General features: G+C 44.4%; 3 protein-coding genes across 3 annotated transcripts; all 3 read left to right on the top strand.

Annotated features, from left to right (window-relative positions):
* Positions 1-26831: 26831 nt before the first annotated feature.
* Positions 26832-33410, top strand: LOC138808892 (ral guanine nucleotide dissociation stimulator-like). The gene is made up of 5 exons (XM_069995143.1): positions 26832-26891; positions 31200-31344; positions 31525-31718; positions 32586-32633; positions 33057-33410. The coding sequence occupies exons 1-5, from the start codon at positions 26839-26841 to the stop codon at positions 33289-33291; spliced, it is 675 nt and encodes a 224-aa protein (XP_069851244.1). The 5' UTR covers positions 26832-26838; the 3' UTR covers positions 33292-33410.
* Positions 33411-40368: 6958 nt separating this feature from the next.
* On the top strand, positions 40369-51928 carry LOC138808893 (integrator complex subunit 14-like). Its single transcript, XM_069995144.1, has 7 exons — positions 40369-40467; positions 43557-43840; positions 46370-46477; positions 48797-48952; positions 50675-50793; positions 51260-51402; positions 51848-51928. The coding sequence occupies exons 2-7, from the start codon at positions 43619-43621 to the stop codon at positions 51856-51858; spliced, it is 759 nt and encodes a 252-aa protein (XP_069851245.1). The 5' UTR covers positions 40369-40467; positions 43557-43618; the 3' UTR covers positions 51859-51928.
* Positions 51920-55579, top strand: LOC138808894 (ral guanine nucleotide dissociation stimulator-like). The gene is made up of 3 exons (XM_069995145.1): positions 51920-52041; positions 52903-52950; positions 53372-55579. The coding sequence occupies exons 1-3, from the start codon at positions 51920-51922 to the stop codon at positions 53604-53606; spliced, it is 405 nt and encodes a 134-aa protein (XP_069851246.1). The 3' UTR covers positions 53607-55579.
* The last annotated feature ends 15203 nt before the right edge of the window (positions 55580-70782 follow it).

A 70782-nucleotide genomic window follows, 5' to 3' on the forward strand; every position in this document is an offset into this window, starting at 1 on the left:
GTGTGTGTGTGTGTGTGTGTGTGTGTGTGTGTGTCAGGGGTGTGTGTGTGTGTGTCAGGGGTGTGTGTGTAGAATAATGGGGCTTGAACCCAGGGCTTTGAGCTCTTACTTAGCTTTGTCATTCAAGGCTGGTGTGCTGTACCACTTGAGCCGCATCTCCATTTTCAGCTTTTTTTCTTTTTGCTGGTCAATTAGAGCTATGGGTCTCAAGGATTTGTGTGCCTAGCCTGGCTTTGAAGTGGGATCCTCAGATCTCAGCCTCCTGAGCTAAGGTTACAGGCCTGAGCCAGTGTCACCCAGAAACCTTCTGATTTTTTTGGGGGGTCAGTCGTGGGGCTTGAACTCTGGGCCTGGGCGCTGTCCCTCAGCTCTTCAGCTCAAGGGCAGTGCTCTACCACTTGAGCTACAGCGCCACTTCCGGTTTTCTGGTCCTTTATTGGAGATAGGAGTCTCACGGTCTCTCCTGCCCAGGCTGGCTTTGAACCGCGATCTTCAGATCTCAGCCTCCTGAGTAGCTAGGATTACAGGCATGAGCCACCAGCGCCCACCATATCCTTCTGATTTTTTAATAGGGCTTCCCTAAGAGGGAAAGAAAAATAATACAGACATGTAATGGTTGTCATAAGCAACTTGGTCCCCTTGATCCGCCTTTTTTGAACAATTTTAATAAACTGATATTTTGCTTTCCAAGTCTCTAGGAAGTCAATTACTCAGAATTAGTCCACCAAGAACTGGGAATGTAGCTTCAAGGTAGAATGCTTGCCTAGCATACATGAAGTCCTGGGTTCGATTCCTCAGTATCACATAAACAGAAAAAGCCGGAAGTGGCACTGTGGCTCAAATGGTAGAGTGCTAGCCTTCAGCAAAAACAAAAAGAAGCTCAGGGACAATGTCCAGGCCCTGAGTTTAAGCCCCAGGACTGGCAAAACAAACAAACAAACAAATAAATATAAAAAAAGAATTAGTCCACCAAGATCTGATCATTCATTATGACCACTAGTACACTTTTAAATTTTAGAACTTAAGTTTTAAGGTAACAGATCAGACAATGATTCCCTGACTGAGTTACCACCATGGGAGGGGGGACTAGACAACTCTCCAGGAGACATTCTCACTGATCCTTCTCAATAACACAAGATGAGAAATCATGGCCAAGTGATCAGGCTGCAGCATTACTTACCTAAAGCTCAGTGTCTGCTCAAGCATAACATAGCAGGCTGGGAATGTGGCTCAGTGGTAGAGTGCTTGCCTAACATGCAGGAAGCCCTGGGTTCGATTCCTCAGTACCACATTAAACAGAAAAAGACAAAAGTGGTGCAGTGGTTCAAGTAGTAGAGTACTAGCCTTGAGCAAAAGACATCCAGGGACAGTGCCCAGGCCCTGAGTTCAAGCCCCAGGACTAGCAAAAAAGGAAAAAAGAAAAGAAAAAGGCAAAACATAGACTTGAAGTAGGTGAGACCAGCTAGATTGAGGAAAGAAGTTTGAAGCACTCATGGCAGTCTCAGTCTGGGATCTTCATGCTGGCAAAGATGTTTCCAGCATCTTTCTTTGCTACTTTTTTTTTGGTCTGTGTTGTGCCATAACAGGACTTGAACTCTGGGCCTGGGCACTGTCCCTTGGGTTTTTCACTCATGCTTGGTGTTCTACCACTTGAGCCACAGCTCCACCACCAGGTGTTTTTTTTTTGGTGGTTCATTGGAAATAAGAGTCTTTCAGCCCTTCCTGCCTTGGGTTGGCTTCAAACCATGATCCTCAGATCTCAACCTCCTGAAGAGCTAGGATTACAGGTGTGAGCCATGAGGCAGGCTCTCTGCTACTGCCATTTTGTAAGCACGTAGTTTCAAGATTATTTGAATTTGTATTTCCTGGATGGCAAACCCTGCACAGCCCCAACTGCATCTACTTTTCTTTGTTTCCCACTCTGCTGATTTTCTTTTTTTGTTTTGTTTTTTCTTTTTTTTGGTTCCGGTCATGGGGCCTGAACTCTGGGCCTGGGCATGTCCCTCAGCTCTTCAGCTCAAGGCTAGCGCTCTACCACTTGAGCCACAGCGCCACCTCCGGCTTTTTTCTTTTTGCTTATGTGGTGCTGAGGAATCGAACCCAGGGCCTCAGGCATGCAAGGCAAGCGCTCTACCACTGAGCCACCTTCCCAGCCAACTCTGCTGATTTTCTACTCAGTTGACACCATAGAAATCATCGTGGGTAACCTTTGAACTTGAACAAGATATTCAGGGCCCCTGGCCAGTGGGGTGGGTCACCCTCACGGATTAGCTGTTACAGCCAGTGATTAGCGCTTAACCTGGTCTTTCAGAAATAACAGAAATGCTGCCAGGTTTCTCGGTTCCTTTAAGTGTTGTGGACAGAGCTAGCCCTGAGTCCTGGCTGCAGGTTGGGTTGCTATGGGAGCAAGCAGCATCCTTGGCCACCTGCTCCTCAGAAGAACCCCTCCCTGTGCCAGCTTAATAATGGCACTTTCTAGTACCTTTCTTTGTTGCTGGCATAGGTGTCTCTGCCCTCCCCAAGCCAGCTGAACAATAGCCAGGGTCTCTCACAAATATGTGGCATGGAAAATACAGGCAACAATGTGATGGGGTTAGCTGTGTCCGTCGCTGGCCTTCATGACCCTAGGGGACGGGTGAGATTTTACATTAGACAAGATCAACTCAGAAGTGCCAGTGGGAGATTCTTGTCTAAGCACTGGGCATGGCTGGCTTGTGGGGTTCCAGAGGCTCATCTCAGTGTTTCCTTCGCCTGCATTAAAGGCTGCTGGCTACAACAGCCTGTCCTGGTAAAGACACTGAAAGGGAACCCATAAGCGAGCAAAAGGGCCACAGAGATACAGAGATGCCCTAGCTCCTTGTTGGGGCTCCTGAAAGTGGAAGTGTACGTATGTGGAAGCCCTCACTTTAGGCTGCACTTGATTTGTAAACTAAAATCAGTGACTTGTGTTGCTTGTGTGCCTGGATTCTGCCCACCTGCACACTTCCCTGTACAGTTCGCCCAAACACCGAGGAGGATACAGTACACTATACTCACCACTCTGTAAATAAACTGAGGCTCAGAGACATGGGCCTGGCTTCCTTGGTAAGCAGCAATGCCAGCCTTCAAATCTGAGATTCCTACACTTGATTTGTCCTCTTGAAAGAAGAAAACTCTCTTTTCCTGCCTGCCAGCTAACCAGCTCCATGCTCAGTGCTCACTTCCTTATACTCCAGTTCTGATCTAGAGAGAAGAAGTACCCAAAGGCATCTGTCTTTCGCACTGATGGATCTCTGCTTCCCAAGAGTCTGGGATGCTGGGGGGGCAGCAGAGGGCAGCCTCCTTCTATCTTCCTTATTTCACACAGATTTCACTGTATGTGCAATGTCTCCATTCTTAAAGAAATACTATCCCTCTTGTAACCCAAGACTATGGTGGAGCGGCATTGCTAATGGGGCAAGATAGAAATCCTAGAAGGTAGAGCTCTCTTTTAATTTCACATCCTTAATTCTCAGTGGGCTCCCTTTGAGGCAGGACAGATAGGCAAGGAGACCAAGAAATTATATTACTTTTAGCAAATAGCATAAGAGCTCTGTGTGTCTTGGAGACTTTTTTTTTTTGGTGGTGGTGGTGGTGATAGGGCTTGAACTCAGGGCCTGGGAGCTGTCCCTGAGCTTTTTCACTCCAGGATAGTGCTCTACCACTTTGAGCTACAGTGCCACATCCAGTTTTCTGGTGGTCAATTGGAGACAAGAATCTCACAGACTTTCCTGCCTGGGCTGGCTTTGAGCTGTGATCCTCAGATCTCAGCCTCTTCAGTAGCCAGAATTACAGGCATGAGCCATCAGTGTTCAGACTGTGAATTTTCCAGAGATAGTAATAAATTAGGATCTGTTGTTGGGAGAGCAAATAATTAAACGTTTTGTGGAGGACAGCTTGGCAAAATACATGAAGTCATGAAATATGCCTCATCTTTGACGCAGCTAAATATTTCTGAGAATTCCTCCGCAGAAAGTCACAGAGAGAGAAAGGCATTCTGGACAAGCGTGTGTCAGCACCATATGTCCATCAGAGGCCAGGTCTGGAAAAATAACCTACGTGATAGAATTATTCCTGCATGTATTCATCTAACTAGTAAGCAACTCTTAAAATGTGAAGTGCCTATCGAAAGGAAAAGACATTCTTGACACAGTAAGCAAAACAAAACAAAACAAAAACCCAAGGGTTAAAAATAATGGAGTAACCGAGGTAGGGTAGCATATGTCTATAGTTGTAGCTATTCTGGAAACTGAGGCAGGAAACCCACTTGAACTCTAGTTCAAGACTCACCTAGGCAACATAATGAGATCCTGTCTACACACAAATAGTTGTCCTCTTCATCCAACCTGAACCAAACTCAAGAAATGTTAGAGAGTCCCAAAAGTTTGATTAAAGTGTACTTTAGGAAGTTAGGAAGAAGAGGTCAGGTGTACTGTCACATACAAGGGTGACTGTAGATCTTGACAAAGTGTAAAGCCAGAAGATGGAATTTGGATTGTTTTCACTATAAAAGAAATGATGTGTTTGAAGAGATCAGACAGACAGACAGACAGACAGACAGACAGACAGGTAAATAGAATAGTAACCATTCATTGAGTCCAAACCAGCATAAAACATATTAATCCAATACATTACCAGTTACCATAAAGTATAAGGCAGCTATGCAACCTGGGTCTTGTGTCCAGCATAAGGAGAATTCAGGTAAGGCACAAACATAAGTAAAGATGATGGAAGGGTTTAGTAGAAGAGGAAACTGACAGAGCACATGGCATAGACACACCACAGGGAAGATGGCAGTTCAGCCCAGCTCAGCCATCTTGGCCATCTACAGAGCTTGGCCTTGGGTTAAATAGAGGGAATTGAGTCCTTCAAGATGGCTTTCTGATTGGTGGCTATACTTTCTGTTTCCTGTAATGTTATGACACCAAAGATTTACTGTCCCATTCTTATGTACTCATTCTTCTGTCTATACATCCTTATTCTTCTGTAGACCTCTGCCCCCATATCCTTGTCTGGTAGGTTTTGGTTTACCTGCTGATCATGCCATCTGCAAGTTCTGTGCTCTGATTGGTTACTTTACACTAACTCATACTAGAATTACTCTGAGTTAAATATTACACTATGTTATACATGGTTCTGAACATCATGTAATATCCTATAAATATGTACACTATATATCAGGTTAAAAATAGGAAATAACAATATTTCCTGAACAAATACTAAAAGGATATGCCCTAAAGTATTAAGTACTACTCCAGTTGTTTTATTGAAATGTATAATCATACAGAACTGACATTTGGGTAATAAACCTGATTTTATTTAGGTGGCAACATGTATAGAATTCATTCTAGAGAGAATATTAAGCTATCATAAAAACAACCCCACCTCCATTGCTATTCAAGGTGGGTAATTTAGGTGCCAATTTCATCACTTCCTAGAGCAATGCATTTTCTTCTTCATAGGCAGAACACCAGTCCTGATGGTCTTCTTGTGTCTACCTGACATACTGGCATGGCTTTGTCTTCTTACCAAGTTCCTATCATATAGACAAGGTAGCATTATGGTCCCACACTGAAGGCTGATCACCCCACATCTACCATTTTGAGAAAGGACAATTTTTAGAGTGCCTAAAGTCTATTGATTGTCTGCCTGTCTGCTTGCCTGCCTGCCTGCCTGCCTGCCTGCCTGCCTGCCTGCCTGCCTGCCTGTCTGTCTGTCTGTCTGTCTGTCTGTCTGTCTGTCTGTCTGTCTGTCTATCTATCTATCTATCTATCTATCTATCTATCTATCTATCTATCTATCTATCTTGTGTGCCAGTACTGGACTTTGAACTCAAAGCCTCATGCTCTTGCTTAGCTGTTTTTGCTCTAAGCTTTCAGTCTCCATTGGAGCCACACCTCCCTTTCCAATTTTCTTGCAGGTTAATTGGAGATAAGAGCCTCATGGACTTCCCAGCCCAGGCTAGTTTTGAAACACAATCCTCAGATCTCATCCTTCCAAGTAGTTGGGATTACAGGTGTGAGTCATCAGAGCCTGGGTGACATCTTATCTTCATAAACCGCCTATGGCTTGTGTCATCAACCAAAGGGTTTCTAGCCTACCTATTCTGTCCATGATTTCAAGATGGAGGCAGCCATAAGTGACCATCTCAAAGCCTGTGATTTCATCCCACTAGACCCTACCAAAGCATTCACCACATGAGGCATCTCCCTGCCATGTTCTAGCTCTGGTCTTTTTATATCCTTTCTCCTTTTCCTCAAGCCGGTAATCCTAGCTACTTAGGAAGCTGAGATCTGAGGCTGGTGGTTCAGAGGGAACCAAGGGAAGTCCATAAGACCCTTATCTCCAATCAACTACTGTAGTGACCGCCTACTCGACCAGCGAGGAAAAACGACCACCACTCCAGGAGTCTTCTCAGATCATGCTTTATTGGAGAGCCTTTTAGTTGTAGGAGAGCTTGGGCGCGAGAGAGCGTGCACCCGAAACACAGCCGCCTATATAGGGAATTCGAACACGGGTCATTTCTATTGTTGGTCGCCTGCCTTTTACCGTCACCAGGTGTCATGGGATTGGCTGGGGACACTACCGGGCTCGCGCACGCGCACAGCCCAGGCGTCCCGCCAAGCACCTTCTGGAGTGGTAATCCTCAAAACTGCAAGGGAGTGGGCGGAGTCTCGCCTCGGCTCCCTACAAACTACCAGTAGTTGAGCTGTGGCTCAAGTGACAGAACATGCTAGCAATAAGTAATAAAGCTCAGGGACCATGTCCAGGCCCAGGTCCATTGCATGCACACACACACATACACACACACACACACACACACACACACACACACACACACACACACACACACACACACACGAATGAAAAGAAAAAAGCAAGGAAGAAGGAAGGAAAGAAGAAAAGAAAGAGAGAAAGAGAGAGAAAGAAAGAAAGAATGAAAGAAAGAAAGAAAGAAAGAAAGAAGGAAAGAAAGAAAAGAAAGAAAGAAAGGAAGAAAGAAAGAAAGAAAGAAAGAAAGAAAGAAAGAAAGAAAGAAAGAAAGAAAGAAAGAAGGAAAGAAAGAAAAGAAAAAGAAAAAAGAAAGAAAGAAAGGAAGGAAGGAAAGAAGGAAGGAAGGAAGGAAAGAAGGAAGGAAGGAAAGAAGGAAGGAAGGAAGGAAGAAAGGAAGGAAGGAAGGAAGGGAGGGAGGGAGGGAAGGAAGGAAGGAAGGAAGGAAGGAGGGAAAGAAGGAAGAGAAAAAGAGAAAGAACCATCTGCACTTGGTTCCTGAGCCACTGTAATCTGTTTTATTGTTTACTGTTTGACTGACATTACTTGGTTAAGACCTTAGGAAAGAACATGTTCCATTTGCTTTTTCTACAATGAACTGGGACACTGGAATGTAAATCCGGTGTTGCATTCAAACCCCTGAGAGCTTCAACAACTGAATATGACAAGTACTGGGATGTTCTGCCTGAATGAAATCTGCTGAAGATTGTTTGAGTCTGCCTTTGTGCCACTATCCACAGGGCACTTGTAGTGTTTAGACACCTGTGTCATCCTATGGAGGTGACTCTCCCTTGGAAGGTGAAGACTTGTCTGCACCCTGACCTGTCCACTCCTGAACCCCCCTCTGAAGTTTCCTTCCTCCTGTTCTCAGGAATCAGCTCATGTGTCTTCCTCTCCAGGAGGCTGAGCAGGCTACTTGCTTGGAAGAGGCACTCTGTCTCCAGGGAGATGAGACACAATACTGTTTTGGGCAGTAACCCAACATCCTGCCCAATCCCATCTGCCAGGTATTTGTCTGGGCACCCATGGAGAAGAGAACAAAGCAATGGAAGATGTCCTTAAACAGCTTAGAGAAGAAGAGCGTGGAGTCACAAATGGGAGATGGCTCTGCATCTGCTCTTCTCTCCATGAGGCTTATCCGTTCGTTAGCTTGCATTCCTGGACTTGAGTGCCCTCCAACCATGTCTCTCTGTGGCTGAGGTGTCTCCCTTGGTTGTGTAGACAATTCTTGTATTGCCAAGGTGACATCAAAGGCTGATGTTCCCAGGGCCATTGGAGAGAGACAGTAAGAAGTGGCTACTTACCACACACAACTTAAAAAAAAAAAAAAAAGAAGCCTGGTCATTCACAGAATTGTGATGAAAACCTCACAGTCTATGGAAGGGATGTATACCTTATTGTAATGGAGATAGAGGTGTCATACAAATGGATGACTATGAGGCTTGGAGCAGAACTAGCTGTTGTTGCTGGCCTCTTCACCACTAGATCTTTTCAATACCAGGAAAATGATGAAAACATCACCATATCGAAGTAATTCTCAGTGTTTCTTTTGCACCAAGAGTTCCAAAATGAGTTTCCAGCAGTCATCTTGCAAATGCTGTGGCTGCTCTGTCCTCAGGAGAGAGATCACCTGCCCAAAGTGCCTATTGGCCCTGGACATCACCTTAGCAACCAGCACCTCTGGGCTTGTTGGAGGGCTTTTGAGCTGGTGGGGGTGGGAAGTCCGTCTCCTCAGAGCCTAGGCCTTTTATTGAGGTATTGTCCCTTATTATAATGCCCTCTTTTCTTTTTCACAATAAATATTTATTATGTACCTACTGAATATCAAGTGTTGTCCTGAGTGAACAGGATGAGGTACTGCCCTCGTGGGGCTTATGTTCTGCTGCAAAACCTAATGCATCATAAATCAGTGGAGATTATGCAGAATATTGATGTAGGGAAAGGGCAAACATGATCAAAGTGACTATATTCCTGGGTGATTTGTAATCTACAGAATTCTCCCTGGCTTTCCATGTCTCCTGGTGCTTCACAGAATGGTTTTTAGACCCCACAAGCCTTTAGGCCTGAAGTGTAGGAGTCCCAAATTAGGTTTGATCACTTGTTCCCATATACCAAATAAACAGACAAGGTGAAGGGCAGAGAAAGGAGATTCATGACATGGCAGCCATGGGAAGACAATACTTTAGTATGTGCTCAGGGATACAGACATTGGCCTCAGGTTAAATAGAGAGAATTGGGGGCAAAGGGTGAGGTGAAGTCTAAATACATCAAACAATCCCAAATCACTAGTATAGCCCCGGCTTTGTCCTTGGAGGCTTGTCCAGGAATTGTTACCACTGTATTCCTGGGCCCAAGCAGGCACAAGATGTTCCCCTGAGTTTTGAGCTGTCTCCTCTAAGATGAGAAGAAGAATACATAGCACCGTTTGAGGGGAAGTTTGCCTTCCACACAGGATGCTGATGATAGGAATTTGCTTTTTCCTCCTGCAACCCAAAGATGTTTGCAAAGGCACTGCAGCAGAGAGGAACTCGGATCCAATGGTATGGTTACACAAGTGAGCGATGTTTAGCTTATACACAAGGCCCAGAAAAACCAACAGCTTTAATGTTGCCTCTTACCTGCTCACCTTTGGAACTCTCTGCCTCCATGGGTTCAAATCTTGACCCAAGTCTGGTTCCATGAGGGCCTAGAATTTCCATGTTGGGTCAGGCAAAGCCTCCACTCACTGGGAATGAGTGTAAGTGAGAAGCCCCTAGAGCACTGGGGAGACACAGGGACCAACTGTATCTTGGAGGTGGTACAGCCACCTGGAGAATGGAGGTGGGGACAGATAACTGCAGAAACCACCAAGCTTTGTAAGGTATGTGTCTCTTGTTGTTCATGACAAGCTACCCGGAAACTCAATAGCTAAACTAGTATCTTTCCCCACTTTTTGTTTTTTAAATCACAATGAGTCTTCAGCAGGAGGATCCAAATCTGGGGCTAGGGGCTGAGCAGTCTTGGAGAATGTCTTTGTCTTGGGACTTGACATCTTTGGGCAACAGGTAACATTGGCCTCTCTTTCACCTGCCTTAAGAGTGATATCACCCTCTTCTGATGACGTGTCTATTGACAACAAGCTACTTCTCAAAAGCCTACAAGGAGAGAATTTAATGCTGTGGGAAAAAAATAAGCCTGGTTCTTTAGAAAAGGATTTAGACATGTATTTACAAGAGTGTAATGACAAGCCAAAAGGTTAATTCCTTGTAAATCTCTTTCTATGCTGTCTTGAGCTGTCACTGTGACTCATTCTACGTAAGCAGAGGAAATGCTTTCAGAATTGTGTGTGTGTGTGTGTGTGTGTGTGCGCGTGCGTGCGTGCACGCGCACACGCATGCGCGCTATTCCTGGGGCTTGAGCTTAAGGCCTGGACACTGTCCCTGAGCTATTTTACTCTACCACTTTATCACTTATGCCACCTCTCCACTTCCAGGATTTTGCTGGTTAATTGGAGATAAGAGTCTCATCTTGGCTGCACTGGCTGGCTCTGAACTGAGATCCTCAGACCTAAGCCTCCTGAGGAGCTAAGATTATGGGCATGAACTGCCAGCACCTGGCTTCTTTGAATTATTTTATTTTATAGGACTCAAGGAGTGCACATGTGTGGTATGCCATGGTTGGCGTGGTCTGAGGGTGTATGTATGAGAGGAGAACTGTGTGTCATGCGTATGTAGTGTGTAGCGTGTGGATGTATTTGTCATTTGGGAGTATAAACATGCCTATAAGCATGTATGAACATGTAGTGTATGTATAATTATGGCTTGAGTGTGTGTGTGAGTGTGCATATGTATGTACATTTGGGTCTGTTTGTGTGTGTGCATACACACACACACATGTGCATGTGAGGTGTGTATGGCACTGACTGATTTTAGACTCCAGGATAAAGTCCAGGTGTCACAAATTAGGTCCGGCCACTCATCCCCAACCATCGAATAAACAGCCAAGGTGAAGGGCAGACAAAGGAGATTCATTACATGGCAGCCAGGGGAAGGTAACATTGCAGTACATCTCCAGCCATCTTCAGGGGTGCAGACAGTGGGCTCATGTTAAATTAGGAGAAGTGGGGACAGGGTGGGAGAAGGGAATGCACAGCTTAGAAAGTCTCTGGTCGCAGGTGTGGCCTTATGGATCATTAGTGCAGTCTTTGTCCTTGAAGGAGTTCTGGAAAAATTATTGCTGTATTACTGGAACAGAACAAGAACCAGGGGGTCTCCTGAGTTTTGGTTCATTTTCTTTAAGGTGATTAAGAAGAAGAATGTGTTTGTTGTTTGAAGCAAAGTTTGCCTTCTACACAAGAGGTTGAATCAGTGAATTTCCCCTTTGCTCCTGAAGTTCAAGGTCATGGCAGGGGACTGTAATAAAGAATGACTCACATGGAAGGGCACAGATACCAAATTGAAGGACTTTTGGTTAATTCTCTGGGCTCAGCAGAAGCGTCTCTTCTGGTTGCCAGGAAGAGAGAGACCAAACTAGATAAACGCTGACATTTCTAAATGGCAACAATGACTTACTACATTCCTTTCAATATTTAAAAGGAACAAAAACAGGCAAACTACACTTCGAAAGGCAGTCATTGGGGAGACACAATTCCATTTGCTCAGACTCGTTTTGAAATGTTTCATTTCTCTCCTATAAAAAATCTTCATACCATTTCCAGTGACAATCGATTGCATTACTTCCTCTCATCGTTAGTGACAGAATATGCTTTTCAAATAGCCCCCTGGAAAGCAGTCACACATGTAGGCAGCTTCAATGCAAGGAAAGGTGAAGAAAAGTAGAATGTGATGTTTAAATGGCTGTGAAAGTTTGAGATTCACTGAGGTAGCAAAAAAAAGGGGGGGTTATAGTTATCTAAAAGCTGAAATGGAAGCATAATCTGGTTCCAGTCTCCATAAATGACACATCTCCCATACAGTCACTGTGCTAGGGCTCCCTGTCACTTACTCTCCTTATTTCTGCAGCTCTAGGACTTTTACCTTCTATATCCACATCCTTTGCAACCCAGAATTAATCTCATGCTTACAAGATGCCCAGTGCGCATGAGCAGGAGTCCCAGGCAGACTTATTTTTAGTCTCTGATGTTCCTGCATTGGACTTAGGATGAGAATAATTATATCTACCATCTTTTCTTATCAGAATCACCTAATAAGAAAAAGGTGACTGGAGTCATGCTTCCTAAATTGGCTGTGACTGAGAAGAATTCCTAAGGGACCAATGCTAAAATTTTGGTTTCTTCCTACATAGGGAAAGAGAGTATACAATGCAGGCTTTGGACTCTGCACTTGGATCTGTGATAGTGAACACATTTGTGGATAGGTATGGCTGTGTTCCTGTAAAACTCTGACACTGAAATTTGAATTTCGTGTGTGTGTGTGTGTGTGTGTAAATTTCATGTGTGTGTGTGTGTGTGTGTGTGTGTGTGTGTGTGTGTGTGTGTGTGTGTATACAACCAGCTCTCTAGCTCTACCTTCTACTCTAGGGTTAAAAAAAAACATTCTAGAGATGAGAAAATGCAAGGTGCAGCCATGGTGAATCTCCATGCTTTTGTTTGTTTGTCTTGTGGCGTTAGGGAATAAATTCAGGGCCTTTCACCTGCTAGGCAGGCATTCTACCACTTAAGTCATGCCTCCAGCCCCGTTTTATGGTGACTATTTATAATAGAAGGTCTTTCTTTGTGCCCAGGCTGACCTATTTGTTCTGCTCTATGTCACTGGGGATTAACAGATGCTTTCCATAGTACTTAGTCATTGAGCTTTCCTTGTGGCTGAGATGATAGATGTGTAGTACCATGCCCAGATACTGGTTGAGATGCAGTCTCCTGAACTTTTTAGGTCCAGACTGACCTCAAACTGCAGTTCTTTGATCTCTGCTTTCAAAGTAGTCCAGATCACAGGCTTGAGTCACTGCGCCAGGTTCCAGACTTTTGGTTTTGATGTATTGCTCTACAGTCATATGTAAGTCAGCTTAATATTGATAAATTGTGTTTCCAATGGTTGTGAAGGATTTTCCTTATAGGGAAGGATTTTCCTTATAGGGAGTCCAATTCCATGTAGGGAAAGACAAAATTTTCCTTCGATAGTATCATGGTTAGCTGGACATGGCTTATACTGTAATCATTGGTACACAGGAGGCTAAATCTGAGGATTGCTGTTCTAAGCCAGCCTGGGCAGAAAAGTCCATGAGGTTTTTATCTCCATCTAACCACCAAAAAGCCAGAAGGGAGCTGTGGTTCAAGTGGTAGAGCCTCATCCCTGAGGCAAAAAGCTAAAGGATAATGCCCAGGACTTGAGTTCAATCGCTGACACAGGTACAAGCAAAGTTTTGGTTATTCTTGGGATATAAGTGAAATACAAATGAGGCAAAAAAGAAGTATAAGGAAAAAGAAATTAGCAAAAGTGTTTTACTCAAAGTAAATCACAAATGGGAGGCTGAAAGTGGGAAGGAAAGAAAGGAGAAGGAAAGCCAGGCACCGGTGGCTCATGCCTATAACCTTAGCTACTCAAGAAGCTGAGATCTGAGGATCATGGTTCAAAGCCAGCCCAGGCAGGAAAGTCTGTGAGACTCTTATCTCCAAGAAACCACTCAGAAAACTGTAAGAGGCACTGTGGCTCAAGTGGTAGAGTGCTAGCCTTGAGCTGAAGAGCTGAGGAACAGCGCTCAGGCCCAGGGTCGAAGCCCCATGACCAGGAAAAAAAGAAAGAAAGAAAGGAGAAGGTGAATAAGAGTGGAGATATGACCAATGTAGATTACAGTAAATTATTGCCATTTCCCCAGAGCTTCTGCAAAGTACCAGAGATGGCTACATGTATCAAAGATTTAAGTGCATTTAGCTTTTTGTAATGGTGAAAGCAAAGTTAAATCAAAGGAAGGAAGTGCATGCCACACATGATTGGCCGTAAGAGTCATGGAATGCACGTGAAAATGGTGGATTTGATACTGGAGGTGCTCACTGAGGACCAAGTTGTTACTTGTAGCCAAACCAAAGAAAATCTGGGCAAGAACTGAGCAGGCACCAGTGGCTGGTGAACTAATGCATGTTGTTTATTGGTTGGCATTAGGATGGAAACCTCTGACTTAAAAAATGGCCTCAAAACTGATGGCTTAATGAAACAAATTTTTTTTCCTCACTCAAACCATAGCTGGAGTTAGCCATCACTATAAGATAATGTCTTTAGTACGCTAGGGAAATTCAGCATGGAGAATTCTACATGAAGGAAGCATGTGGCTTCTGCTAACATTTTATCTGCTACAGAAACATCATCTTTCTATGGCTAAGTTTAAGAAAAGAAAGAAAATGCTGGTTTGGCTTTTTTTTTAAAGTCGGTTATGGGGCTTGAACTCAAGGCCTGGACACTTTTCCTTTTTTGCTCATGGCTAATGCTCTACTACTTTGAGCCACAGCTCCACTTCTACTTTTGGGGTGGTTAATTAGAGATAAGAGTCTCATGGACTCTTCTTCCCCAGGCTGGTTTTGATCCTCAGATCTCAGCCTCCTGAGTAGCCAGAAGTACAGGAATGGGCCACCAATACCCAGCTAGCCTTGACTTTTACTTTGTAAAAAATGAAGACTACAAATTGGTGAGAATTGTAATTTCGACTACACCTGGATCACACAGGAGTCAGACAATGAGCTGTCCTGACCCAACTCTAAGTGAACTTAGAGCATTTCACTAAAAGGCTGGGATGAGGAAGACCAATGTCAACAATTGGTTTTACTGCTTACATTATCTAAGAGACTTCAGGCAAATCACTAACATCTCTAGGCTTCCATATTGGAAATGTCTTGAGATACTCAGGTACTGTGTAGAAATGAGGACAGCAACTTGAAAAGAATTTGGTAAAGGCGAAGATTTTACTTCTGTGAAACAGTGTAGGCAAGCGAGCAAGCGCGTTGGGCAGGCAGTCTGCCCAGGTTTTATGGTGAAAGAGTCACTGCCCCTCATCCTGAGGTATTAGGACATGAGGAGGGGGCACTCATGAGTGGAATTAGTGCCCTTATAAGATGAGGCCCCGCAGAGCCGTGAGGACACACCAAGAAAGCTCTGAGTAGCAGAAAGAAAGCCCTAAGCAGACAGCACATCGGCCTTGAGCTTGGAGTCTCCAGCTTCCAAAACTCTGGGGAATAAAATGTGGCTCTTCATGATCTACCCAGTTTATATTTTTGTTACAGGGTCTGCAATGGACTAAGGTACAGAGAGAATTATAGTGTGATTCAAGTCTGTGAATTATATATTTTTCTGGGTCCTAATAATGCAACTGAAACTTGAACAGGAACCCTTAACACCTGCGTGTGTGTGTGTGTGTGTGTGTGTGTGTGTGTGTGTGTGTGTGTGTGTGTGTGTGTTTATGAATTACAAATGGTTGACCCTGTGCTCCTGAGAATAGATTCTTTCATTTTGTTTTATCTTTGTGTGAATGGTCTCAGTTTCTGGGGATCCACCTCACTTTGGAGAGGCTGTGGTGCTAGAGACCTGCCCTAGTGTGTTATCAAACAGATGGGAGACACAGGTCGACTTGGAGTCTCTAGGAAAAGAGACTGGGTTCCTGGGCTGGCAAGGAAAGTCATGGCAGATGATAATGGCCAGTAAAAACCAAAGAGCAAAGTGCAGGGATGTAAATGCACCTACTCCTCAGGGTATATGACCTCTCAGGCTGGTTCTCTTCAACCCTTTTACATGGTTCTTCTTTTCTTTGATTAAAGGGCCTTTATTGGCTAAACAAGGTGCCTTCCAGAAGCACCACAGCATTCGGTATACTTACAGTCTTTCCATGTTTTGGTCTATCATCTGCTGCTTAAACATCTGTCTCCTACTCCAGGCTGTCAATGCCATGAGCTGAGCTCGTTGATTTTTGCCTGACATTATGTGCCTTTAGCCCTAGCCTGGCAGACAATAGAAACATTTGAGGAATGGGTAAGTTCACCCATGTGTAAAAAGTTTTAAATGTGTGTAGCAGTTCCTGGTGGGGTGAATGCAAGTCAAAGGTACTCCATTAGAAGACTAGAAGCCAACTGTCTTTATTTACCACTCTCAAATCGAGGTGGTACTAAATTAATTGACTGGTTCACTCTTAGGTCAACAGGAAAATCAGACAGCAGAGTAGCAACAGATACTGAGTCCTGAGTGGACACAGCTTATTATCTAGGGACTCATAGTCTAAGATTAAAAAAATTCCTACTCATTCTTTGGTTGGATGGGAAGAATGCAACATGCTATCATCCTGTGTGATGCATACCCTAGGATAAAACCATGTGTGGCTACATGCTGGTGGTTCACACCTGTAATCATAGCTACTCAGAAAGCTGAAATCTAAGGATCGTAGTTCAAAGCCAGCCCAGTCAAGAAAATCGGTGAGACTCTTAACTCCATTTAGCCACCAAAAGAAAACCCCCCCAGAGTGGAACTGTGGCTCAAGTGGTAGAGTGCTACTCTTGAGCTGAAGAGCTGAGGGACAGCGCCCAGGCCTTGAGCTGAAGAGCTGAGGGACAGGGCCCAGGCCTAGAGTTCAGGCCTCTAGGCCTGGGCCCTGTCCCTCTGCTCTTCAGCTCAAGGCTAGCGCTCTACCACTTGAGCCACAGCGCCACTTCTGGCTTATTTCTTCTTGCTTATGTGGTGCTGAGGAATGGAACCCAGGGCCTCAAGCATGCAAGGCAAGCACTCTACCACTGAGCCGCCTTCCCAGCCCCTGAAGTATATTCTTGTAACAGAGAATAGAGTTCCCAGGCAATCCTAGCAGCGGTGCTTCAGCCAATCACAGACTTCCCACAGACCAGACCATGCCCATATAAGGTCAGTATCTCATCACAGTCTGGAAGGAAATGCTGACTGGCTGCAACCAGGTTGTTTCCTTATATCACTTCCTTTATTTCCTGGCTATAAATATAACCTGCACAGATAGTGTGGGATGGATGGGCAGGGATGGGATGAGGGACATTGAGAACCATTTTAGTCCAGATTGCTCAGCACTAGAGTCACAACTACAATTAACTAAGCTCTACAATATTGTATGTGTTGTGATGTTGTCTTTAGTAGACCAAAGGGATTCAAGGCTACTCTTCACCCTACTGCTGTATTCTGTGCTGCTCTCCCCATGCCCACCCCAACATTTTCAGTCCTTCCAAGTTACTCACTATCCACAAAGCATTTTGATATATTGGATCCAATCTTGTCATCCATTTACCCAAAGCAAAGGTGTCATTGTGAGATCGTGTGTGTAGGAAAGACCCACAATCCCAACACCCTCCCCTGTCTTGGTGCTCCTCCAGGGAGAATGGGAGACTTTGTTTCTGGAAATCCATTCCAGGACATTCCAGCTCTGCTTCTAAATAACACCTTCAATTTTCACAGTTGGAAGTTGTCTGAGACTTGCATCTGAAATCACCTTGGAAATCTATAAAGGATCCCTGGAAGATGCCGGGGATGGATGTCTCACTCTGCTGATCCTAGAGTTTGCTGCAGGACAGTAGAAGACATCAGGAGCCCTGTGGCCTACTGCCAGCTATTTTTGGGGAGAGAGGTTAGCAGGTGGAGGTGAGGAAGCAATCTCTGCCAGTTGGGACAGCTAGGTAATCTCACATTGGAATTTTAGATTTGGCCTTCACTTGTCTTTGCTTTGAAATCCCCATGGCGTTCTCCTGACATTTATTGAGGGCACTTGTCAGCTTGAGGGTGATGTAATGCAGACACTCTACTTTCAGATCCTCCCTCTCAGCTAAGACTGAATGCCACTAATGGGAGATTACCTAGAAGGGTGGGCTTGCCCTCCATGTACTCTGGTAGAGAAACCTCTGTTGTGAATTATTCCACTTGAATCTAATTGTAGCGTAAACACTGACAGGGACCCAAAAGTGGTAAGATTCCTATCTCCACAGTGTTCTTTCATTATATGTCATGTAATATCATACAGTGGCTGGTATCTTCACCTTTGCCACCTTGGCAAATGTAAAATATCCATGTTATTACTTCTATAACTATAAAACCTGATCTACAAAATATTAACCACAAAATATTTGCCACCCTACAAAACATTGTTATCCATTCTTGCTTAGAAAGCACAGATGAATTTGAGCTTGAATGGGCCAGGTACGGGGGGCTCTTGGCTGTAATCTTAGCTACTCAGGAGGCTGAGATCTGAAAACTCACAATTCAAAGCCAGCTTAGGCAGATAAATCAGAGTCTTATCTCCAATGAACATACTGCAAAAAGCTGGAGGTAGAGGTGTGGATCAAGTAGTAGAGTGCAAAGTTTTATTGAAATAGCTGAGCAAGAACATGAGGCCCTGAATTCAGGCTTTAGCATTGTCACTAAAAATTTAAAAATAAACTAAAATAAAGCCAGCCTGATTTCCTCCCCTTTGGAAAAGATCTAGGCATAGCAGGATAGGGGAAAAAGTAAATAATTTAAAGATTTGTGTTCAGAATTCTGCTGTAAAAACCTAGTTAGAAGCTGGGCACTGGGAAGTGGTGATGTGGCTCAAGTGGTAGAGCGCTAGCCTTGAGCTGAAGAGCTGAGGGACAGCGCCCAGGCCCAGAGTTCAAGCCCCATGACCAACCAAAAAAAAAACCAAAAAGAAGCTGGGCACTGGTGGTTCATGCCTGTAATCTGAATCTGAGGATCATGGTTCAAAGCCAACCCAGCCAGAAAAGTCCAGAAACTCTTTTTGTTGTTGTTGTTGTTAGTCATGGGGCTTGAACTCTCAGCCTGGGCACTGTCCCTCAGCTCCTCAGCTCAAGGCAAGCACTCCACCATTTGAGCCACAGTGCCACTTCTGGTTTTCTGGTGGTTAATTGAAGATAAGAGTCTCATGGACATTCCTGCCTGGGCTGGCTTTGAACCATGATCTTCAGATCTCAGCCACCTGAGAATCTAGGATGACAGGCCTGAGCCACCAGCTCCCAGTCACAGACTCTTATCTCCAGTAAAATACTTAGAAATGGCTGGAAGTGGTATGGTGGCTCAACTGGTAGAACACTAGCTTTGAGCACAAAGAGGCTCAGAGACAGGCCCTGAGTTTGAGTCCCAGGACTGGCAAAAACCAACAGCAACAACAACAACAACAAAATCCAAAAACCTAACTGGAGTTCACCAGTATCCATGTGATTTTTGTGTATTGCAAACAGGTTTGGGCTGTACTGAGAAAGTGTATAAATAGAAAATAGATAATATCACTCATTCCAGTATTCCATTACTGACTCTACTTCCTGTAACAAATATCTATGGACATCGGGTAGGATATGGCTGTCTGTGGTGCATGCTGGGTGTGGGGGGAAACGGTGGCAGTTTTCATTTTTGAAGTTGCTGCCAAGAGCGAAAACACATTTATGGGACATAGAGTGTGAGTATTTGGAGAGATGGAAAGAGGCCTCCGTAGTCAAGCAGACAGGAGGAGGGTCCCAGGAAGAGCTTAGTAAATGCATCTTCAGCCAGGGACAGTGCTAGGGGCATGCTCCAGCCAATGTACAGAAGGCAGGCACACATCCTGGCTTGCTTTCTGCCCTGAGTTTCTTTCCACGTCACTTTGTATCTGTAAATATTCTAACGCACAGGAAGTAAAAGTAGACTCTATTGTTATTATTTTTCTTTTATGCTGCTACTGGGGCTTGAGCTCTGAGCCTCTTGTTATGGTCTGACTTTTCCACTCAAGGCTGGCACTCTACCAGTGGAGTGTGAGCGTGGCATTATTTGCGGATGGTACCTTTAAGAGATGGGAGGTTTGTAGGTCATTGGAATGGGGTTTGTTGGTTTGTTTTTGGTGCCTCTCTTTTTGTATTATCATATTTTTATTGTCTTAAGTACAGTACAAAGAAGTTACCATTCAACAAATCAGTTTATAAGTATGATGAATCTTCATCAGTGTTACCCCATTTATCAATCTCTCCCATCCTTCCCAGACCCATCCCTCCCCTCAATTTTCATAATTGCATAGCATATACATTAAATATTAGGACTGTATTCTTCCTCTTCCTCTTTTCTTTTTTAAATTATCTTTAAGTAGTTGTACAAAGAAGTTCCCATTCTACAAATCAGTATATGAATACAAGGTGCCTGACAACATTGTTACCCATTGCTCCTAACCTATCCCTTCTCTCACTTTTTTTTAAAATTGAGATTAGGTGATTACATAAATTTCACATATTTCATAGTATTGTGGAATAGTGATACTTAGTTAAAGTCACAAACACATTTTAACCTTCACAAGGCAAATTGTCATTATCATGGTCTATAAAGTTTGTGAATTCTATGAGCTTTGACAATCCAATTATTTCTTCCACATCAGATGACGTTTCTATCTCTTTCCTTTTGCTTAGTGTAAGCTGTTCCCTCTTTCCCTCTCATTCCTCCTTTCCCATCGCTGTCTTTGAGTTGCTTAGTTCTTTCTTCTATGTCCAGTTGGTGCCTGTCTTGAATCTTGCAATCAGGGCCTAGGTACTGTCCTTAAGCTTTTTAGCTCAAGACTAGCATTCTACCACTAGAGCCACAGCTCTGCTTCAGTTTTTTGGTAGTTAAGTGAAGATGAAAGTCCCACAGAATTTTCTTGCCGGGTTGCTTTGAACAACAACCCTTGAACTTCAGTCTGGAATGTATTCTTGAAGGGTCTGTGGGAACCTGTTTTCTTCTGTTCTCTCTCTACTTCCTGGCTCAAGGTGTGGCCATTTGTTCTGGACACAAGATCCTGCCATTGTCATCTGTCACCCTCATCAGAGTTGAAACAATGATGAAGTTGGCAAGGTTTTAACTCTCTAAAACTATGAGTTAAAGAAACCTTTTCTCTTTAGAAGTTAGTTGCCTTAGACATTTCATTGCAGTAATATGAAGCTGACTAGCAGACACCTAGATTCTGGTCTTAACTTCAGGAGGTTTTTCTTTGTAAGAAGTCAGACCAAGCATGGATAAGGAAAGCACAGCATCAGAAGGCAGGAAGATCGGCCATGCTCAGTGACACATTCTCAAAGGTGTTGGATCGACCCATTGTGTGATGTATGCTTATTGAATTAAGACATTATTCAAAGAGTGCATTGAAAGAGCACATGTTGACATATAGAGCACCCAGAAAATGAAAAACACAACAAAACAAAAAAAGAGAAGTAAGCACTTAATATTCTAAGTGTGAGAACCCACGAAAATGTTGCTATGCCCTATGAACTTTGACCCCCGTTGCTATAGTGGGATGTGTACTGGTGTAGATTTTCTGGTGCTTTTCATTTCACACGCAGCAGGAGCAGCTTAGCATGTGTGCGGGCGGGCAGGGTTGAGTTGCAGTGCAAGCCCCTTATGGCCCCTCTTGGTGAAGGTTCCAAAGAGGATGCTCCAAAGTAGAGACAGTGGGAGGTACTCCCAGAAGGTCAGCCTGAGATCCTGAAAGCCTGTATACAGCTTTCCCTGCCCTGAGTGGAAAGAGTATACTGATCTTTATGTGCATTCTCCCCCCTATAAACAAACATATTGTCAAAGCAGAGCCCTGGGCCTGTATTAGGCCTTGTAGTTGAAAGGTGCTTTAGGAAGCACAGTGGCTTCGAGAGGCACCTCTGGAGGCTTGAAAGGCCAGGGAAAGGGCAGCACTGGTTACTCAGAGCCAAAAGATATTCCATTGCATTGGCCCTGAATTCCAGGAGAATAGACAGCTACCTCTCAATACTGTGGCTAAAAGCTACTCTTCAGCAACTCTGTCTCACGAGAGGTGAGAAGATGCCTAGAATTAGCAACACAGAGCCCTAGGAAAGGCTGGAAATCCAGTCCCAATCTCCACCAAACTGAGGCCATCTGGCTGTATCAATTAAGCCATGTGTCTTCTTGGATACTGGCAGCTAAGACTACACATGGTTGGAGCAGGGCATTGGGCTAGCCAATCAGAAGGCTTTGATCTGAGGCTTGCAGAAAAACTGGAAAGTTTGTGAGACTCTTACCTACAATTAACCAGCAAAAAATAAAAACCCTGGAAATGAAACTGCGGCCCAAGTGGTTGAACACCAGCTTTGAGTGAACAAGTCAAGTGAGAGTTTAAGGCTTTGGAAGTTTAAATCCTAGAAATGGACACACACACACACACACACACACACACACACACACACACACACACACACACACACACACACACACACACTTATACAGATGTTTCTGCAGGTCACCTCCCCCTGGGATGCAGTGATAGATGCTGAAAGTTGGTTCTAGCATCATTACTAATTCACTCCCTGTTTGGTGAGAGTGTTGTACACACAGCAGTAGTGTGGAAGCTTCTCAGCAAAACAGTCCCACCATGTGTATTGTGAGTGAGGGTGGGCATGGGCGCATCCCCTCTGCTGGCTGTTTAGGGCCCTCTTTGTGCATCTATGGACACTGTCCATTCAGAAAACAGCCTCTCCCCACAGTCACCAGAAGTGGCATGAGTGATGATCACAGGATCTTTGGTAAAGTGGGCTTTGCAAAGTCATTTCAGACATTTTTATATTCCCTCTCTGTTAAAGCTGTCTACCTGAAGTGGAGTTGGGATGTATGGCAGAGATGAATTTAGTAGTTTGCTGAACAAAGGGATCAAGTAACAATGATTACTATTTACCATATCCTCGTAAGTACAGTGTACCAAGAACAGTGGGAGCAGATCCTATTGATGGTTTTGTTTGTCTCCTATGTTGTTTATTTATTTATTTTGTGCTGGTACTGGAGCTTGAACTCAGGGCTGAGTACTGTCCCTTAGCTTTTTCATCCAAGGCTGCTATTCTATCACTTGACCTACTTCTGTCTTCTTGGGGTTAATTGGAAATGAGAGTCTCTTGGAAGCCAGGAGCCCATTTGGCTTACACCTGTGAACTGAACTACTTAGAAGACAGAGATCTCTAAGGGTTGAGGTTCAAAGCCAGCCAGGGCTGGAAAGTTTGTGAAACTCTTATCTCCAATAAACCAACAATAAAAGCTAGAATTGCTAGCTCTGTGCAAAAAAAGTCAGGGACAGCACCTATGCCCTGAATTTAAGTTCCTAAACTGTCACACAGAGAGGTAAGAAAGTGAGAGAGAGAGACAGAGAGAGTGGGAGAGAGGGAGGGAGGAAAGAAAAAGAGGAGAAAGAGAAAGGGAAAGAGAGGAGAGAGAAAGAGACACAGAGAGATTTGTTTGTCCAGATTGGCTTAAAAATGGGATCCTCAGATCCCAACCTCCTCAGTAGCTAGGATGACAAACATGAACCACCAGCGCCCTGCATGGAGTTTATTTTATATGGTACCTATTTATACATTGTGACCAGAACTAACACCGTGGTTCTGATGAGGGCTGCTGAAGCACCTCCTGCCAACCTTCTACCCAGACGTGTGCTGGCCCAGGAGTCATGAGAAACAAAGGGAAATCTGCACGTGCTGTTGGGCCATATTCTGGTCCTAGATACCATGATGGTCCCCTAAGGCTGCCATGGACCTGGAAAAACCCTATGGCCTAGAGACACTATAGTCTTCTTAAAATTGTAGCACAATGTATTATTTCCATGTGTACTAAATGCTTTGTAAACAAACCACGGTGATGCCAGTCAAGTAAATGACAGCATGGCCAGTTACATACTCAACATTTCCCAACCATTATCTTAGATTATATTCCTTCCATTCGTTATTATCATCTTAACATTAAATGCTAAAAAGCCTCCAAGGGCCCTTCAGAGAGTACTTCAGAAGAAGGTATTATTACAGGAAGTGACAGCTCCATGCATGTCACTTCTCCAAACCTTCCAAGGGCTAAGATGTGGAGTGGAAGGCAGAGAACTAACAGTCCTTAATGTAGGCTAGTGTGTGTGCCTGTGTCCGAGTCTTCAACAGAAAAACAGGTATAAAAAGAGAAAAGAATAGAAAAATTCTTCAGTACTAATGTAAAGGAAATGCATTTACAGTTATATGATACCTTTGTATCTTACCCTAAGGACTATCAGAACAGAGCTCAAACCAAAAATTGAAAGTTTCTAAAGTGAAGCTTACAGTCTCAAGATGAGTTTTTGTTATTAAGATGATTACTTTTAGTTTTTTTCTTTTGAGATAGGGCTTGCTATAGAGTGGCTGCCTCCCTCAAATTCATGATCCTCCTGCTTCTGCTTCTAGAATTATATGCCACACGTGAAAATATTTGTCATACGCTGAGCATCCCAAGTGAACAGTGTTTCTAAAGTCCATATCGGCATAGTAGAGCACAGTGAATGCTTACCCACCTACAGCAGCTTCCAGACCTGTGCGCTCTAATTGTTATGCCTTATATAGATGATATGTTACTATCTTTGGAGGGGTCCAGTTGTGGGGCCTAAACTCTGGGCCTGGGCACTGTCCCTCAGCTCTTCAGCTCAAGGCTAGCGCTCTACCACTTGAGCCACAGCGCCACTTCTGGCTTTTTTTCTTTTTGTTTTTGTGGTGCTGAGGAATTGAACCCAGGGCCTCATGCATGCAAGGTAAGTGCTCTACCACTGAGCCACCTTTCCAGCCCCCATATTTTACTTTTATATCCGTGTTTAGTTGTACGTGTTGTGTTGCATACTTTTTCTGTTTGTTTGTTTTTCCTCAAGGTTTTTGCTCTTCCACTTGAGTAACAGTTCTACTTTCTCACCTTTTGGTGGGTAATTGGAGTTCAATCTCATGGACATTTCTGCCCGGCTGGCACAGAACCCTGATCCTCAAATCTTAGCCTCCTGAGTAGGATTACAGGCATGAGACACTAGTATCTAGCTCGCTCTCTCTCTCTCTCCTCCCTCTCTCTCTCTGTGTCTCTGTCTGTCTCTGTCTGTCTCTGTCTCTCTCTCTGTGACATATTGGTGTTTAAATTAGAACTTCCAATTTGCTAGGCAAGTCCTCTACCATTCTTTTTCCAGGGCAGCCTAAACTTCGGACTGTGATCCTCCTATTTATACTTCTGGCATAGCTGACAGGCACACACCACTATACCCAGCACTTTCTTTTCTTTTCTTTTTCTTTTTGCCAGTCTTGGGACCTGAACTCTGGGCCTGGGCGATGTCCCTCAGCAGTTCAGCTCAAGGCTAGCCCTCTACCACTTGAGCCACAGTACCACTTCTGGCTTTTTCTGCTTATGTGATGCTGAGCAATAGAACCCAAGGCCTCATGCATGCAAGGCATGCACTCTACCACTGTGCCGCCTTCCCAGCCCCGATGTGCAGAATTTTCTGTTGAAAATGTGGTCTCACAATCTATTTTATCTGTTCAGGCCTTGAAGCATAATGTTTCTAATCTTATGTGTTCCTGTATACCTATCAGAACGTGCACAGGACACTTGCAAATGCTTCTTGATTCTCCCATCTCTAAGTATGTTCATTACCTCCAGATGACTCCACAGAGCAGCTTCAAGGGCAAACTGATCTTTAGGTCATAAACACCTAACAATACCCTAGGATAATGGGAAGAGAGGCAAAATGATTTGTGCAGGATGAGAGCAACGGTGACAAGGAAGGTATGGATCTGACCTAGAAAGGACTCCTGGAAGCTGAGACCATGCTGGCACCAAGGCTCAGCAGTGGACGTGGGGATTCCACAGACAAAGTGTGCTGCTGTGTACACATGAGCACATTGCACTATGGCAAGGGAGATTTCAGGCTCCAGTTTGTTTTGAGGAAGGTCTTATGTGAGGAAGCAGCATAGGTCATTGGGCCCTGAGAGGATGACCCCCACTTCTTTGACAATGGAATTGAATGTGGAATTCTGATAGGCAGAAAACTGTAACTAACAGTCTCGTCATGGGACACAGAAGCCAAGAATTCAGAGGCAAACGACCCTATAAACAGTTTGTAAACCACAGGAGCAGATTTCTATCTTTATATACTATATTCCTTAAAAGCAATAGTAAAAAAAATACTAGTAATCCCCTCACCACCATGAAATATTTCATTATAGAATAAAAAATAGTCTTCTCTTTAATAAAAATGAGCACCTATAAAAAAAAGGTCTGGTTATATGTGTAATGTTGGTTTTCGAATACTTCTTTGATTTTCCCACCTCTAAGTATTGGCATTAGCTCCAGATGACAGCACAGAAGGGTTCCAAGGACAAACAGATTAGGCTACAGAAAGTTAACAATGACCAAGGATGTAGAAGCCAAAATATGTTACAGAAGGACATGGCAGTCAGAGAAGGCCATGAAAGGCAAAAGGATTTGAGCTGGATGAGAGAAATAGTGACAAATAGGGCATGGATGTGACCTAGGACTGACTCCTGAAAGCTGAGTCCATGCCAGTACCTAGGCCTAGCAGATTAGGTTTGGACAAACAAGGTGTGCTGTTAACTCTAGAAGTGGGTTGTGAGGGGCATCCTGCTTGCAGGAGTTCACTCCCCCTTCCCAACATGCAAGTCTGGGTATAGGATGGACAGCCACAGCAGGGAGTCCTGGCAGAAAGGAGTTATGGGAGGCTCGGGATGGGGAAGCTGGGCTCTGACTCTCGCTGTCCCCAATCTGCCTCCAGCATCCTTTATTCTGACTTCATGTGGAAGGACTTTGCCCCTAAAGATTTTTATGAACACATGAACAGAAACAATCTGAATGAACTTAACGCACTATCAAATGCTCAACATGGCCTCCTCAGACCAGCTCCCCCACTTACAAGTTCTTGTAGAGCAGCTGGAGGAGCCCGTGACTAATCAGAACAAGGAAGGGAGGGAGGAGTCCTTGTGTAGCCACCTGAGAGCTTGTGAGTAGGGATGGAAACAGGGCCCCTAGCGATGGGCTTCCCAGGCTGATGATTGGCGGGGAGTTCTTAGTACTCCCCAGCTTGGCAAAGTGTCTTTTGATAAGATGTTCTCTTCCAGGAATTGTCTGCTCTCAGTTTGAAAGCACTCAGCCATAGCCATGGGTGAGAAAAACCCTGCCTTCTCATCAAAGTTCAGTCTCAACTCAAATGCTACAACTTCCTCCATTACATCGTCATGGCAGTTGAGTCACACCAGAACTTCTAGAGTTCCCTCTAATCCTCATGTACCTATTTCCATTCCCAGATTTTTATCAACATAATGCAGTTACCCCTGAACCTATGCTAAAGAAGCCCCCAGTGATGTCCGTGGTGATAACAGGTGGAAATCGGGAGTCATCATTGGACTGCACCAAGTGTGTGGATGGAACCTGGTTATTTTCATTTGTAGAAAGGCCACAATAGGTTTTGATGTCTACAGACACCCTATGCAACCAGTGTCCACTTGAGAACTCAGGAAGAACATCTTGTCTTATGTGTGGGGGTAGATTCCATTGTGGACCCTGAATTAGCCTTCCTGCCTTAGGCAACTTGGAAGAAGATCTAGTGTTAGATCTTGCTTCCCTCCTCCCTGGGCAAATACCTATTTTACTTTTTGTCATGATTTACTATGTATTGTTTTAATGGTATGAAAATGTCCGTGTTTACATGATGTTGTACAATTCTTGAATACAAAAGAATGTGGTCTTTTCTACCTCCAATCTGATATCCTGAGCACATGGGGCCTGAGTGGGAGGAAGCAGAGTGTGCTGGAACTGGGGAAAGATTCTGCTGGATTTACAAGGAACTGGTGACTAGAGGGAGCCACAAGGAATGCAGGCAGTGGAGGATGCAGCCTGTGCCGAGATAGGACCCTTGATGCTGAGACACAAAAGCTCTGTGTTATATCACAACAGGTGTCTTTGGAAACTGGTCCCACTTGAATCTCAAGCCCCCACCTCTTACTAGGGATAACTTCCCCTTTCCAGCTAGTCAGGTAAATGTGTTGATGTTTGAAGCTCTCTGCCAACAATGAGCCAGTCTGCATTGTGCAAATAAATTTTAAAAGCTAGAGTTAAATATTTGGTGCTGTTTTATGCTCTTAAGATGTTCCTTGTGTTGGGGTTTTCATGAAGATTTTCTAAGTCTCCATGAGGGTTGTCATGGACTGTAAGTTATCAAGATGACACAATAAGAGTTCCATACCTGGGTTTGGAGAATGGTCTGGAAATGAGCTTGCTGCACATATTAGTTTACTTGGCTAGGCATTTTTCTCCGTAAGAAGTTATTGTGCCGGGGGGGAGGGCTGAGAGGGTGGCTCACTGGTAGAATGCTTGCCTTGCATGCATGAGGCCCTGGGTTTGATTCCCAAGCACCACATAAATAAAAGGAAAAAAGCCAGAAGTGGCGCTGTACTCAAGTAGTAGTGCGCTAGCCTTGAGCTGAAGAGCTGAGGGACAGCAACCAAGCCCAGAGTTCTGGCCCCAGGACCGGACCCCCCCCCAAAAAGTCATTGTGGCTGCCTTTTCGTGTTCATTATATCAAAAGCTTCAACCTCTAATATGTAAAAATCTGAGGGAATATCTAACTGTCTTTGGAAAAGGGTGTCGTTTGGGGTAGCAAAACATTTTCTTCTGACCATGTTGGCATTGTTCTACCCAAATAGATCAATGCGTCTCTCTATACCAGGTTAGGAACAGTTCTGAGTCTCCCTGTCTTGAAGCACAGGTTCTGTGAATCCTTGAATTTCATCTGCTCTCTATCCCAGGGCAGTGGATTCTGAGAGGAGGCCGGGGCCCTGTAGTGTGGCAGAGGTGCATGTGCAGAGGGAACATGGCTGGTTGGCATGCTGCAGTGGGAAATCCAGAAACTCTGGCAATCACCAGTTCAGTGAAGAGGACTGAGGGTTTAGGAAGGGACCGAGTGAAGAGTGTGCATGTAGGGGGTGTGTGTACAGAATGGTGGTGCTTGAAATTAAAAGCTGGCCACTGTCCCTGAGTTCTTTCACTTAAGGCTAGCACTCTAGCACTTTGAGCTACAGCTGGAGATAATAATTTGATAGCATTTCCTGACCTGGCTGGCTTTGAACCCTGATCCTCAGATCTCAGCCTGCTGACTAGCAAAGAATACAGGCCTGAGCCAGAGACACTGATACATACCATTTTTGTGTGTAGACTATTGGTGGTAAAGAAGACTCATTTACTCAAGAAATAAAAAACAACTAACAAGGGAGATTGTTGCTGAAAATCTACATGTCTGACAGAAGACTTGGGTAACATTGTGACAGGAAAAGCTAAATTCCAGAATTGGGATTGTTTTCCGTATTCACTATATACATCATTTATATATAATGTATAATAAAATATAAGTATATATGTATGTATATATTGTATAATATACTATATGATAATACATATGTTTGAATTTTTTGGGGGTCCGGTCATGGGGTCTGAACTCTGGGCCTGGGCGCTGTCCCTCAGCTCTTCAGCTCAAGGCTAGCGCTCTACCACTTGAGCCACAGCGCCACTTCCAGCTTTTTTCTTTTTGCTTGTGTTGTGCTGAGGAATCGAACCCAGGGCCTTGAGCATGCAAGGCAAGCGCTCTACCACTGAGCCACCTTCCCAGCCCCACTATTTGAATGTATTTTAAAGGAGGACTAGCATGTGATATTATGGGTCACAAATATATTGTTTCACAAAGCACCAATATAAGGGGCTGGAGGTGGTTCAGTGGTAGAGCGCTTGCGTTTCATGCATGAGGCCCTGGGTACGATTACTCAGCACCATATAAGCAAAAAGAAAAAAGCCAGTAGGGGTGCTGTTGCTGAAGTGGTAGAATGGTAGCCTTGTGCTGAAGAGCTGAGGGAAAGCACCCAGGCCCAGAGTTTAGGCCCCACATCCAGAACCAAAGAAACAAAAAACAAAAAAAAATGAATATGAAACACATTATTGGGGAAATTAGTGATATATCTGTCTTAAGTCAACATAGTTCAATTCACCAAATGCTTTTGCAGAAAGGGATCCTGTGCTGGACACTGGTAGCTCACCCCTGTAATACTAGCTACTCAAGAGGCTGAGTTCTGAGGATTGCAGCTGAAAGTCAGCCCGGGCGGAAACATCCGTAAAACTGTGATCTCCCAATAAGCGACCAGAAAACTGGAAGTGGTACTGTGCCTCAAGGTGGTAGAGCCCTAGCTTTGAGCTGAAAAGCTGAGGACAGGCCCAGGCCCAGATTTCAAGCCTCAGGAACAATCCCTTAAACCCCCCAAAATATGGGAGGGCACGTAATGAGCTGTTCATATGTAGCTCAGGTCTGTGATCCTAATTAATCAGAAAACTTGGTTCTGAGTTTCAGAGGTTCTACCCTCAGGGCACTAAGTTTTGAGAGAAGAGCTGGGCCCTCCAGGGGCACAAAGAGACATGTGCAGTGGAGGATGGCTTGTGCCTGTGCTTGGATGGGAAATCCAGAAACTGAACCACCATTGCCACAGTCGAGGAAAAATGAGGCTGAAGAGGAGCAATATCCATGCTGGGTAGGAAAGTTCCACGAATCTCTCATCTCCAACTGACTACAAAAAGCTCCAAGTGGAGCTATGTCTCAGAGGGTAGAGCAATAGCTTTGAGGAAAAATGCTAAGGGAGAAGGCAAAGGGTCCAAGATCACAAATGCGCGCGCATGCGTGCGCACACAAACACACACACACACACACACACACACACACACACACACACACACACACACACACACACACACACACACACACACACACACACACACACACTAACCAGAGTAACTATTGTATCTTAAATTCCTATGCAGAGATTGGACAACAGCTCAGCAAATGTGTGAAATTCCTTCTTCCCTTTTGTGCTGAGGGAGGAGGACAGATCATGGGACACAGAAGCAAAGACTACAGAGGCAAATAACTATATAAACGATTACCTTGTAAAAAGCAAAGGAGCAGATTTCTACCTTAAATACTATATTCCTTAAAGCTATAGTAAAACAAGTCCTAGTCATCAAAATAAGACAATGCAGCACCTCTTCCTTTCTCTGCTTGCCTCCATGAAATATTGCAAGTATAAAAAATAATTTTCTCGCTTACAAAAATGGACACATATACAATGGATGATTATAAGTGTAATGTATGTTTTGCAATACTTGTTAGTTTTTCTCATTTCTAAGTTTTGCATTAGTTCCACATGACCCAAGAGAGGGGTTCCAAGGACAAACAGATTAGGCTACAGAAAGTAAACAATGGCCTAGGATGTAGATGTCAAAACTATGTGCCAGAAGGATGTGGTAGTGACAGAAGGCCCTCAGAAACAAAATGATTTGAGCCAGATGAGAGGAATAGTGACAGATAGGCCATGAATGTGACCTAGCAGTGACTCCTGGAAGCTGAGAACAAGCCAGAACCTAGGGCAAGCACATTAGGATTGGACAAACAAGGTGTGCTGTTCATTGTGTCTACATGTACACATTGCAATATTGGCTGGATGGGAATATTTCTTGTGTGAGGAAGCGGCAGAGGTCATTGGCCCTGACAGGTGACCCTGCCTCCTTCACAATGGAATAGAACATGGAACCCTGATAGCAGGCCACGGTAACTCACAGTTGGCTCAAGCCAGCTCACTTGGCCTGTGCCTCAGGAACCAGAAACATGTTCTCGTGCTGTATTCGCAGGTCTCGAGACTCTGGTCTCAGCCAAGAGCAGTATGGGTGCCTCAGTCAAAGCTGTAGACACTGGATCAGTGGCAAGCCACGAACCAACCATCTCAGAGATTTGTCCAAAAAGAAACCTAGGAAATCACAAGGCAACTCAGGCAAGGTATACTCATGATAGAAAACCCACTTAACCCCAACCCAGCCCACAGTAGAACCTTCTTAGGTGATTTGTCAATACTGGGATAATGCTTTCTGCATAGTTTTCAATCCACTCGATCACAATTAGTCCTTTGTAAGTGTTCTCATTTCCATGATTTTTTTCTGATTCTTTTTCCCACCTTAGTGTGCCAATGAGTCAGCCCTGATCCTGAATGTGCCATGCAGTATATGGAGCCCGGAGGCAGGCCTGCTGGACATGCTGGTGATGAACCTGGTCCCTGCCTACCAGAAAGGCGATCTCTTCTATGTTGGAAACTTCCTCCACAATTATAGACAGTGGGGGACAATGCAGCAAGTGCTGGATATTGTGTTTAAAAAGTGAGTGTTCCCCCTTGCTTTGCATCTGGGTCTCTTCAGCCCCTCCTTGCTGAGTTGTGGAGTACTGGGCACCCCTCTGAACCTGTTGATTTCATGGGGGTCTTCTCACAGGAGCTTGGCATGAGACAAAGAAGTGCACCCCCTGCCTACTTTCTTAGTAGTGGTCTGCCCAGGACATTTCCTAGAAAAGCTACTGGAACCTCAGAAGCTGGCTTACTGAGGGGCTAGGATTACAGGCATGTGCCAGTGGCACCCAACTTCTGCCCTCACCTAGGTGAGGTTCTAGGAAATCACATTTCCCATGAGTAAATAAGGTTTCATTAGCAATTGGATGTCTGTGAATAATGTAGACCCAGGAAAGGCTGGGGTGTGGGGAAGGCGGGTGAACTGGAGGCTGAATCACTTCAGAGACCTCAGGGAGGGATTATGTTAGCTTTATATATTTATAACCCCTGAAGCTTTTATGTTTTTCAGTTTGTGCCAGTCCTACAACTGAACTCAGGGCCTGAGTGCTGTTTCTTTGGTGCTCAGAGCTACCACTATAGCATTTGAACCATAGGTGCAATTCTGGCCTTTTAAAAATTAGTGTCCTTAGACTTTTACTGACTAATCTCTATTCAGACTGTGCACGTGAGATATCATGTTCCTGATTAGCTAGAATTTGAGGTATTAGCCACTGGCACATTTTCCTTGGACCAAATGCGTATACCTCTCATAAAAAAATTTTTTTTACTGAACTGTATAGACATATCTCACTTGTTTATGTGTCAGATTCCATTCCCATCTGGGCATGAGCCCATCCCATATGTGTCCTGTGTGGGCAGAAAAGGAGAAGCTGAGAGGTGACTTCCTCCTGTCCTCCCATAGGTACAGGTTCCCGGGCCGTAACTCCGAGGAAGATGAACAAATAAAGAAGTAAGTGGACTGTGGCACAAAGAAAAGGCCCCTTCGTTCAAAATGGTATCTTTGAGGCTTCTGATTCAAAGTGCAGATTTCTCATTTGCACACCACTTGGGCTTTCCACTAGGGGCAGAGGGTTGGGATTGGAGTGGTGGCAGAGGACACAGCTGTGTTTTGGTTGTGGACTCTCAGGGATGACAGGGAGGGCTGTGTGTACAAAATCAGTTCCTTCTTGTTACCTATCCCAGTGAGAATATTGGAGAATTATCTTTCAGAAGCTTCTAGTCATGGCTGGTGAAGATCACTCTGCCTGCAGGAGTCTCCTCCTGCTTCCCAACTTGCAAGTGTGCATATAGCAGTCCTTGCAGAAAGGGGCTATTGGAGGCCCAGGATAGGGAGGGCAGGCACTCACTCTTCTTGTCACCAATCTGCCCACAGCACCCTTTGTTCCATCTTCACCATGTGGATGGACTGCTACCCTGCAGATTTCCGAGAGCCCCAGAACCGACACCCGGTGAAAGAACTTACCCACTATGCCATGCTCCACATGCCCTCCTCAGATCTGGTCCTCAATCTCCACGTTCATCTGGATGAGCTGGAGGAGACCGGGATGAATGAGACCAAGAAACAGAGGAAGAAGTCCCTGTGTGGTCACCTCAGAGCTTGTGAGTAGGGATGGCGCTTGGGCCTCTAGGGTTGAGCCTAATTGCCTGAGAGCCCTTATTACCCCCCAGGTTGTAAGAATGTCTTTTTATGATACTATCTGCCAGGCAGTGTTGGTTCTCTTGGTGAAAGCACTTTCTTTCTTGGGAAAGACCTTACCTTCTCATCAGTGTTCAGTCCAAAGTAAACTTGTACAGCTTCCTCCATTAGAGCCTCATGGAAATTGAACTCCACGTGAACATCCTGAATCCACTGTCAAACTCCTTTACCTATTTCTCTTTCTCAGGCTTTGGCCGCCGTAGAGCAGCTTCTGCTGACCACCCAAGAGAGAAGCCGTCGGTGATGTCAGGGATGGTGATGGATGGAGATCTGGAGCCATCACTGGACTCCACAAAGCATGTGCATGTAGAGGGGTTGCATGCATTTGCAGTGAGGCCCCAACGGGTTGTGAGTCCTGTGGATAAGACACTCGTTCCGAACCCCACATGTGACAGAGCTGAACTTGTAGGGACCCCAAAGCAAGAAGAAAGTAATAGTGATTGTCTTCCTCTGACTTTCACAGTCAGTCCAGATCAGCTCAAAAAGGGTCAAATCAGCACTCCCCCTGGTGTGCTGGAGGGAGTAGCACACGTGGGGCTGATGGAAAATGTCCCCAGTCTGTGTTCAGGGGAACCAATAACTGAGGTCCCAAAGTTAGATGCAGCTCAGGAAAGTGAATCTGTCCTCAAAAAATATCTGGACAAATCTGTCCTGATGCAGCAGAACCAATCTCCAACTGAGAAATTAGAATCTGCCTCTCCAGCAATTGCAGGAGCAACTCCAATCATTCATGAGGAGGCAGATCCCTTGGAGGATTCTGAGGCAGAATTTATGTTTGAAGGCAACTTAGAAGCCGACCTAGACTTAGAGCTTCCTTCCCCTCTCCCTGGGGTTATCTCTCTTTTTCTTTTTGTCCTGATTGTTGTAAAATGTGCATTCTTTTTATTCTTCTAAATTTATTAAATATATATGTTTATGTTGTACAATTTATGGAGGCTAAATGCTGTGGTTTGTTTTCTTATACATTCTGATGTCCCAGACACATGAGTCCTGAGTAAAGGCAAAAGAGTGACCTGGAGCTGTCCAAGAGCACTTACTGGCTATGAAGGGAACAGTTCAGTGCACTATAAGGGGAGGGGCAAGGAACCCAACCCATGCTTGCTTGGGGTGATCAGGCTAATACTAAAGTTCTAGGACATAGCAAACCAGATATCCTTGAAAATGTTCTGTATGTGGGACTTTCTTCCATTAGTGAATTCAAGTCTGTACGCACACCCATTTTACTCTGTGCAAATATGTAAGGACATTTCACCTCAAAATACCACCAAAATGTTTCTTTGAGGGAAAAGTATTTGACAGAATACATAGGAAATAGGTAACAGCCATCATCAGTAGAAGACAGAAGACTTAGCCAGAGGGACAAAGACATGCCAGGTGTCCTGGCCCATCTCAATAATTGTAGCTTCAAGAATGCCCTATACTTCCTCCAGGTTCAAATCAGCCCCTGTAGAAAAATCTGAAAAACTTATCCAATGAGCCAGCAAAAGTCAGGAACTCATAGCATGGTTGAAGTTACATGTTTAAGCATGGAACAAAAAGTGAGCAGGAGCTTAAAGCCGTGAGTTCAAATTCCACGACTGGCACAAAAGATGAAGACATGTAGATGTGAAATGTGGGCAATGGTAGCTTTAAACCATGGAAACAGAAAAACATACAAATGGGAATATTACATATTTAAGCAAAAAGGCCAGACTTATAATCAACCATTGGTGAGTAGGTGTGGGCCTGTTTATGTTCTATGGGAGCATGTGGAATAATTTATGAAACACCAAATAGATTCCAAGTAGCCAAATGTGTATCAGGATGAGGTGGTGCTATGTAGTGAGTTGTGGAAGAATAGGATATACATCTTAGATATCCATATACATTTTTCTAAATGGAGTTGTCAGGGATTTCTCAGTCTTCCTGTCTGTCTTTGTGTGTTTGTCTGTCTGTCTCTATTTCTCTCAATCTCTGTTTCTGTCTCTCTCTTGTGTCTGTCTCTGTCTCTGTCTCTGTCTCTGTCTCTGTCTCTGTCTCTCTCTCTCTCGCTTTTCTTCTCTCCGTTTGGTTGTGGAGCTGGAACTCATGTTGTCGACACTGTCTCTGAGCTTTTTTTGCACAAGGCTAATGCTCTTCCACTTACAGTCAGCTCCCCTTCCATTTTTTGGTGCTTAATTGGAGAGAAGAGTCTCATGGACTTTCCTGCCTGATCTGGCTTTGAACCATGATCCTTGGATTTAGCCTCTTGACTAGCTAGCAGCAAAGGAGAGATCCACAGCATCCAGTCAGGAATCTTTTTTAAACCTGATTTTCTAAGAAATCACATAAATATTTCATAGCAAAGGTTTGAAGTCTGACTTCAATGTGACAAGAAAAGAATTTTGTCCGCCTGAGACAATTGAAGATCCTGGAGTATTGTTTGTTGTTGTTTGAGTCTGAAACCCAGACATATACAAGCGACTGTAGTACTACACCATTAGCTTTACAATCTGAGTCTAGGGATTCAAGTTTATATAAAATGTTAGCTCTCCATCATGCATACCTCCGAGATATGGTACATGACTTCTGCATTTCTATTGGTGTTTCGAAAACGATTCTATTTATATAATTGTTTTGTAAATCTGGTGGTAGAGCTGCACACTTCTAATCAAGCAGAGCAACTGGGAAGACAGAAGTCAGGAACTTGAAATTGAATGCCAGCCGGAGGCCAAAACTCAACAATTGGTCTTAAAAATAATTGTAAACAAACACCCCGGGCAAAACCCAAGTCACAGAGTAATACCTGTGTACTAAAACATTTTTGGGCAAAATGCTTATAGAACATTGATTATCAATATATAAATATATATTGTGTGTACATATACCATTGATTAAAATAGATTAATATATATTTGAGTGTGTGTGAGTGTGTGTGTATGTGTATTTATAAAGTGAACGTAAGGAAATTCAGCAAACTCAGTATGAAAAAGGCGCTGTGAGCTGGCCACCTGAGGCAGAGGCCTGTGATCTTTGTGACTTACGAATCTGGGTTCTGAGTTTCAGGGACTCTCAACCCCAAGGCCTTAGATTTTGAGACAAGGCCTCATCTCCTCTGAAGCAGCACGTGGAAGAATGACCGGGAAGAATGAGACCAAGAAACAGAGGAAGTCCCTGTGTGGTCACCTCAGAGCTTGTGAGTAGGGATGGCGCCTGGGCTTCTAGGGATGGTCCTAATTGCCCGAGAACCCTTATTAACCCCAGGTTGTAAGAATGCCTTTGTATGATATTCTCTGCCAGGCAGTGTTTGTTCTATTGGTGAAAGCACTTGGGCTTATCCACTGTTGGGAAAGACCTTACCTTCTCATCAGTGTTCAGTCCAAAGTAAACTTGTACAGCTTCCTCCATTAGAGCCTCATGGAAATTGAACTCCACGTGAACATCCTGAATCCACTGTCAAACTCCTTTACCTATTTCTCTTTCTCAGGCTTTGGCCGCCATACAGCAGCTTCTCCTGACCTCCCAAGAGAGAAGCCGTCGGTGATGTCAGGGATGGTGATGGATGGAGATCTGGAGCCATCACTGGACTCCACAAAGCATGTGCATGTAGAGGGGTTGCATGCATTTGCAGTGAGGCCCCAACGGGTTGTGAGTCCTGTGGATAAGACATTGGTTCTGAACCCCACATGTGACAGAGCTGAACCTGTAGGGACCCCAAAGAAAGAAGAAGGTAATAGTGATTGTCTTCTTCTGACTTTCACAGGCAGCCCAGATCAGCTCAAAAAGGGTCAAATCAGCAGTCCTCCTGGCGTGCTGGAGGGAGTAGCACACGTGGGGCTGATGGAAAACGTCCCCAGTCTGTGCTCAGGTGAACCAATAACTGAGGTCCAAACCTTAGATGCAGCTCAGGAAAGTGAATCTGTCCTCACTGAACATCTGGACAAATCTGTCCTGCTGCAGGAGATCCAATCTCCAACTGAGAAATTAGAATCTGCCTCTCTCTGAACTCCAGGAGCAAATCCTATCTTTCATGAGGAGGTAGATCCCTTGGAGGATTCTGAGTTAAAATTTATGTCTGAAGACAACTTAGAAGTCGGCATAGACTTAGAGCTTCCCTCCCCTCTCCCTGGGGATATCTCTCTTTTTCTTTTTGTCCTGATTGTTGTAAAATGTTCATTCTTTTTATTCTTCTAAATTTATTAAAATTTGTTTGTGTATGTTGTACAATTTATGGATCCTAAATACTGTGGGTTTGTTTTTTTTTTTGATCAAGTCGTGGGCCTGAACTCTGGGCCTGGGCAATGTCCCTCAGCTCTTCAGCTCAAGGCTAGCGCTCTACCACTTGAGCCACACAGTACCACTTCTGGCTTTTTTCTTTTTTGCTTATGTGGTGCTGAGGAATAGAACTCAGGGCCTCATGCATGCAAGGCAAGTGCTCTACCACTGAGCTACCTTCCCAGTCCCAATATTGTGGGTTTTTAAATGTACAATCTGGCCAGGCGCTGGTGACTCTCGCCTGTAATCCTTGCTATACAGGAGGCTGAGATCTGAGGATCGCGGTTCACAGCCAGCCCGGGCAGGAGAGACGGTGAGACTCCTATCTCCAATAAACCACCAGAAAACCAGAAGTGGTGCTGTAGCTCAAGTGGTAGAGCGCTCGCCTTGAGCTGAAGAGCTGAGGGACAGCGCCCAGGCCCAGAGTTCAAGCCCCATGACCCACAAAAAAACAAAAAAATAAAATAAAATAAATGTACAATCTGATGTCCCAGACACCTGGGTCCTAAGTGGGGGCAAAACACAGTGACCTGGAGCTGTCCAAGAGCCCTTTCTGGCTATCCAGGGAACTACTCAAAACACTGTGGATGGCAAGGAACCCGTCCATGTCTGCATGGGGTGATGAGGCCACTACTAAAATTCTAGGACATAGCAAATCAGATGTCCTTGCAAGTTGTTATGTCTATTGAGACAAATACCAGGCTAAATGTACTGAATGGATGACCTTCTTCCATTAGTGAATTCAAGTCTGTTTGCACACCCATTTTACTCTGTGCAAATATGTAAGAAAATTTCACCGCAAAATGACATGAAAAGCTATATTGGGGGAAAAGTAGTTGACAAAATACATCGGCATTAGGTATACTGAAAAGTAAAAGCCATCAACAATAGAAGAAAGAACACTTACTCAGAGGGACTTACTCAGAGGTCATGGCAGGTGTCCTGGCTCATCGCAATTATTCTATCTTCCAGACTGCCCTGTCCTTCCTCAGGAAGGAGGTTCAAATCAGCCCCCATAGACAAATGTGAAAGACTTATTCACTGAGCCAGCAAAAGTCAGGAACTTGTAGCATTGTTCAAGTGGTATGTTTAAGCACTGAACAAGAAATAAGCAAGAGCTCAAGGCCCTGAGTTCAAACTCCACTACTGGCACAAAAGATAAAGACATCTAAACCTGAAATGTATGCAATGGTAGCTTGAATCCAAGGGAAAAGAGATGTATAGAAATGGGAAAATTACATATTAGTTTAAGCAAAAAGGCCAGACTTATACATTAGGTCCAAATATGAAATAGAAAAAAGAAATGTAGTTTCCCCGCACACATCAACTCCTGGCCATCATTTTCATCAAATAGGCACAATGCTGGGTTTGAATGATTCATTGCTCTTAATACTAGAAACTCAAAATATCTCTAATTAACCCTCAAAAAGAAAGAACTGCTCAAGTGGCAGAGCACCAGGCAAGAGCAGAAACAACTGAAGTGAGAGCAGGAAATTCATGACCCACTACCTGCATAAGAAAACAGCAAAGAAGCCTGCAGACAACAGCTGCTATGCTAAGGCTGAGTCTTGTCTCTCTGGGGATCAGGACATGTAGTATTATTTTTCTATCTCCACCTACTTCAACCTGAACACTAAAATGAGTCACTAAAATGAGCCTCTTTTGAGACTGTGTGTAACTCTCTTTTGTGAAATACCCTATAATGTTAATCCCATGTATCTCAAGGACCAGTGATGTTTGTTTGGCTCAATGGGTAGATGCTAGCCTTGAGCAGAAAAGCTCAGCAATAATGCTAAGGCACTGCATTAAAGACCCAGTGCCAACATGCCAAAGAACCTATGCATTACACACATTTCTCAATGGCTTAATGAGTTTTCCATATGTTTAAGGGTAGGGTTTATTTCTTTTTAGTTAAATGAGGTAATTCCTAGTCATATATTCCAAGTTTCATGGTTCCATTCTGCCTTTTTTTTCTTCAAAAATGCTCTGGAGATAAGGACCATTTCTAATATATGTGTTAAAGCAAAGCAGATTTTTTTCTTCATGAATCAAAGCATTTTATGTGGGTGGTCCATGTGTGCATTATTGAAACCATATACAGCTATATTTGAAAAGATGATGCAGCTGACCATGGAGATGGTATGGAGATATGATTGGCTTAACTGTAGAATAACCCATTGGTGAGTGGGGGTGTGGCTGTTCATGTTCTATGGGAGCATGTGGAATGATTTATAAAACACCAAATAGATTCCAGCTAGCCAAATGCGGATCAGGATGATGTGGTACTCTGTAGTGAATTGTGAAAGAATAGGAAAAACATCTTCGATATCCAGATACATTTTCTGAATGGAGCCATGAGGGATTTCTCTGTCTGTCTGTCTGTGTTTGGTCGTGGAGCTTTAACTCATGTGGGCACTGTCTCTGAGCTCTTTTTTCCCAAGGCTAATACCCTCCTACTTTGAGTCACAGCTCCCCTTCCAGTTTTCTGGTGCCCTGGGTCCTGTGTTACTAGATAAAATAAAGTAGTGTCTAAGGCCTTCCAGAGGGCTTTGTGTTCCCAGGGCTGTGGGAGGAAGAGGGTGGGGCCTCTCCACCCCGCCCCTAACCCCGCCCCTACCCGCCCCGCGGAGAGGAGCTGGGGAGGACGCCTTCCCTAGTGGCCCAGCCGAGCCACAGCCCCGCCCCTCCCCGCCCAGCCTGAAGTCCCGCCCCTCGCGCCCCGGAAGCCAGGTCTGCTCCTCTCCCGTCGCCGATGGTGCTGGGCTCCTTGTGGTCCCGCGGCCCTTATAGTTCCGGTTGTGGCGCCCGGGCGGAAAGTTGAAGCGGACGGACTGTGGCCGGCGATGGGCTTGGGGTGAGTGGAGGCGGCGGCGGCGGCGGCGGCGGCGGCGGCGGCCTGAGGGTCGCGTTTAATCGGTAGCAGGGATACAGGCGAAGGGTGAGGTGAGAAGAGCCGCGCAGGCCCAGCGCCCGGCCATCGCGGCCTCCCCGCGCCGGCTCTGGGGCGCCATTCCCGGGGTCCCTGCGCTCCGCGACCCGGGACTGCCGAGCGCTGTGTGAACAGCCACATTTCGCCCCGTTTTAGGCCCCTCTCTCCCCGCTTTCCTCAGGAGGGACTTCCCGGTCTCGGATTCTTTTCACTGATTTTAGAGCTTGGTGGTCGGTTGTTTGGGGGGGGGGAGGGCACCTCCCGTCGCCGTCCGTATGGAAGCACATTTGCAGCCAGACGTCTGCCCGGGAGAAGGCTGACAGGTAGCTGCGGCCTCCGCGGCGGCTGCGACACTCAGACGAGGCCCACGCTTTGAGGCTCGCCCCCTGAGGGGTTTGGTTTTGTTCTAGCGCAGGCCTTAGCTGGACGGTGTTCTGTAGAGCTGCTGAGACGCTTCAATCACTTTTCTTCAAGCATCCATCCAACACCGTGTTCTGTCACACACAGAGAACATGACTGAAGAGCGAAGCAGCAGGGCAGCAGGGCTGTTTAAAGCGGTGCTACTACGACATTTTTAACAGGGTTATGTTGAACAAACAACTTTAATGAGGCAGAGATGAGGGAGACAAATTTAAATTTTTCTATCAAACTAGTTAAACATTTGGGGCTTCTCAGGAGTGAATTTTTTTTTCTGGTTAACCTATTGATGTGGAAATCTGAACTCCTATTTGAAACATATCTATGTCTATTATGTGGTTTTAAAAAAAGAACCGCTTTTGCTGTTTAACCTGTGTTCCTAACCCCCTGTTTAAAACATTGTTTTCAGTCAGGTTTAATTCTAGTTACTTAGCAGGCTGAGACCTAGAGGATCACATCTCAAATCCAACCTAGATGGAATCCTAGAGATTCCCATCTTAGTACTGGCACACTCACAAAATTTAAAATAATCCTATGCAGGGCTGGGAAGTTGGCTCAGTGGTAGAGCGCTTGCCTTGCATGCCTGAGGCCCTGGGTTCGATTCCTCAGCACCACATAAGCAAAAAGAAAAAAGCCGGAAGTGGCACTGTGCCTCAAGTGGTAGAGCACTGGCCTTGAGCTGAAGAGCTGAGGGACAGTGCTCAGGCCCAGAGTTCAGGCCCCACAACCGGACCAAAAAAAAAAAAAAAAATCCTATGCACAAAAGTAAAGATATAACAAATACAGAGACCCACTAATGTGGATACAATTTGTTGATCCTTTGTTAAGAAACTATAGTGTGCTGGGCACCAGTAGCTCAAGCCTATAATCCTAGCTACTTAGGAGGCTGAGATCTGAAGAGTTCAAAGCCAGCCCAGGAGCCTGGCGCCGGTGGCTCACACTTGTAATCCTAACTACTCAGGAGGCTGAGATCTCATGATCAAGGTTCAAAGCTAGCCCAGGCAGGAAAGTCTGTGAGACTCATCTCCAATGAAGTACCAGAAAACCAGAAGAGTGGCTATGGCTCAAAGTGGTAGAACTCTAGGCTTAAGTGAAAAAGCTCAGGGACAGCACCAGGCCCTGAATTCAAGCTCTACCACGGAAAGGAAAGGAAAGAAGGGGAAAGGGAAGGAAAGGGGAGAGAAACTGTAGTCTGCTGACACAATGAAATAGCATGTAGTTACAAATAAATGACCCAGCTAAAAAAAAAATACATAACTAAGAAAAGTGGGTTATAGGACTATATGTGTATACTTCGTACAACTCCATATTCACATTGCTTGTGTCCTATACAATTGTGGAAGACTTTAGGTAGATGTAAAAACATTATACAAGGTTAATGTTCACTGTTTGTTTTTTGGAATTCATTTCAAAATGTTTAACAATAGCCAGACTGCTTGCTGGTACAATGCCCAAGCACGGATGTGTGAAATTGTAAAATTCAAATTATAAGGGAGCTGTTGGAAACTTAGAACATAGTGGTTCACAAGAGCCAAATTACATTTTATTTATATATTTATTTAATTTTACTTTGAGGCTGCTATTGGGGCTTGTATTCAGGGCTTCATGCTTTCCCTCAACTTGCTGGTTCATGACTGATGAGCAGACTGGCTCCAAAATGAAAGCCTCTGACCTTAGCTTCCTGAGTATCTAGTATTACAGGCCACCAGCATTAAGCTATAGTGTATGTGTGTGTGTGTGTGTGTGTGTGTGTGTGTGTGTGCGCGTGCATGTGTGCATGCATGTGTGCGCGTGCATTCATGCACCCCAGTATTGAGACTTAAACTCAGGGCGTGGGTGCTGATCCTTAGCTCCCCCCCTACCCCCGCATATTACAGGCTACCAGCATTAAGCTATAGTGTGTGTGTGTGTTTGTGTGTGTGTGCGCGTGCATGTGTGCGCGTGCATTCATGCACCCCAGTATTGAGACTTAAACTCAGGGCCTGGGTGCTGATCCTTAGCTCCCCCCCTGCCCCCGCCTCCCACTGAAAGCTAGTACTCTACCACTTGAGCCGCAGCTCCACTTGAGCCACAGCTCCACTTCTGGCTTTTTGGTAGTTAATTAGAGATAAAAGTCTCACAGACTTTCCTGTCTGAGATGGCTTCAAACCATGATCCCCAGATCTCAGCCTCCTGGGTAGCTAGGATTACAGTTGTGAACCACGAGTGTGTATATGTATGTGTGTGTGTATCTCTCTCTCTTCCCCCCCTCTATATATGTATATATACATAAATGTATATATGTAAGTATATATATATTTATAAAAATAAATACATATTTTATATAAAAATTGAAAGTTGGAACTAGGGCCTACCTTTAATGCTTTTTCCCACTGGTAATAAGGTAGCCCTTGATTCACAGGTGTAGATGGTGTGTTTTGAGTGTGTCTGGGAGTGGTCTTCCCAGTGAATTAGGCTGCTGTCTTCTTTCTCCCAGAATTCTCTGCAGATTGACCTATATAGGGGTCACCTTGCCTTATTTCTGGAAAATTGGTTACAGTTATGGTGAAAAGATACTGCTTTCCTTCTGTGACACTTCTTTTTTTTTTCCCCCACAGCATTTCACTATTTGTAGCTTGTTGTCTGCATTCTGACTGGGCTCGCTTGGATTCTGTTCACCATGCCAACAGTGGTGGTGATGGACGTGTCCCTCTCCATGACTCGGCCTGTGTCAATCGAGGGGTCTGAGGAATACCAGCGGAAGCACCTTGCAGCCCATGGGTTGACAATGCTGTTTGAGCACATGGCCACAAACTACAAGCTTGAATTCACAGCATTAGCGGTTTTCTCATCGCTTTGGGAGCTGATGGTCCCCTTCACAAGAGATTATAACACCCTGCAGGTACAAAAAGGAATAAAGACCCAAGTTGATTGGAAAGAAAGCAGTATGATAATAGTGTACTGATTTTAGACCTTAGAATTATTTAATACTAAATATACAGGCACTTAATATGCACAGCTATAAAGCATAATTCATAACCAATAGGTCCTAGGCCTTTCTTTTGTAAAGCTATGAGGTAGAGAAAGAGGTCATGGGGGCTGCGAAGGTGGCTCACTGGTAAAGTGCTTGCCTCGCATTCATGAGGCCCTGGGTTCGATTCCTCAGCATCACATAAGCAGAGAAAGGTCATGGTCCATTTTCTGGAATTCTTAGGAAAGGTGAAGATTTCAGCATACCATGCTTCAGTCCCTAAATTCAACATTTTTTGCCATTCTGCTGTTTTCTACTTTCTCATACAATTTTAAGGTAATGAAAAATAGCCCTTATTAAAACACACACACACACACAAAAACTTCTAGAAAGTTCAGAATGATGCTTACTCTCCAACAGATAGTATTCATTTATAGATGCCAAGATATTATTTTTTTCCTTTTTCTTCTTTTTTTCCATCCTGGGGCTTAAATTCAGGACCTGGGCGTTATCCTTGAAATTTTTGCTCAAGGTTGGCACTCTACCACTTGAGCCATAGCTCCACTTCCAACTTTTTTGCTGGTTGATTGAGATAAGAGTCTCATGGACTTTCCTGTCCCCGGTGGCGTCAAATGTCGTTAGATCTCAGCCTCCTGAGTAGCTAGGATTACAGGTATGAGCTACTAGTACCCAGCTCAATGTTGTCATTTTAAAATTTTAATAGGTATTGTCTTTCAAAGATATTTTTCTGAGATAAGCCAGATGTCTTAATTTTTTTTTCAAATTCTTTATTGTGATTAAGTGATTACATAATTTCCCAAATTTCACTGTATTGCGAGATAGTGATGCTTAGTTAAAATCACAAACACATACTAATTTCATGGGGCAAATTGTCTGTCGTGATCTATAATATTTATGAGTTCTATGAGCTAGCCAGATGTCTTTAAACCATTAATATCTCCTATAGTTCTTAGCACAATGTCTTGGCCAATGAGTAGACAGTGTTTCTGAAATTAAACTGAGCAATTAAATAATTGTTGGGCAATTTGGAAATGCAGGATTAATGTAGTTTGAATTCTTAGTAATTTTTTTTTTGTTGTCAGTCGTGGGCCTTGAAGTCTGGGCCTGAGCACTGTCTGTCAGTTCTTCAGCTCAAGGCTAGTGCTCTACCACTTGAGCTACAGTGCCACTTCCAGTTTTCTGGTGGTTTATTGGAGATAAGAGTTTCATGGACTTTCCTGCCCCTGCCTCAGATCTCAGCCTCCTGAGTAGCTAGGATTGCAGGCATGAGCCACTGGCACCCGGCTGAATTCTTACTAATTTTTATTAAAGCTTTCCTTTTATTATCTTGCATCTTTATGAGACTTACATTTTTTTTAATCGTACTGGTGGACTCTTTTGGTGGTACTGAGTCTTGAATTCAGGACCTCATGCTTGGTAGGTAGATGCTCTACCACATGAGTCATACTTCCAACCCTTTTTTGTACTGGGTATTTTCAGATTATAGTCTCAGTTTATGCCCTGGATGGTTTGGGCTTTGATCCTTCCACTTGTGCTTCCCCATGTCAGTGGGGATAACAGGTGTGTGCTACCACACGTAGTCTTTGGTTGAAATGGAGTCTTGTGAATTTTCTCCCCAGGCCAGCCTCTTAACAGCAATTTCCCAATCTCTGCCTCTCAAATAGCTAGGATTATGGGCGTAAGCCACCCCACTCTGCTTGTACTGGTTTTCTTATAAGTTACTTAGCTAAAGATTTTTTTGGTGTTTAGCAGTTCTAAAATTTAGAGAATTGCAATGTAATGAATGAGGTATAACAGGTAAAAGCAGAAGCTCTGGAGTCAGGCCACTTCTTAAAAATTTCCTCATTTAGGGCTGGGAAGGTGGCTCAGTGGTAGAGCGCATGCCTTGCATGCCAGAGGCCCTGGGTTCGCTTCCTCAGCACCACATAAGCAAAAAGAAAAAAGCCGGAAGTGGCGCTGTGGCTCAAGTGGTAGAGCATTAGCCTTGAGCTGAAGAGCTGAAGGACAGCACCCAGGCCCAGAGTTCAGGCCCCATGACCGGACCCCCAAAAGAAAAATTCCTCATTTAAAAGTAGGGTGAACAATGGTAGGATGATTAAATCCGTATAAAGTGCACAGAATGGTGTTTAGGAGATTATGGTTAATGGTCCATACATTTTGGTCATTGCTTTAAGCTTATTTCATTGTCCTTTACAGTTGAGGAAGTCTGTTTTGCTGTGTGGCTGTGTGGCTGGGTGGCTGTGTGGCTGTGTTTGTGTGTGTGTATGTGTATGTGTGTGTGTGTGTGTGTGTGTGTGTGTGCGTTTTATGGAACCTATGCTTTGGGGCTTACAGAAACTCAGTGTTCGCTGTATGATACTCAGACTTCGTACAGTTTATATTGGTTTCTAATAACAAAACAGCAGAGAATAATGAGCAATTTTTTTCTCGCCCAATAAGGAAGCACTGAGTAACATGGACGATTACGACAAGACATGCCTAGAGTCCGCACTGGTTGGCGTCTCTAACATTGTTCAGCAAGAATGGGGCAGTGCAATCCCTTGCCAGGTAATGCTGTTTTTTTCAATGTCCTTAGTTAATATTAACAAGCCAGGCACTAGTGGCTCACACCTGTAACCCTAGCTACTAAGGAGGCTGAAATCCAAGGATTGCTGGTCAAAGCCAGCCCAGGCAGGAAAGTATATGAGCCTCTTATCTCCAATTAACCCAAAAAGAAAACAAAAATTAGAGTTATGACTCAAGTGGTAGAGTGCTAGCCTTGAGCCAAAAAAGCTCAGGGACAATGCACAGGGTCTGAGTTCAAGCTCCAGACTGGCACCAGCAAGAAAGAAAAAAGAAAGAGAAAATATAGACCCCCCAAACTGGCCTGTAAATCTTAGGTATTCAAGAGGCTGAGATCTGAGGATCTCAGTTTGAAGCTAGCTGAGGCTAGAAAGTCCGTGAGACACTTGTCTCCAGTTAAGTAGCAAAAAGCCAGATGTGGAGCTGTGGCTCAAGTGATGGAGCACTAGCCTTGAATGAAAAAGCTAAAAACGGGCTAGGGAATGTGGTTTAGTGGAAGAGTGTTTGCCTAGGCTGCATGAAGCCCTGGGGACGATTCCTCAATACCACATCAACAGAAAAAGCCAGAAGTGGTGCTGTGGCTCAAGTGGTAGAGTGCTAGCCTTGAGCACAGAGAGACTCAGGGACAACACCCAGACCCTGAGGTTAAGCTACTAGGAGTGCATGTACACATGCATGAGCACATGTGCAAAACATACAAATCATTAACCACTGTAGTGTTGATTTTCCTCAGGCTCTAACCGCCTACGTTATAACTCCACAAACTACATTTTACACTATTTGTACAGTTTTTAAAGAAGGCATTAAATCACTGTAATCGTATCACACGAATTTAAGTCATACTAATGTGTTCAGAAAGCAGACCTATGCCTCGAGGAAAGTATTTTCCTGGTAAATTGATGTACTGAAAATTTATATTGTTTATAGAAAGACAAAAGGCTCACAGTAGAATTTATAACTATTCACTGAAGGACGGATTATAATTTTGTGTGGTAGAATTGTAAACACGGAACAATAGTGTCTATTCTTCATTATCTCAGTGTAGCAGTTATTCAGCAAATTTCTAACCATCTCAACTGAGTTGTCTAAAAAGTGAAGAGTATCATAAAGACTTGCTCTTGTGGGACACCAGTGGCTCACGCCTGTAATCCTAGCTACTCAGAAGACTGGATTTGCGGATCTCCATTGAAAGCCAACCCAGGCAGGAAAGATGAAACTCTCATCTCCAGTTAAACACTAAAAAGTTGGTAGTAGAATTGTGGGCCAAATGGGAGAGTGCTAGCCTTGAGCAGAAAAAGCTAAGGGACAGTACCCAGGCCCTGTGTTCAAGCTCTAGTACCTGCATTTTTGTCTTAAATGCATAAATTCAAAATACATGATTTGGTCTTGTCTATGAGGATGGATGTTAAGGAGAGCAGAGAGAGAGAGAAAGAATGGTGGACACAAACAGTCATAATATTCAATGTACATATTGAAACTGGGACTAGAAAACTTCAGATGGATAAGTTTGGAGTACATAGAAAAATGATAGAAAGGTTGACACTGATCAAAGTGTATTCTACATATCAGTTGACGTTGAATTAAAACTCTGTGGTATAACCAGTTAAAGATAATTTTAGCTGTGGGCCAGTGGCTCACATGTATAATCCAAGTTACTTAGAAGGCTGAGATCTGAGGATCCAGGTTCAAAGTCAGCCCAGCAAGAAAGTCTATGAGGCTCTTATCTCTAATTAACCATCAGAAAACCAGAAGTGCAATTGTGACTCAAAGTGGTAGAGTGCTAGCCTTGAGCAAAAAGAGCTCAGGGATAGCACCCAGGCCCTGAGTTCAAGTACCATGACTGACAAGAGAAAATAAAGACAATTAAAAAAAATAAGCCAGGCATCAGGGGCTCATGCTTTTAATCCTACCTACTCAAGAGGCAGAGATCTGAAGCTCATGGTTTGATGCTAGCCTGGGCAGGAAAGTCTGTGAGACTTTTATCTCCATCTAACCAGTAAAAAGGCAAAAGTAGAGGTGTGGCTCTAGTGGAAGAACACCAGTCTTGAGCAAAATAGTTCACAAATAGAGCCCAGGCCCTGAGTTCAAGCCCCAAGACCGGCACATAAACAAACAAATAAATCACACAGTTTGCTAGATTTTCACAAATGGAAGCATGTATGTATATATATCCTTACTACAAGTAAGACCTAGACCATACCCATCACCCCACAAAGCTCCCTGCACATTCCTGTGGCAGTGAAAGCAAACCTGGGTGGAGCTGTTGGGCATGTGGCTTAATGGATACTTGTCCTCTGCACACAGGTCGTTCTGGTGACGGACGGCTGTCTCGGCATTGGTAGAGGGTCCCTGAGACATTCCCTAGCGACACACAATCAAAGGAGCGACAGCAACAGGTTCCCGCTGCCTTTCCCTTTCCCGTCTAAGATATACATCATGTGCATGGCAAACCTGGAAGAGGTAATGCCTTCTGCTAACTGCTTTTTAGATGGGTTAGGTAAATCCCAGGGCTCGGTTTATTTTTCAGTATATTCAATGAACACTCTTGCGTACGGTATAACATTTAGCTTTGAAAAGACTTGATTTCACATGCTCTTTGACATAACAACACTCACCTCTCCGAGAGTATAGCTGGAGATGCCCATTCTGCTGATGACCATGAAGGGTTGAGATGGTCTTTTTTTTCTGTCCATTCCTCCAGAAATGTTGACAGAGGTATACTTTAGGTTTTTTCTGTTTTGGGGAGGAGGGTTTGGAACGGGGGAACATAGGTCTTTTTGTTTGTTTGTTGAGGTGCTGGTATTGGGGCTTAAAATCAAAGCCTGGATGCTGTCCCTGAGCTTTTTGCTCAAGACTAGCACTCTACCATTTTGAGCCACAGCTCCACTTCTAGCTTTTTTGGTAGTTTAGTGGAGCTGAAGATCTCACAGATTTTACTACTCAGGCTTGGCTTCAAACTGCCATCCTCAGCTCAAACTGCCATCCTCAGCTCTCAACCTCCTGAGTAGCTAGGATTACAGGCATGAGCCACCAGCACCTGGCTTCTGATGTGTTTTATTAAATACTTCCTGCTTTTCCATTGAGTCAGGAATTATTTCACTTTACCTCAGTTTTTCTCTCTATAAAATGCTGATAATTGATGGCTCTTGCCAAACCATGCCAGGAACAGGTTGTAGGGAAGATGCTGTATGGCTACTAACTGTGGTCTCCTGAGAATCTGCAGAACTACGTATGAATAAAGTACCTCTTGTAACCTTGAGGCAGATTGCAGTAGTTGAGGTAAGAAGGTCCATGAGACTCAGTATCTCCACTAAACTACAAAAAAATCTGGAAGTGGAGTTGTGGCTCAAGTGGTAGAGTGCTAGCCTTGAGCAAAAAGCTCAAGGACAACACCTAGGCTCTGGAATTGAGCCCAGGAACTGGCACACACACAGAACAATTGTTGTGTTCCTTCCTTCTTTATTTGTATTTTTTTTTTGGGGGGGGGTGCGGTCGTGGGGCCTAAACTCTGGGCCTGGGCGCTGTCCCTCAGCTCTTCAGCTCAAGGCTAGCACTCTACCACTTGAGCCACAGCACCACTTCCGGCTTTTTTCTTTTTGCTTATGTGGTGCTGAGGAATCGAACCCAGGGCCTCATGCATGCAAGGCAATCGCTCTACCACTGAGCCACCTTCCCAGCCCCTGTAGTTACTTCCTTCTGATATTGACTGTTAAGAAAATCATCTCACGGAGTCAACACCCGTAATCCTAGCTACTCAGGAGGCTGAGATCTGATGATCATGGTTCAAAGCCATGACTTTCCTGGGCAGGAAAGTCCATGAGACTCTTATCTACCAAAACTCCCAAAAAAGCTGCAAGTGGAGCTGTGGCTCCACTTGAGACTTGAGACTCTTATCTCCAATTAACGACTCAAAAAAACTGCAAGTAGCTCTAGGCTGAAGTGGTAGAGCACTAGCTTTGAATACATAGAGGCTCAGGGACAGCATTCAAGCCCTGAGTTAAAGCCCTGCAACTGACAAAAAAAAAAGTATAAGGCCTTGAGTTTAAGCCCCAGTACCAGAACCAAAAGAACAAACAAACAAACCGTTTATTGCCCATTTTGTTACAGTGGCTGTGGCCTTGGTGTGCTGGTAGTGATGTGGTGATTTGTTCTACTTTAAAGGTGTCCTCTCTTGCTTTGTAGCTTCAGAGCACCGATTTCCTGGAATGCCTTGAACGTCTCATAGACCTCAACAATGGTGAAGGGCAAATTTTTACTATTGATGGCTCCCTGTGCTTGAAAAACGTGCAGTCTATGTTTGGGTGAGTATATGCCTTAAAGTTGTTTTTTGAGGGGTCGGGGGTGGGGGCTTCTTTACAATCTGATATTATCATTTGACAACCAAGAAGAACAGTTACTGTATTATTTCTTCAGTCTAACGTTCTCCCAACTGAGCTATTTCGGCGACCTCTCAGTTACTGTATTATTTCTAACAGTGTGAGTCCATTTTCCCACAGTTGCCCGTTTCTCAGGTAAAATAAGGTGGTCATGCTTTAAAAAGACTCAGCTGTTCCCAAGTTTAACTTGCTATGGGGTTTCTCTCTCAATTGAAATTTCCTCTGTAAAAACATCAAAATGTTTTCCGTTTCACAAGTAGATTTAGTTTTGGAATCAGTGCGAAGGTTTAACCACCTTTACATCTTGAAATGTTACTTTCATGTGTACAGTCCTTTTATGTGTACCACATGTGAACTCTTCCTCCCTTAACAAGTCATGATCATCTTCTAGAAAGCTGATAGACCTGGCATATTCGCCTTTCCATGCTGTGCTCAAGTGTGGCCACCTGACCGCTGACATCCAGGTCTTCCCCAGGCCAGAGCCATTCATTGTAGATGAAGAAATCGATCCTATCCCAAAAGTCATTAAGACAGGTAATGCATGAAAAATTCCCTCCTGGCCTTCCTCTTTTCTCTGCCCTCTTTTCACTTGTGACTTACTTTCTCCCCATCTAGGAGGGTTGGAAAGAATCTTGTATTCTCACAGGGAGGTGCTAGTGTCATCAGCCCTTGATTTTTTTTTCTTTTTTGCTGGTCCTGGGGGCTTGAACTCAGGGCCTGGGCATTGTCCCTGAGCCTCTTTTGCTCAAGGCTAGCCCTCTACCACTTGAGCCACAGCACCACTTCAGACTTTTTCTGTTTATGTGATACTGAGGAATCAAACCCAGGGCTTCATGCAGTCCAGAGGAGAACCTTCTTAGGTGATTTGTCTATACTGAGATAATGTTTTCTGCATAGTTTTCAATCCACTCTATCACAATTACTCATTTGGAAGTGTTCTCATTTCCATCATTTTTTCTGATTCTTTTACCCACCTTAGTGTGCCAATGAGTCAGGCCTGACCCTGAATGTGCCACGCAATATATGGAGCCCGGAGGCAGGCCTGCTGGACATGCTGGTGATGAACCTGGTCCCTGCCTACCAGAAAGGCAATCTCTTCTATGTTGGAAACTACCTCCACAATTATAGACTGTGGGGGACAATGCAGCAAGTGCTGGATATTGTGTTTAAAAAGTGAGTGTTCCCCCTTCCTTCGCATCTTGGTCTGTTCAGCCCCTCCTTGCTGAGTTGTGGAATACTTGGCACCCCTCTGAACCTGTTGATTTCATGGGGGTCTTCTCACAGGAGCTTGGCATGAGACAAAGAAGTGCACCCCCTGCCTACTTTCTTAGTATGGTCTGCCCAGTACATTTCCCAGAAAAGCTACTGGAACCTCAGAAGCTTGCTTACTGAGGGGCTAGGATTACAGGCATGTGCCAGAGGCACCCAACTTCTGCCCTCACCTAGGTGAGGTTCTAGGAAATCACATTTCCCATGAGTAAATAAGGTTTCATTGGGAATTGGATGTCTGTGAATAATGTAGACCCAGGAAAGGCTAGGTGTGGGAAGACGGGTGAACTGGAGGCTGAATCACCTCAGAGACCTCAGGGAGGGATTATGTTGGCTTTACATATTTATAACTCCTGAAGCTTTTATGATTTTGTGTGTGTGCCAGTCCTGCAACCTGAACTCAGGGCCTGATTGCTGTTTCTTTGGTGCTCAGAGATACCACTACAGCATTTGAACCATAGGTGCTATTCTGGTCTTCAAAAATTAGTTTCTTTAGACTTTTACTGACTAATGTCTGATCAGACTGTGCACCTGAGATCTCATGTTCCTGATGAGCTAGAATTTGAGGTATTAGCCACTGGCACATTTTCCTTGGACCAAATGCGTATACCTCTCATAGAAGAATTTTCACTTAACTGTATAGACATATCTCACTTGTTTATGTGTCAGATTCCATTCCCATCTGGGAATGAGCCCATCCCATATGTGTCCTGTGTGGGCAGAAAAGGAGAAGCTGAGAGGTGACTTCCTCCTGTGCTCCCATAGGTACAGATTCCCGGGCCGTAACTCCGAGGAAGATGAACAAGTAAAGAAGTAAGTGGACTGTGGCACATCGAAAAGGCCCCTTCTTGTAAAATGGTATCATTGAGGCTTCTGAATCCAACTAAAGATTTCTCCTTTGCACACCACTTGTGCTTTCCACTAGGGGCAGAGGCTTGGGATTGGAGTGGTGGCAGAGAACACAGTTGTGGTGTGGTTGTGGACTCTCAGGGATGACAGGGAGGGCTGTGTACAAAATCAGTTCCTTCTTGTTACCTATCCCAGTGAGAATATTGGAGAATTATCTTTCAGAAGCTTCTAGTCGTGGCTCGTAAAGATCACTCTGCGTGCAGGAATCTCCTCCTGCTTCCCAACATGCAAGTGTTCATATAGCAGTCCTTGCAGAAAGGGGCTATTGGAGGCCCAGGATAGAGAGGGCAGGCACTCACTCTTCCTGTCACCAATCTGCCCACAGCACCGTTTGTTCCATCTTCACCATGTGGATGGACTGCTATCCTGCAGATTTCCGAGAGCCCCAGAACCGACACCCAGTGAAAGAACTTACCCACTATGCCATGCTCCACATGCCCTCCTCGGACCTGGTCCTCCACCTCCACATTCTTCTCGATGAGCTGGAGGAGACCGGGAAGAAAGAGACCAAGAAAGAGAGGAAGAAGTCCCTGTGTGGTCACCTCAGAGCTTGTGAGTAGGGATGGCACCTGGGCCTCTAGGGATGAGCCTAATTGCCTGGTTTGTTTTCTTATACATTCTGATGTCCCAGACACATGAGTCCTGAGTAAAGGCAGAAGAGTGACCTGGAGCTGTCCAACAACACTTACTGGCTATGAAGGGAACTGTTAGTGCACTGTGAGTGGCAAGGAGCCTAACCCATGCCTGCATGGGGTGATCAGGCCATTACTAAAGTTCTAGGACATGGCAAACCAGATGTTCTTGAAAGTTGTTCTGTCTATTGAGACAAATGCCAGGCTAAATGTTCTGTCTGTGGGACTTTCTTCCATTAGTGAATTCATGTCTGTACGCACCCCCATTTTGCTCTGTGCAAATATGTAAGGACATTTCACCTCAAAATACCACCAAAACGTTACTTTGGGGGAAAACTGTTTGACAATATACAAAGGAAATAGGTAAAAGCCATCATCAATAGAAGACAGAAGACTTAGCCAGAGGGACAAAGACATGCCAGGTGTCCTGGCCCATCTCAATAATTGTAGCTTCAAGAATGCCCTATACTTCCTCAAGGTTCAAATCAGCCCTTGTTGACAACTCTGAAAGACTTATCCAATGAGCCAGCAAAAGTCAGGAACTCATAGCATGGCTCAAGTTACATGTTTAAGCATTGAACAAAAAATAAGCAAGAGCTCAAGGCCGTGAGTTCAAATTCCACTACTGGCACAAAAGATGAAACATGTAGACATGAAATGTGGGCAATGGTAGCTTTAAACCATGGAAACAAAAACATACAAATGGGAATATTACATATATAAGCAATAAGGCCAGACTTTTAAACAATTGGTGAGTAGGTATGGGCCTGTTTATGTTCTATGGGAGCATGTGGAATAATTTATGAAACACCCAATAGATTCCAGGTAGCCAAATGTGGATCAGGATGAGGTGGTACTATGTAGGGAATCATGGAAGAATAGGATATACATCTAAGATATCCATATACATTTTTCTAAATGGAGTTGTCAGGGATTTCTCAGTCTTCCTGTCTTTCTTTCTGTGTTTGTCTGTCTCTGTCTCTATTTCTGTCTGTCTCTGTCTGTTTCTGTTTCTCTCTCTGTCTCTCTGGTTTTTTTTTCTGTCTGTCTCTGTCTCTGTCTCTCCCTTTTCCTCTCTCCGTTTGGTTGTGGAGTTTGAACTCATGCTGTGGGCACTGTCTCTGAGCTCTTTTCTGCACAAGGCTAATGCGCTTCCACTTACAGTCACGGCTCCCCTTCCATTTTTTGGTGCTTAATTGGAGAGAAGAGTCTCATGGACTTTCCCGCTTGATCTGGCTTGAACCATGATCCTCGGATTTAGACTCCTGACTAGCTAGCAGTACAGGCGAGATCCACCGCATCCAGTCAAGGAATCTTTTTTAAACCTGATTTTCTAAGAAATCACATAAATGTTTCATAGCAAAGGTTTGAAGCCTGCCTTCAATGTGACAAGAAAAGAATTTTGTCAGCCTGAGACAATTGAAGATCCTGGAGTATTGTTTGTTGTTGTTTGAGTCTAGAACCCAGACATATACAAGCTACTGAAGTACTACACAATTAGCTTTACAATCTGAGTCTAGGGATTCAAGTTTATATAAAATGTGAGCTCTCCATCATGCATACCTCTGAGATATGGTACATGACTTCTGCATTTCTACTGGTGTTTCAAGAACTATTTATATAATTGTTGTTTTGTAAATCTGGTGGTAGAGCTGCACACTTCTAATCAATCAGAGCTACTGGGAAGACAGACATGAGGAACTTGAAATTGAATGCCAGCCGGAGGCCAAAACTCAACAGTTGGTCTGAAAAATAATTGTAAACAAAGAACCCAGGGCAAGGCCCAAGTCCCAGAATACATTGCTTACTAAAACATTTTTGGGCAAAATGCTTATAGAACATTGATTATCAATATATAAATATATAGTTGTGTGTACATATACATTAAAAATTGATTAATATATTTGAGTGTGTGTGAGTGTGTGTGTGTGTATCTATAAAGTGAACATAAGGAAATTCAGCAAACTGTGTATGAAAAAGGCGCTGTGAGCTGGCCACCTGAGGCACAGGCCTGTGATCTTTGTGATTTAGGAATCTGGGTTCTGAGTTTCAGGGACTCTTAGCCCCAGGGCCTTAGATTTTGAGACAAGACCTGAGCCCCTCTGGAGCAGCACATGGACATGCGCATTGGGAGGACAGCTGGTGCGCATGCTCAGACTGGCAATGCAGCTCCTGCGGTTCCGCCATTGCAGCTTCTATGAGAGACAGGGGTCTGGAGCAGAGAAGTTGGCGCTGAGGTCCTGTCCAGGGAGAAGCGATGAGGAAGGGCAGCCGTGGGGAAGGGAGGCCTGTCAGGAAGCCCCGCAAGGCCTTGTGTGCAGCGGGAACTTGTGGACGTCCTTTCTGGGGCTCGGGCCTGGCTGTGCCGCCCCGTGCGGCCTCCGCGGTCTTTGGGCGCCTGGCTCCGCCATGGTTGCTGTCAGGCCGGGCAGCGCATCCTCCTGTGCCTTGCCCGGCGTGGAGCCTGCAGGACGGCCAGACCCCAGCACACGGGGTACAGGAAGCAGTGGGGTTTGCGCAGGTGTGCTGCTGAGAGGAAGGGCGGCGGGCACCTACCCTCTGTCAACAACTTGTATTGCTGTCGCTAACCTTTCCCATGCCAGACTTTGACCAAACCACTCTGTTTTGCAAAGCCTCTGTGATGGCAGTCCACACTGTTTCAAGGCAGAAAAAAAAGAAACCATAATAAAAAGGATGGGAGATTATGCAATGGAAACTGTCTCCTGATTTCCTTTCCTGTATCTATGATGACATCCTGGGGCCTGTCTCTTAAGAAATTAATCAGCTCACTGTGGGCAAGGAATCCATTGGCTCACGTGTAACCCTAGTTTCTCAGGAGGCTGAGATCTGAGGCTCACAGTTCAAAGCCAGCCTATGCAGGAAAGTCTGTGAGACTCTTATCTCCAATTAACCACCCAAAAGCCTGAAATGGAGTTGTAGCTCAAGTAATCAAGTGCTAGCCTTAAGCAAAAGATGTTTAGGAACTGTGCCCAGGCCCTGAGTTCAAGCCTAAGGACCAGCAAGTATCTCCTTTAAGACACTAACAATTAGTGTTGATGTTCTCTGATTTTATATTCACCCAACAACTTTCAGGGGTGTGTGTGTGTGTGTGTGTCTGTGTGTGTGTGTGTGTGTGTGTGTGTGTGTGTGTGTGTGTGTGTGTGTGTGTGTGTGTGTCAGGGGTGTGTGTGTGTGTGTGTGTAGAATAATGGGGCTTGAACCCAGGGCTTTGAGCTCTTACTTAGCTTTGTCATTCAAGGCTGGTGTGCTGTACCACTTGAGCCGCATCTCCATTTTCAGCTTTTTTTCTTTTTGCTGGTCAATTAGAGCTATGGGTCTCAAGGATTTGTGTGCCTAGCCTGGCTTTGAAGTGGGATCCTCAGATCTCAGCCTCCTGAGCTAAGGTTACAGGCCTGAGCCAGTGTCACCCAGAAACCTTCTGATTTTTTTTTTTGGGTCAGTCGTGGGGCTTGAACTCTGGGCCTGGGCGCTGTCCCTCAGCTCTTCAGCTCAAGGGCAGTGCTCTACCACTTGAACTACAGCGCCACTTCCGGTTTTCTGGTGGTTTATTGGAGATAGGAGTCTCACGGTCTCTCCTGCCCAGGCTGGCTTTGAACCGCGATCTTCAGATCTCAGCCTCCTGAGTAGCTAGGATTACAGGCATGAGCCACCAGCGCCCACCATATCCTTCTGATTTTTTAATAGGGCTTCCCTAAGAGGGAAAGAAAAATAATACAGACACGTAATGGTTGTCATAAGCAACTTGGTCCCCTTGATCCGCCTTTTTTGAACAATTTTAATAAACTGATATTTTGCTTTCCAAGTCTCTAGGAAGTCAATTACTCAGAATTAGTCCACCAAGAACTGGGAATGTAGCTTCAAGGTAGAATGCTTGCCTAGCATACATGAAGTCCTGGGTTCGATTCCTCAGTATCACATAAACAGAAAAAGCCGGAAGTGGCACTGTGGCTCAAATGGTAGAGTGCTAGCCTTCAGCAAAAACAAAAAGAAGCTCAGGGACAATGTCCAGGCCCTGAGTTTAAGCCCCAGGACTGGCAAAACAAACAAACAAACAAATAAATATAAAAAAAGAATTAGTCCACCAAGATCTGATCATTCATTATGACCACTAGTACACTTTTAAATTTTAGAACTTAAGTTTTAAGGTAACAGATCAGACAATGATTCCCTGACTGAGTTACCACCATGGGAGGGGGGACTAGACAACTCTCCAGGAGACATTCTCACTGATCCTTCTCAATAACACAAGATGAGAAATCGTGGCCAAGTGATCAGGCTGCAGCATTACTTACCTAAAGCTCAGTGTCTGCTCAAGCATAACATAGCAGGCTGGGAATGTGGCTCAGTGGTAGAGTGCTTGCCTAACATGCAGGAAGCCCTGGGTTCGATTCCTCAGTACCACATTAAACTGAAAAAGACAAAAGTGGTGCAGTGGTTCAAGTAGTAGAGTACTAGCCTTGAGCAAAAGACATCCAGGGACAGTGCCCAGGCCCTGAGTTCAAGCCCCAGGACTAGCAAAAAAGGAAAAAAGAAAAGAAAAAGGCAAAACATAGACTTGAAGTAGGTGAGACCAGCTAGATTGAGGAAAGAAGTTTGAAGCACTCGTGGCAGTCTCAGTCTGGGATCTTCATGCTGGCAAAGATGTTTCCAGCATCTTTCTTTGCTACTTTTTTTTGGTCTGTGTTGTGCCATAACAGGACTTGAACTCTGGGCCTGGGCACTGTCCCTTGGGTTTTTCACTCATGCTTGGTGTTCTACCACTTGAGCCACAGCTCCACCACCAGGTGTTTTTTTTTTTGGTGGTTCATTGGAAATAAGAGTCTTTCAGCCCTTCCTGCCTTGGGTTGGCTTCAAACCATGATCCTCAGATCTCAACCTCCTGAAGAGCTAGGATTACAGGTGTGAGCCATGAGGCAGGCTCTCTGCTACTGCCATTTTGTAAGCACGTAGTTTCAAGATTATTTGAATTTGTATTTCCTGGATGGCAAACCCTGCACAGCCCCAACTGCATCTACTTTTCTTTGTTTCCCACTCTGCTGATTTTCTTTTTTTGTTTGGTTTTTTCTTTTTTTTGGTTCCGGTCATGGGGCCTGAACTCTGGGCCTGGGCGCTGTCCCTCAGCTCTTCAGCTCAAGGCTAGCGCTCTACCACTTGAGCCACAGCGCCACCTCCGGCTTTTTTCTTTTTGCTTATGTGGTGCTGAGGAATCGAACCCAGGGCCTCAGGCATGCAAGGCAAGCGCTCTACCACTGAGCCACCTTCCCAGCCAACTCTGCTGATTTTCTACTCAGTTGACACCATAGAAATCATCGTGGGTAACCTTTGAACTTGAACAAGATATTCAGGGCCCCTGGCCAGTGGGGTGGGTCACCCTCACGGATTAGCTGTTACAGCCAGTGATGAGCGCTTAACCTGGTCTTTCAGAAATAACAGAAATGCTGCCAGGTTTCTCAGTTCCTTTAAATGTTGTGGACAGAGCTAGCCCTGAGTCCTGGCTGCAGGTTGGGTTGCTATGGGAGCAAGCAGCATCCTTGGCCACCTGCTCCTCAGAAGAACCCCTCCCTGTGCCAGCTTAATAATGGCACTTTCTAGTACCTTTCTTTGTTGCTGGCATAGGTGTCTCTGCCCTCCCCAAGCCAGCTGAACAATAGCCAGGGTCTCTCACAAATATGTGGCATGGAAAATACAGGCAACAATGTGATGGGGTTAGCTGTGTCCGTCGCTGGCCTTCATGACCCTAGGGGACGGGTGAGATTTTACATTAGACAAGATCAACTCAGAAGTGCCAGTGGGAGATTCTTGTCTAAGCACTGGGCCTGGCTGGCTTGTGGGGTTCCAGAGGCTCATCTCAGTGTTTCCTTCGCCTGCATTAAAGGCTGCTGGCTACAGCAGCCTGTCCTGGTAAAGACACTGAAAGGGAACCCATAAGCGAGCAAAAGGGCCACAGAGATACAGAGATGCCCTAGCTCCTTGTTGGGGCTCCTGAAAGTGGAAGTGTACGTATGTGGAAGCCCTCACTTTAGGCTGCACTTGATTTGTAAACTAAAATCAGTGACTTGTGTTGCTTGTGTGCCTGGATTCTGCCCACCTGCACACTTCCCTGTACAGTTCGCCCAAACACCGAGGAGGATACAGTACACTATACTCACCACTCTGTAAATAAACTGAGGCTCAGAGACATGGGCCTGGCTTCCTTGGTAAGCAGCAATGCCAGCCTTCAAATCTGAGATTCCTACACTTGATTTGTCCTCTTGAAAGAAGAAAACTCTCTTTTCCTGCCTGCCAGCTAACCAGCTCCATGCTCAGTGCTCACTTCCTTATACTCCAGTTCTGATCTAGAGAGAAGAAGTACCCAAAGGCATCTGTGTTTCGCACTGATGGATCTCTGCTTCCCAAGAGTCTGGGATGCTGGGGGGGCAGCAGAGGGCAGCCTCCTTCTATCTTCCTTATTTCACACAGATTTCACTGTATGTGCAATGTCTCCATTCTTAAAGGAATACTATCCCTCTTGTAACCCAAGACTATGGTGGAGCGGCATTGCTAATGGGGCAAGATAGAAATCCTAGAAGGTAGAGCTCTCTTTTAATTTCACATCCTTAATTCTCAGTGGGCTCCCTTTGAGGCAGGACAGATAGGCAAGGAGACCAAGAAATTATATTACTTTTAGCAAATAGCATAAGAGCTCTGTGTGTCTTGGAGACTTTTTTTTTTTGGTGGTGGTGGTGGTGATAGGGCTTGAACTCAGGGCCTGGGAGCTGTCCCTGAGCTTTTTCACTCCAGGATAGTGCTCTACCACTTTGAGCTACAGTGCCACATCCAGTTTTCTGGTGGTCAATTGGAGACAAGAATCTCACCGACTTTCCTGCCTGGGCTGGCTTTGAGCTGTGATCCTCAGATCTCAGCCTCTTCAGTAGCCAGAATTACAGGCATGAGCCATCAGTGTTCAGACTGTGAAATTTCCAGAGATAGTAATAAATTAGGATCTGTTGTTGGGAGAGCAAATAATTAAACGTTTTGTGGAGGACAGCTTGGCAAAATACATGAAGTCATGAAATATGCCTCATCTTTGACGCAGCTAAATATTTCTGAGAATTCCTCCGCAGAAAGTCACAGAGAGAGAAAGGCATTCTGGACAAGCGTGTGTCAGCACCATATGTCCATCAGAGGCCAGGTCTGGAAAAATAACCTACGTGATAGAATTATTCCTGCATGTATTCATCTAACTAGTAAGCAACTCTTAAAATGTGAAGTGCCTATCGAAAGGAAAAGACATTCTTGACACAGTAAGCAAAACAAAACAAAACAAAAACCCAAGGGTTAAAAATAATGGAGTAACCGAGGTAGGGTAGCATATGTCTATAGTTGTAGCTATTCTGGAAACTGAGGCAGGAAACCCACTTGAACTCTAGTTCAAGACTCACCTAGGCAACATAATGAGATCCTGTCTACACACAAATAGTTGTCCTCTTCATCCAACCAGAACCAAACTCAAGAAATGTTAGAGAGTCCCAAAAGTTTGATTAAAGTGTACTTTAGGAAGTTAGGAAGAAGAGGTCAGGTGTACTGTCACATACAAGGGTGACTGTAGATCATGACAAAGTGTAAAGCCAGAAGATGGAATTTGGATTGTTTTCACTATAAAAGAAATGATGTGTTTGAAGAGATCAGACAGACAGACAGGTAAATAGAATAGTAACCATTCATTGAGTCCAAACCAGCATAAAACATATTAATCCAATACATTACCAGTTACCATAAAGTATAAGGCAGCTATGCAACCTGGGTCTTGTGTCCAGCATAAGGAGAATTCAGGTAAGGCACAAACATAAGTAAAGATGATGGAAGGGTTTAGTAGAAGAGGAAACTGACAGAGCACATGGCATAGACACACCACAGGGAAGATGGCAGTTCAGCCCAGCTCAGCCATCTTGGCCATCTACAGAGCTTGGCCTTGGGTTAAATAGAGGGAATTGAGTCCTTGAAGATGGCTTTCTGATTGGTGGCTATACTTTCTGTTTCCTGTAATGTTATGACACCAAAGATTTACTGTCCCATTCTTATGTACTCATTCTTCTGTCTATACATCCTTATTCTTCTGTAGACCTCTGCCCCCATATCCTTGTCTGGTAGGTTTTGGTTTACCTGCTGATCATGCCATCTGCAAGTTCTGTGCTCTGATTGGTTACTTTACACTAACTCATACTAGAATTACTCTGAGTTAAATATTACACTATGTTATACATGGTTCTGAACATCATGTAATATCCTATAAATATGTACACTATATATCAGGTTAAAAATAGGAAATAACAATATTTCCTGAACAAATACTAAAAGGATATGCCCTAAAGTATTAAGTACTACTCCAGTTGTTTTATTGAAATGTATAATCATACAGAACTGACATTTGGGTAATAAACCTGATTTTATTTAGGTGGCAACATGTATAGAATTCATTCTAGGGAGAATGTTAAGCTATCATAAAAACAACCCCACCTCCATTGCTATTCAAGGTGGGTAATTTAGGTGCCAATTTCATCACTTCCTAGAGCAATGCATTTTCTTCTTCATAGGCAGAACACCAGTCCTGATGGTCTTCTTGTGTCTACCTGACATACTGGCATGGCTTTGTCTTCTTACCAAGTTCCTATCATATAGACAAGGTAGCATTATGGTCCCACACTGAAGGCTGATCACCCCACATCTACCATTTTGAGAAAGGACAATTTTTAGAGTGCCTAAAGTCTATTGATTGTCTGCCTGTCTGCTTGCCTGCCTGCCTGCCTGCCTGCCTGCCTGCCTGCCTGTCTGTCTGTCTGTCTGTCTGTCTGTCTGTCTGTCTGTCTGTCTGTCTATCTATCTATCTATCTATCTATCTATCTATCTATCTATCTATCTATCTTGTGTGCCAGTACTGGACTTTGAACTCAAAGCCTCATGCTCTTGCTTAGCTGTTTTTGCTCTAAGCTTTCAGTCTCCATTGGAGCCACACCTCCCTTTCCAATTTTCTTGCAGGTTAATTGGAGATAAGAGCCTCATGGACTTCCCAGCCCAGGCTAGTTTTGAAACACAATCCTCAGATCTCATCCTTCCAAGTAGTTGGGATTACAGGTGTGAGTCATCAGAGCCTGGGTGACATCTTATCTTCATAAACCGCCTATGGCTTGTGTCATCAACCAAAGGGTTTCTAGCCTACCTGTTCTGTCCATGATTTCAAGATGGAGGCAGCCATAAGTGACCATCTCAAAGCCTGTGATTTCATCCCACTAGACCCTACCAAAGCATTCACCACATGAGGCATCTCCCTGCCATGTTCTAGCTCTGGTCTTTTTATATCCTTTCTCCTTTTCCTCAAGCCGGTAATCCTAGCTACTTAGGAAGCTGAGATCTGAGGCTGGTGGTTCAGAGGGAACCAAGGGAAGTCCATAAGACCCTTATCTCCAATCAACTACCAGTAGTTGAGCTGTGGCTCAAGTGACAGAACATGCTAGCAATAAGTAATAAAGCTCAGGGACCATGTCCAGGCCCAGGTCCATTGCATGCACACACACACACACACACACACACACACACACACACACACACACGAATGAAAAGAAAAAAGCAAGGAAGAAGGAAGGAAAGAAGAAAAGAAAGAGAGAAAGAGAGAGAAAGAAAGAAAGAATGAAAGAAAGAAAGAAAGAAAGAAAGAAGGAAAGAAAGAAAAGAAAGAAAGAAAGAAAGAAAGAAAGAAAGAAAGAAAGAAAGAAAGAAAGAAAGAAAAGAAAAAGAAAAAAGAAAGAAAGAAAGGAAGGAAGGAAAGAAGGAAGGAAGGAAGGAAAGAAGGAAGGAAGGAAAGAAGGAAGGAAGGAAGGAAGGAAGAAAGGAAGGAAGGAAGGAAGGGAGGGAGGGAGGGAAGGAAGGAAGGAAGGAAGGAAGGAGGGAAAGAAGGAAGAGAGAAAGAGAAAGAACCATCTGCACTTGGTTCCTGAGCCACTGTAATCTGTTTTATTGTTTACTGTTTGACTGACATTACTTGGTTAAGACCTTAGGAAAGAACATGTTCCATTTGCTTTTTCTACAATGAACTGGGACACTGGAATGTAAATCCGGTGTTGCATTCAAACCCCTGAGAGCTTCAACAACTGAATATGACAAGTACTGGGATGTTCTGCCTGAATGAAATCTGCTGAAGATTGTTTGAGTCTGCCTTTGTGCCACTATCCACAGGGCACTTCTAGTGTTTAGACACCTGTGTCATCCTATGGAGGTGACTCTCCCTTGGAAGGTGAAGACTTGTCTGCACCCTGACCTGTCCACTCCTGAACCCCCCTCTGAAGTTTCCTTCCTCCTGTTCTCAGGAATCAGCTCATGTGTCTTCCTCTCCAGGAGGCTGAGCAGGCTACTTGCTTGGAAGAGGCACTCTGTCTCCAGGGAGATGAGACACAATACTGTTTTGGGCAGTAACCCAACATCCTGCCCAATCCCATCTGCCAGGTATTTGTCTGGGCACCCATGGAGAAGAGAACAAAGCAATGGAAGATGTCCTTAAACAGCTTAGAGAAGAAGAGCGTGGAGTCACAAATGGGAGATGGCTCTGCATCTGCTCTTCTCTCCATGAGGCTTATCCGTTCGTTAGCTTGCATTCCTGGACTTGAGTGCCCTCCAACCATGTCTCTCTGTGGCTGAGGTGTCTCCCTTGGTTGTGTAGACAATTCTTGTATTGCCAAGGTGACATCAAAGGCTGATGTTCCCAGGGCCATTGGAGAGAGACAGTAAGAAGTGGCTACTTACCACACACAACTTAAAAAAAAAAAAAAAAGAAGCCTGGTCATTCACAGAATTGTGATGAAAACCTCACAGTCTATGGAAGGGATGTATACCTTATTGTAATGGAGATAGAGGTGTCATACAAATGGATGACTATGAGGCTTGGAGCAGAACTAGCTGTTGTTGCTGGCCTCTTCACCACTAGATCTTTTCAATACCAGGAAAATGATGAAAACATCACCATATCGAAGTAATTCTCAGTGTTTCTTTTGCACCAAGAGTTCCAAAATGAGTTTCCAGCAGTCATCTTGCAAATGCTGTGGCTGCTCTGTCCTCAGGAGAGAGATCACCTGCCCAAAGTGCCTATTGGCCCTGGATATCACCTTAGCAACCAGCACCTCTGGGCTTGTTGGAGGGCTTTTGAGCTGGTGGGGGTGGGAAGTCCGTCTCCTCAGAGCCTAGGCCTTTTATTGAGGTATTGTCCCTTATTATAATGCCCTCTTTTCTTTTTCACAATAAATATTTATTATGTACCTACTGAATATCAAGTGTTGTCCTGAGTGAACAGGATGAGGTACTGCCCTCGTGGGGCTTATGTTCTGCTGCAAAACCTAATGCATCATAAATCAGTGGAGATTATGCAGAATATTGATGTAGGGAAAGGGCAAACATGATCAAAGTGACTATATTCCTGGGTGATTTGTAATCTACAGAATTCTCCCTGGCTTTCCATGTCTCCTGGTGCTTCACAGAATGGTTTTTAGACCCCACAAGCCTTTAGGCCTGAAGTGTAGGAGTCCCAAATTAGGTTTGGTCACTTGTTCCCATATACCAAATAAACAGACAAGGTGAAGGGCAGAGAAAGGAGATTCATGACATGGCAGCCATGGGAAGACAATACTTTAGTATGTGCTCAGGGATACAGACATTGGCCTCAGGTTAAATAGAGAGAATTGGGAGCAAAGGGTGAGGTGAAGTCTAAATACATCAAACAATCCCAAATCACTAGTATAGCCCCGGCTTTGTCCTTGGAGGCTTGTCCAGGAATTGTTACCACTGTATTCCTGGGCCCAAGCAGGCACAAGATGTTCCCCTGAGTTTTGAGCTGTCTCCTCTAAGATGAGAAGAAGAATACATAGCACCGTTTGAGGGGAAGTTTGCCTTCCACACAGGATGCTGATGATAGGAATTTGCTTTTTCCTCCTGCAACCCAAAGATGTTTGCAAAGGCACTGCAGCAGAGAGGAACTCGGATCCAATGGTATGGTTACACAAGTGAGCGATGTTTAGCTTATACACAAAGCCCAGAAAAACAAACAGCTTTAATGTTGCCTCTTACCTGCTCACCTTTGGAACTCTCTGCCTCCATGGGTTCAAATCTTGACCCAAGTCTGGTTCCATGAGGGCCTAGAATTTCCATGTTGGGTCAGGCAAAGCCTCCACTCACTGGGAATGAGTGTAAGTGAGAAGCCCCTAGAGCACTGGGGAGACACAGGGACCAACTGTATCTTGGAGGTGGTACAGCCACCTGGAGAATGGAGGTGGGGACAGATAACTGCAGAAACCACCAAGCTTTGTAAGGTATGTGTCTCTTGTTGGTCATGACAAGCTACCCGGAAACTCAATAGCTAAACTAGTATCTTTCCCCACTTTTTGTTTTTTAAATCACAATGAGTCTTCAGCAGGAGGATCCAAATCTGGGGCTAGGGGCTGAGCAGTCTTGGAGAATGTCTTTGTCTTGGGACTTGACATCTTTGGGCAACAGGTAACATTGGCCTCTCTTTCACCTGCCTTAAGAGTGATATCACCCTCTTCTGATGACGTGTCTATTCACAACAAGCTACTTCTCAAAAGCCTACAAGGAGAGAATTTAATGCTGTGGGAAAAAAATAAGCCTGGTTCTTTAGAAAAGGATTTAGACATGTATTTACAAGAGTGTAATGACAAGCCAAAAGGTTAATTCCTTGTAAATCTCTTTCTATGCTGTCTTGAGCTGTCACTGTGACTCATTCTACGTAAGCAGAGGAAATGCTTTCAGAATTGTGTGTGTGTGTGTGTGTGTGTGCGTGCGTGCGTGCACGCGCACACGCATGCGCGCTATTCCTGGGGCTTGAGCTTAAGGCCTGGACACTGTCCCTGAGCTATTTTACTCTACCACTTTATCACTTATGCCACCTCTCCACTTCCAGGATTTTGCTGGTTAATTGGAGATAAGAGTCTCATCTTGGCTGCACTGGCTGGCTCTGAACTGAGATCCTCAGACCTAAGCCTCCTGAGGAGCTAAGATTATGGGCATGAACTGCCAGCACCTGGCTTCTTTGAATTATTTTATTTTATAGGACTCAAGGAGTGCACATGTGTGGTATGCCATGGTTGGCGTGGTCTGAGGGTGTATGTATGAGAGGAGAACTGTGTGTCATGCGTATGTAGTGTGTAGCGTGTGGATGTATTTGTCATTTGGGAGTATAAACATGCCTATAAGCATGTATGAACATGTAGTGTATGTATAATTATGGCTTGAGTGTGTGTGTGAGTGTGCATATGTATGTACATTTGGGTCTGTTTGTGTGTGTGCATACACACACACACATGTGCATGTGAGGTGTGTATGGCACTGACTGATTTTAGACTCCAGGATAAAGTCCAGGTGTCACAAATTAGGTCCGGCCACTCATCCCCAACCATCGAATAAACAGCCAAGGTGAAGGGCAGACAAAGGAGATTCATTACATGGCAGCCAGGGGAAGGTAACATTGCAGTACATCTCCAGCCATCTTCAGGGGTGCAGACAGTGGGCTCATGTTAAATTAGGAGAAGTGGGGACAGGGTGGGAGAAGGGAATGCACAGCTTAGAAAGTCTCTGGTCGCAGGTGTGGCCTTATGGATCATTAGTGCAGTCTTTGTCCTTGAAGGAGTTCTGGAAAAATTATTGCTGTATTACTGGAACAGAACAAGAACCAGGGGGTCTCCTGAGTTTTGGTTCATTTTCTTTAAGGTGATTAAGAAGAAGAATGTGTTTGTTGTTTGAAGCAAAGTTTGCCTTCTACACAAGAGGTTGAATCAGTGAATTTCCCCTTTGCTCCTGAAGTTCAAGGTCATGGCAGGGGACTGTAATAAAGAATGACTCACATGGAAGGGCACAGATACCAAATTGAAGGACTTTTGGTTAATTCTCTGGGCTCAGCAGAAGCGTCTCTTCTGGTTGCCAGGAAGAGAGAGACCAAACTAGATAAACGCTGACATTTCTAAATGGCAACAATGACTTACTACATTCCTTTCAATATTTAAAAGGAACAAAAACAGGCAAACTACACTTCGAAAGGCAGTCATTGGGGAGACACAATTCCATTTGCTCAGACTCGTTTTGAAATGTTTCATTTCTCTCCTATAAAAAATCTTCATACCATTTCCAGTGACAATCGATTGCATTACTTCCTCTCATCGTTAGTGACAGAATATGCTTTTCAAATAGCCCCCTGGAAAGCAGTCACACATGTAGGCAGCTTCAATGCAAGGAAAGGTGAAGAAAAGTAGAATGTGATGTTTAAATGGCTGTGAAAGTTTGAGATTCACTGAGGTAGCAAAAAAAAGGGGGGGTTATAGTTATCTAAAAGCTGAAATGGAAGCATAATCTGGTTCCAGTCTCCATAAATGACACATCTCCCATACAGTCACTGTGCTAGGGCTCCCTGTCACTTACTCTCCTTATTTCTGCAGCTCTAGGACTTTTACCTTCTATATCCACATCCTTTGCAACCCAGAATTAATCTCATGCTTACAAGATGCCCAGTGCGCATGAGCAGGAGTCCCAGGCAGACTTATTTTTAGTCTCTGATGTTCCTGCATTGGACTTAGGATGAGAATAATTATATCTACCATCTTTTCTTATCAGAATCACCTAATAAGAAAAAGGTGACTGGAGTCATGCTTCCTAAATTGGCTGTGACTGAGAAGAATTCCTAAGGGACCAATGCTAATATTTTGGTTTCTTCCTACATAGGGAAAGAGAGTATACAATGCAGGCTTTGGACTCTGCACTTGGATCTGTGATAGTGAACACATTTGTGGATAGGTATGGCTGTGTTCCTGTAAAACTCTGACACTGAAATTTGAATTTCGTGTGTGTGTGTGTGTGTGTCAATTTCGTGTGTGTGTGTGTGTGTGTGTGTGTGTGTGTATACAACCAGCTCTCTAGCTCTACCTTCTACTCTAGGGTTAAAAAAAAACATTCTAGGGATGAGAAAATGCAAGGTGCAGCCATGGTGAATCTTCATGCTTTTGTTTGTTTGTCTTGTGGCGTTAGGGAATAAATTCAGGGCCTTTCACCTGCTAGGCAGGCATTCTACCACTTAAGTCATGCCTCCAGCCCCGTTTTATGGTGACTATTTATAATAGAAGGTCTTTCTTTGTCCCCAGGCTGACCTATTTGTTCTGCTCTATGTCACTGGGGATTAACAGATGCTTTCCATAGTACTTAGTCATTGAGCTTTCCTTGTGGCTGAGATGATAGATGTGTAGTACCATGCCCAGATACTGGTTGAGATGCAGTCTCCTGAACTTTTTAGGTCCAGACTGACCTCAAACTGCAGTTCTTTGATCTCTGCTTTCAAAGTAGTCCAGATCACAGGCTTGAGTCACTGCGCCAGGTTCCAGACTTTTGGTTTTGATGTATTGCTCTACAGTTATATGTAAGTCAGCTTAATATTGATAAATTGTGTTTCCAATGGTTGTGAAGGATTTTCCTTATAGGGAAGGATTTTCCTTATAGGGAGTCCAATTCCATGTAGGGAAAGACAAAATTTTCCTTCGATAGTATCATGGTTAGCTGGACATGGCTTATACTGTAATCATTGGTACACAGGAGGCTAAATCTGAGGATTGCTGTTCTAAGCCAGCCTGGGCAGAAAAGTCCATGAGGTTTTTATCTCCATCTAACCACCAAAAAGCCAGAAGGGAGCTGTGGTTCAAGTGGTAGAGCCTCATCCCTGAGGCAAAAAGCTAAAGGATAATGCCCAGGACTTGAGTTCAATCGCTGACACAGGTACAAGCAAAGTTTTGGTTATTCTTGGGATATAAGTGAAATACAAATGAGGCAAAAAAGAAGTATAAGGAAAAAGAAATTAGCAAAAGTGTTTTACTCAAAGTAAATCACAAATGGGAGGCTGAAAGTGGGAAGGAAAGAAAGGAGAAGGAAAGCCAGGCACCGGTGGCTCATGCCTATAACCTTAGCTACTCAAGAAGCTGAGATCTGAGGATCATGGTTCAAAGCTAGCCCAGGCAGGAAAGTCTGTGAGACTCTTTATCTCCAAGAAACCACTCAGAAAACTGTAAGAGGCACTGTGGCTCAAGTGGTAGAGTGCCTGCCTTGAGCTGAAGAGCTGAGGAACAGCGCTCAGGCCCAGGGTCAAAGCCCCATGACCAGGAAAAAAAGAAAGAAAGAAAGGAGAAGGTGAATAAGAGTGGAGATATGACCAATGTAGATTACAGTAAATTATTGCCATTTCCCCAGAGCTTCTGCAAAGTACCAGAGATGGCTACATGTATCAAAGATTTAAGTGCATTTAGCTTTTTGTAATGGTGAAAGCAAAGTTAAATCAAAGGAAGGAAGTGCATGCCACACATGATTGGCCGTAAGAGTCATGGAATGCACGTGAAAATGGTGGATTTGATACTGGAGGTGCTCACTGAGGACCAAGTTGTTACTTGTAGCCAAACCAAAGAAAATCTGGGCAAGAACTGAGCAGGCACCAGTGGCTGGTGAACTAATGCATGCTGTTTATTGGTTGGCATTAGGATGGAAACCTCTGACTTAAAAAATGGCCTCAAAACTGATGGCTTAATGAAACAAATTTTTTTTCCTCACTCAAACCATAGCTGGAGTTAGCCATCACTATAAGATAATGTCTTTAGTACGCTAGGGAAATTCAGCATGGAGAATTCTACAGGAAGGAAGCATGTGGCTTCTGCTAACATTTTATCTGCTACAGAAACATCATCTTTCTATGGCTAAGTTTAAGAAAAGAAAGAAAATGCTGGTTTGGCTTTTTTTTTTTTTAAGTCGGTTATGGGGCTTGAACTCAAGGCCTGGACACTTTTCCTTTTTTGCTCATGGCTAATGCTCTACTACTTTGAGCCACAGCTCCACTTCTACTTTTGGGGTGGTTAATTAGAGATAAGAGTCTCATGGACTCTTCTTCCCCAGGCTGGTTTTGATCCTCAGATCTCAGCCTCCTGAGTAGCCAGAAGTACAGGAATGGGCCACCAATACCCAGCTAGCCTTGACTTTTACTTTGTAAAAAATGAAGACTACAAATTGGTGAGAATTGTAATTTCGA

This window comes from Dipodomys merriami, unplaced genomic scaffold (genome assembly GCF_024711535.1).
Source record: "Dipodomys merriami isolate MVZ:Mamm:240054 unplaced genomic scaffold, mDipMer1.0.p SCAF_48, whole genome shotgun sequence".
NCBI lineage: Eukaryota > Metazoa > Chordata > Mammalia > Rodentia > Heteromyidae > Dipodomys > Dipodomys merriami.

Coding starts and splice junctions, on each gene's coding strand:
- LOC138808892 (XM_069995143.1), top strand. CDS start 26,839: ATGTCCGTGGTGATAACAGGTGGAAATCGGGAGTCATCATTGGACTGC. Junction 26,892..31,199: donor TCATCATTGGACTGCACCAA/GTGTGTGGATGG, acceptor CTGTATTCGCAG/GTCTCGAGACTCTGGTCTCA. Junction 31,345..31,524: donor CACAAGGCAACTCAGGCAAG/GTATACTCATGA, acceptor TTCCCACCTTAG/TGTGCCAATGAGTCAGCCCT.
- LOC138808894 (XM_069995145.1), top strand. CDS start 51,920: ATGCTGGTGATGAACCTGGTCCCTGCCTACCAGAAAGGCAATCTCTTC. Junction 52,042..52,902: donor CTGGATATTGTGTTTAAAAA/GTGAGTGTTCCC, acceptor GTGCTCCCATAG/GTACAGATTCCCGGGCCGTA. Junction 52,951..53,371: donor GAAGATGAACAAGTAAAGAA/GTAAGTGGACTG, acceptor ATCTGCCCACAG/CACCGTTTGTTCCATCTTCA.
- LOC138808893 (XM_069995144.1), top strand. CDS start 43,619: ATGCCAACAGTGGTGGTGATGGACGTGTCCCTCTCCATGACTCGGCCT. Junction 46,478..48,796: donor GCAGTGCAATCCCTTGCCAG/GTAATGCTGTTT, acceptor CTCTGCACACAG/GTCGTTCTGGTGACGGACGG. Junction 48,953..50,674: donor GCATGGCAAACCTGGAAGAG/GTAATGCCTTCT, acceptor CTTGCTTTGTAG/CTTCAGAGCACCGATTTCCT.